The 59,364-nt window shown below is 44.1% G+C and overlaps 1 long non-coding RNA gene across 3 annotated transcripts; it reads left to right on the plus strand.

Moving 5' to 3' along the window:
* The first annotated feature begins 23,302 nt into the window (after nucleotides 1-23,302).
* On the plus strand, nucleotides 23,303-33,659 carry LOC119816752. 3 transcript variants are annotated; one of them, XR_005285821.1, is made up of 5 exons: nucleotides 23,303-23,384; nucleotides 23,487-23,571; nucleotides 25,602-25,742; nucleotides 29,211-29,403; nucleotides 32,015-33,659. It is a non-coding gene; the product is annotated as an uncharacterized LOC119816752 (long non-coding RNA). The 3 variants fall into 3 exon arrangements; XR_005285822.1 differs by lacking the exon at nucleotides 23,487-23,571 and having other exon boundaries at nucleotides 23,309-23,384; XR_005285820.1 differs by having other exon boundaries at nucleotides 23,312-23,571.
* The last annotated feature ends 25,705 nt before the right edge of the window (nucleotides 33,660-59,364 follow it).

Consider the following 59,364-nt stretch of genomic DNA (forward strand, 5'->3'; position numbering starts at 1 on the left):
GGAACAACAGCAGGCGCTTGGCGATGAAAGAAAAATTGAACACAGTCCATGCAGTCAGAGGTTGAGAGATTAGTTGAAAAGGAGGCAAAAGAATTATAGCAATAAAAAAAAAACCTTTGCACAATCGATGTATAGTGTGATATGGGAACATGGAGGGCACAACCAGCCCTGCTGGCTCAAGTCAGCAAGAACATAGACAATAGATAATGTTTGGGAAGAATCTCGAAGAGTGAAAAAGACAATGCCCAGGTGGAAAGGTGAGAGAAGAAAATGTCACTTACAAAACCTCCAGGAGAAAGATTTCAGCAGGTTCAGTCAACAGCGAGTCTATCAGCATGCCTGAGTGCACTATGTGTATCAGGAAGAGATGAGACCAGGAGCGAGGCCAGAGTCTTGTGTCTATGCATAGGATGCTCCATTTGTCCTCTGGGCAAGATGGAGCCAGTGACACACTTTGAGCCTGGATATATTAGTCACGGTCCTTGAAAGGAACATATGGCATTCTGAAATCAGTGTTTTAAGAAGAATACCTAGGGGGCTGTGTTCATCAGGGTGGCCAGTGTGGAGGGAAATTGCTGAGTGGCCCTATTGGTCACCATTTGACTTGAAAGAGAGTGGCCTGTGGGGGACATCTGATGGGAGAAGTCAGACTCTTGTCACAAGATACAGGCAGTCCACAGTGAGCTTCGGGGATGGGACCCAGGGCTAAATGACCCCTCCCTTTTGTTGCTTCCTTCTCCCCCCACCTTACCAGTGCCCCTCATTGGCCAAAGCCAGCCAGAATCCTGAGGGCAAAGAAGGTTCTGGAAAACTTTCCCAAACAGAGAAGGATAGCCTCAGAGGAGTGAGGATCACAACAGATTAGACTTTCGTGGTGCTCACAAGACGGCAATGTGACTGCCAGAAGTAACCCTTGACATCAGGAAGCAGGAATAGCAGCAAGAAAAAGGGTGGTCTCTGGAGACATTTTAGAAGACAAAAATCTAAAGAACTCAGTGGGTGCTCAGTTCTCTGTCTCTCTGCTCCCCTCCCCCGTGTGTTTGTATGTGTGTGTGTGTGTGTGTGTGTGTGTGTGTGTAAAACACAGGTCCTCAAAGAGTAAACAAAACAAAACTGACACAAAATGACTCCATAGACTGCAGCCAGGCATTTTTGGCGTCTTTAATCCATTCTTCTGGCAGCAACTAATCTCAATGATGATGCTGATACTTAGATTTGGAAACCAAGATGCTCTCAAAACCAGCTTTATTCATGTTGAATATATGAAAATCCATCACCTGAGAAGCAACCTGGTGATTGTAGTGGATTCCCCTCAAATGCTATGTCTGGATCTAAGAGCCTGTGGATGTGTTAGCAAAGCTGTAATTAAGAGCAAGACCTCTGGATGCCATCTTCCTCATTCAAGAAGGACATATTATTAGGGTCCTTTATCAGGGACACCCTATGTATCAAACAGCCAATGTCATTCTGAGGGCCATTAAAGAGCCAATGTGAAGACACGTGAAGAAGGTTGTGTGGAGACAAAGTAAAGACTCAAATAAAAAGTCCTAAGAGACAGGATGCCTGGAGCCACCACCAGCTGACAGTCAGGAAGGATCCTCCTCTAAATCTTCAGAGGGAGAAGAGCCATGCTGACACCTTGATTTTCAACTTCCAGCCTCGAGAACTGTGAAGCAATGCATTTCTGCTGAAGCCTAGCTGTGGCAATTTGTCATGGAGGCCCTGGGAAACCAGTGCAGAAATGGGCCATAGAAAACCAGATCCTAATAGCTAAATATCTGAGCTGTAAAAGACGTGGGGCCAAAACTCAAATTCATTCCCCCCATATCAATCCTTTGTGATATGCTGGCTTTTAAAAAAAAAAGCATGTTGTAAATTGATTAAATCCACATGGCTTTATACCTCAGATGTGCAAGATGTTGTATGGTATTCGTGGCACAGCCAGATGAGCCTACCTAATTCTGCCAGCTCCCACTGTCAGCACTTAATGCCCTTGCCAAACCACGAGATGAAAGTCTTCAGTGGCCTATACTTAGCACGGCCTTTGTCTGGCTGCCACCTTCACACAATAATATCTGGCTATCTGGCATAGGGGTGAGGCGCGGAGGGGACACACAAGAACTCAGCTTTGTGTCGTGTGTTTCAACGTGCTATGGTTGGCCCAAATGCAATAAAATTATATGAAAAGTTGCCACAGACAGCTTGAAATAGGCTTAAAAATAATTTGCAAATATGTTGATAACAATTTTCATTTTGATGGCTATGCCTCATCCCTTTGTGGGGAAAATCTCTGGGATAGAGGGCACAGTAATTTGAAAGTAGTTTGGCCCTAGTAACACTGAGACTTAGTCTCTGGTGTGTCAGAATTGCAAGAGATTGGGGATTAACTTCATTCTCAAAAGACTAGGTAAGTTCTCTTGGGAATGGATTGATTGGGGGACTGGTGAGATGGTTCGGTGGGTAAAGGCATTTTATGTTGATTCCAAACCTAAGAACCAGGATATTCAGTAGCCAGGATCTACACTAAACGAGGATAGGACCGACTGCCACAAGCTGTCCTCTGACTTCCACATACATGCCTGAGTATGAGCGTGCCCTGAGCACAGACACTGAAGAAATAAATAAGTAAATGTAAAAAGATTAAAAAGTTTGGCTTTCTTCCTCTTGCCTCCATTTTACTGTGCTATGCTCCTTTCCAGATCATAACCCAATAAAGACAAATTCCCCAGATAATTAAGAGATACCAGCACCATACTCTGAGACATCCCAGCTCCCAGAACTATGAAAACAATAAAACTTTCCTTCATGATAAACCATTCAGCCTATAATATTCAGCAGTAGAAAATGTCCCAAGCATAAATGTACAAGAGCATGCTGATATGGGGGAGGGGCATTTTTTTTTTCACTTGGATATTTATACATATTGAGATGTCACTGGGGAAAGGAGGTGATTGCTTTTTTGGAAGAAGTACTGGCAACCAATCTCTCTCTGTCTGTCTCCCTGTCTCTGCCTCTCTCTCTCTCTCTCTCTCTCTCTCTCTCTCTCTCTCTCTCTCTCTCTCTCTCTCTCTCTCTTTCTCACACACACACACACACACACACACACAGTGGCTTATATCCACAAAAAGCAATCCAGGATGAAGCCACACTGCACTTGCAGTCATAGGGATACCCCAAGTGATGAGGCAATGTCCCTCCTCATGGCTTAGACCATGCTCACATTTCCTCCCAGTTGCCAGTAGATACATACCCTACAACATATGAGTACCTTCTGAAACTATGTTACCCAAGACCTCCAGTGGTGAAGTTTCTGTCACTTAGTTGTCCTCTCTGAGTGAGCTTTGAGGCCCACGTGCATTAAAGGGCCTAACCCAATCCTTTGGTAATGTCACTCAGTCTCAGCAGCCCCTTGGATGATCCAAGGCTTAGAAGCTAAGTTCCTGGGAGATGCTGTAACATGGCTCTATAGCAGCAATGAACAAGCTTCCTTGACGGGCACATCACCAGACCATCAGCCAGCCACCAGGGTACACCCCAGTGTCTACTGTTCAAAGGACTCAAATTGGGAGTGGCAGCACAAATGCCAGCATTTCTAGGGTGAGTGCTGCACAGTTTGCCTTCTGATCAAGATGAAGTTGGTTCACGGTGCTTCACCCCAGAGTGGCCACTGCTGATGCCAGGCCTCGCGTTGCATATGCGCAGAAAGAGGGCCCCGAATGCTGGTGCTGGAGTGGGGGCGTCAGCACACTCGCACTGCCGCTGAGACTGCTGGGGATTCTGATCTCTCAGTTCCCTGGAATGGAGACTACCGGGTTTCCCCTCCATGTCCCCCTAAGTGGCCTAGTTCACAACTGTGGCCATCAAAAGACGAAGGAGAAAGAAGGGAAAGGGGAAATAGGAGAGGAGGGAGAGAAGATAGGGAGAGAAAGAGGGAGGAAAAGAGAGAGGGACAGAGGGAGGGCCTGTGGACAGAATGTGTCTCATACATTGCATCGTCACACTGCCACAGTAGGAGAAGACCCCCAAGAACACCCCCACACACACACACACACACAAATGATTATGAGGGTTCTGTTCCTTTCAATTTGGGATTAAAATTTATTCAAGTTTGATAGCCTCAAGAGATGCCCAAAGGAAATCCTGGGATGCTGGGATAGTCTTATGACAGACACTTGAAGCACACAAGCCTGGGGGTGCCAGCCTTGGTAGAAAGCACCCACCTGGTTAGAAAGTGCCAACCTCAACTGGCCTGTGACTCACCCCAGTAATCACTACATATCAAGCAGAACACCACAGGCCCACTACCGCTCACCTTCTGCCCATCTCGGGGGAAACCAGAGCTCCCTGGGTAGAGATAGCATGTTTAATTCTCTTCCTCACCTAAGCTGTGTCTACACAGCCTTACCATCTCCCAGGAGCATGGGGGAGCAACCAGATTTGGGGTGGAGAGGTGTGAGACTGGGGAGACATGGAAGAACCTTAGTCAAAGTCAAAAAGCCCCCATACAACAAAGACATTCTGGAAACTTCATAAACTAGAAAAGATTCTAACTTATTAACCGTCAGAATCTTTAATCCTTACAGACTCTAAGCAAGCCTTGATGGCTGGGGACATGGCTCAGCTGGTAAAGCATGAGAACCCAACTCTAGAGCCTTAGCACCCAAGTAAATACTGGACAACATCTGTAAGCCCAGAGACAGAGGCGGGAGGTGAGGCAGACACAGGAGACGCTGGAGTTACCAGCCAGACAGTCCAATCAGCTCCCGACTGTGCAGTCAACTCATGAACTCAGATTCAGTGAGAGACCCAGGAACACACATGGATGCACATGTGTGTGTGTGTGCGCGCGCGCACACACACACACACACACACACACAGGAGAGAAAAATAAGAGAGAAACTTGATAAACTTACCCCAAATTCTATTTCAAATGTATTAAGTTCCTTTTCACCCATCCAAAACTGTATATAAAATCTGTAAGTTTTAAATGTTTATCCCTTCATACAATCCCTTTGCCACACAATTGCTTGAGCTTGGGCTTTGTGCAAATATGTGAACTGTTCGAACATAAAAAGAAGCCAAGTCACTAGCAGAAGAAAACCTACAACAACCTTCCTCACCGAATGACAAAGGTCGCAGAAGTCTGGATGTTCGTTAACTGCGACGAAGACAAAGACGGCAGCATCGGGCACAAGAGGCCCTTCCCGAACATGCACAGGCCTCACAGAACCCGCAGACTCATTTGGAAAGTGAACTTGTGGGTGTTTCTCTTTAGCAAACCCGTTCAATGACCCCACATTCTCATCCAACAGCTCAAGCTTAGGGGGTACATTTTCCCCTGGAGCGCTGAATTCTAAGAGCTACTGGTTTTAATACATTTTGCCAGAAATAACTTGAGGGCGTTTTTGAACCCTACCCAGTCCCTTGTGATAATGTAGTCACTCTGCATTAATGTTCTAACTTAAAATAACTAAGCCTGCTTTTTGTTTGCGGTCCAGATTTACACTGGAACACCTCTGAGGAGGTGACAGCCAGGGCATTGACCCCTTCTTCTGCTCCCCTCCCCTGTCCCCTGACTCCAGGCCAGGCATTTGACTGGCAGGTAGGAATTGAAACCAAGTCTGCACCCAGATGCTGAAACAAGGGTGTTTGAGGAAAGTTCTGCACTGCCAGTCACTTTGGGTTCCACCCAAGACTTGATTAAGTAGAAATAATGGTTACAGCTCCCTCTCGCCAGTGATTTACTTTGCCTATAAATACTTGCTAGAGAGAAGCAATCAATAAGAAAATTGTCAAGGAAGAGCAAAGCTCATCTGTATGTCCCACACTCTAAACAAATGAAGTGTCTTAAGATTGGCCAAATACGGTGTTTCCAAACCATAGATTCTGCTATGACCTGCCATAGAAAGGAATCAACCTACTGATAGACCCAAAGACTTGGACAGGGTTTGTGGTATTATGCTGAGCGGAAAAAGTCTCAGTGGGTTATAGCCTATGTAATACCACATCTGTAGCAGTCTCAAAATGACCAAGTCACAGACCAGAGCACAAAATCATACTTGCTTTGGGGTGTTGAATGATGGCTGAGACCTGAGTATAAACAGTAATATAGTAACTGGTGTTCTAGAGCTGTGACAAAATGCCAGTATAAATCAGCTTACAAGGAGGAAGGGTCTGTTTTGACTTAGGGATTCAGAGACTTCAGTGATGTTCGGTTAACCCCATGGCCTCTGGGCCTGAGGAGAGGCAGGTATCAATAACAGGAAGTATTCATGTGTCATACCAGGAACACAGTAGAGCAAAGCTGTTCCCCTTGTGGTAGCCTGGAAGGAAAAGAGGGGGAACCAAGTTCTCAGTATCCCCCAGTGACCTCACTTTCTGCCACTCTTCTTCCTGGTAGCATCACAAGCTAACAGCCAAGTTTTCAACACAAACCTTCGAGAGGTGCTTATCTCGACTATTGCAGAGAGATCTCTGCAGCTTTGTATCTTTAACTGCCTACACATATAATAAAAATGGCATAGAACTGCATACATACTTTGCACCGATGTCAGTTCCCTGATGTTCATGCCGTGCTGGCATTATATAACATACGGCCTTTGGGGAAACTAGGTGATGGGTACCCCGGAACACTCCATATTCCCTTTGCTATGCTTGAAGCATTTGTCAAGTGTGTAATTACTGAAAATTAAAAAGGAGGGAGAGGGGATACCCAAGAAAGATAAAGAAGAAAAGGAAAAGAAACAATACAGGACGGATATTGACAATTCCAAAGATGAAAGGTGACAGGAAAGATTTAGACAAAGGGACAGCAGAGTAAATATTAGAGGTCACAGCCAGGCAAGCTGACAGCCAGAAACTGTTTGGATTGTAAATTGCAAATGAACTCAGTGGACAGAGAAGGGGAAAGATCATTGAACTGTCACCCCTGAGTGACAAGGGTAGATGTGGAACAGGGTGAACAGGAAGACACGGAGTAAATGTGGCAGCCACAGCAGTGGGAACATCCTGTGGGGGAAGGGGCAGCTGCTGCTCTTCAGGATGTGACATGCATGCATGCAATACCAGGTGAAGGGGTGACTGCAGAATGTGACCACCTAAGAGGAAGCCGGACAGTGAGGCATGCCATAAATGTCAGCAGATCGAGGAAAAAGAGAGTAATTTGGAGACATGAGTGGAATCACTGAGAACATTATGTGGACATGATGAAAGAGTACCACACACTCACCACAGGTAAATGAATCCGAAGGCGAAAAGAACGTATGGGTTTGGTAAATTCCAGAATTTTTTAAAAAGTTTGGGGAAGAAATAGTGAGATGCAAAACTCAGGACACAGAAATTCCCATAAAAGGATCCTCAAATAAGCAACAATGTGTCTGCACTCTTCCAGACTAATTGAGCATAATAATAATAACAATAATAATAATAATAATAATCTTGGCTCAAAAACTATAGTGCCTACCCAATATATGTTAAACCTGCTTTTTACTTCTAAAACACATGGCCTTCATGAGTGCCATTCTGTTGGTCGAGACTGCTTATTAGTTCCTGGCTGCTCATCCCTGAAATAATCACACAGAAACTGTATTATTTAAATCACTACTTGGCCCATTAGCTCTAACTTCTTATTGGCTAACTCTTACATATTAATTTAACCCATTTCTATTAATCTGTGCATCACCATGAGGTCATGGCCTACCAGCAAAGTTTCAGCATGTCTGTCTCTAGCAGCCAGCAGCTCCATGCCTTCTCTCTGACTCTACTTCCTTTCTTCCAGCATTTGGTTTAGTTTTTACTGCCTACCTAAGTTCTGCCCTATCAACAGGCTAAGGCAGTTTCTTTATTCACCAATGGTATTCACAACATACAGAGGGGAATCCCACATCACCATCCATGCAAAACTAACCATAAACTACAGGAACCTCAACTGCTGATGGGAAGAAAGAATTGATAAGTCAGTACTGGAGTATCTTCAGATCCCCTGAGGTTTCAATTGTGTGGGTGACTGCAAACCTTCTGAGCTCCCAAGAGCATATGAAAATCTGAAAATAGGTGTTGTTGTTTTAAGATATTAGAGGTTCAGTGCTCTCTTCAACAGCATAGATAACAAATTGGAAAAAAATATGAGGTTTGTGTGGGCATATAAAGAATTATCACACAATAAAAGACCAAGCTTGTGTTCTCTAGCAGAGACACTAGAAAATCCTAAGACAGGTAGCCCCAAAATAGAGGGAGAAGAGTAAAGATCTTTGGCTACTCTTCATAGATACATAAGTTACAAGAAAAATCTGCTTCTGGGAAAATATCAGTTCCTACTGCTTTGGAAGCATTCGCTTCAGTGTGGGGAAAGAAGTGATATTATCCCGAAACAGTGGTTGGATAGAATTCCATTTCTGTCCTTTGCCATTGAACCTAGTCTTCAGCCTTGCATAAGCAGAGAACAAATAAATAAAAAATTAGGAAACCCAGAGTACGCAGCGAACTTTGGCAGCTACTGGCCTTGAGATGAGATGATGATGTTTTTTCCTCAGTGGTTGTTACACCCATTATTCGCAAAAAAAAAAAAAAAAAAAAAAAAAAAAAGACACAGGTTTTCAAGAGACAGCTTGGGTAAGTCAGATCAAGCCTCAGCCTCAGACCTGTGGATGAACAGATGCTGAGAGAAGGGAAGAGAAGGTAGATTTTTCTACAAAACAGTCACGAATGCGGGCAATAGCCTTAAATGGAGAGCTTCCAATGCACTCCAGGTGGTGGGTTTGAGAGAAGCAAAGCTGAGGATAGAACCAGGAAGACACCAAAGGATGACTTAGAAAGACAGGCAACCTTATGTGTGTATTTTTTCTTCAGTGTCCCTTATAAAATCTTTAGGAAAACAGTTTCAGTTTTCTCTCTCCCTTGAGTAACAGATTTCACTGTGGGAAGAGTCAAAGTGTGCGTGGAATCTTCTCAATGTTGGCACAGGGAGGCCAGAAGATGGCTCTGTTGGTGAAGTGTTTGCCTTGCAAGCCTGAGGACCTGAGCCCCATTTTCCCCTTCCTCTCTTTGCTCCCTGACCATCATGATGTGAGCAGTTTGGCTTCATCATGAGATCCCAGTGTGGTGTGCCATTTCACTACAGGCTCCAAACCGGCGGTACCAAATGACCAAGGACTAAAACTTCTGAAACCGGGAGCCAAGATAAACCAACCATTCCTCTTTCTGAGTTAGTTGTATCAAGCATTTCATACAGTGCTGGGAAACTGACCAGTGTGTGTCACACCGTGGTTGCTGAATCTGCCACGGCTCTTTCTCCTTGCACCAACTTTAACCAACCAGAAAAAAAATGTCTAGCGATGCAACTGATCTCCCAGATCTGCTTGGCTGCTGAGTCACTCTTTCCAGTGCTGGCTTCTGCCTCACAGCTCTGTCTTCTAGGTATTGACAGTCCTTCCACACAGCGTTTCAGAGGCTTCCAAATTCTCAGAAGAAATGACACCACAATAATTTGCCCCTGGGTGAACAAGGTTCCTGAGGCCCATGACGCCAGGTCACTGAGGTTGCTATCAGAGGAGGGATGGCAATATTGGGTCCCATCCATTGTAGGATAGTGACATCAGCAGGGTGGACAGATATTTTTTCTCTATTATCCAAGGGCTTTCCTTCTCTGTGTTTGCTCCCACCATACTTCCATAATAGTCTTGGTGAAACCGCTCATCGTGTTCATCCTGCTCAAAAACCCATCAGTTACTCACTCCATTAAGTACCTATTGCTTGCTAGGCTTGAGGATCTCTCTCAACTGTCAATCAACACATGATGTGTTCTACCTCTGCAATAAACCTTGAAGGAAATTTCTGTGTTCATCACCTCCTCACAAGTCAGAAAGCCTTGGTTGGTCAGACTCTCTAGCCTTCCCTTGACCTGTGAAGCAGAAGTTCCTATTGTAAGATACCATTACAACAGGTTATAGGTTAAAATGATGATGATGATGATGATGATGATGATGGTGATGGTGATGATGATGATAATAATAATAATATTTTTCAAAATTAAAAATCCTCTTTTTGCTTTTCCATAGATCCTCAGCCACCTTTTGGCACTAGTACCATGCTCTTGTATAGCCTGTAGCCCTTTCTCTTTTATTCCATTCTCTTGGCAAGCCAATGCTGTTTTGCCTTTTCAGAGACAGTCATTTGGGTTTTGCAAACAATTTGTTTTAAATATAGACATGCAACCTTGGTGTAAATTCTCCTAGGATCTCAGGACCTTCATTGGTTTCACTCAAGAGCCTTTGGATTCCGTGTTGGGTAAGGTTGAGAGAGTCCCTGAATGAAAATGCAGAGTGCTTAGATAAACTCTTTGTTTGTTTGGTTGGTTGGTTAGTTGGTTATTTGGTTTGGTTTCCAAGACAAGGTTTCTCTGTATAGTCTTGGCCATCTGGAACTAGGTAAGTAGACCAGGTTGGTCTTGAACTCAGAGATCCATCTGTCTCTGCCTCCCGAGTGTTACCACAACTAAAGGCATGTGCCATCACTGCCCAGTCAGATAAACTCTTTTTTAAAAACTGTGTATGGGGTATGGGCGGCGGGCTGTGGGAGGGAATGTACAGATGCTTGTGGAGGCCAGAAGAACATGTCAGATCCCCCAGAGTTTGAGCTACAGAAGGTTGTGAACTGCCTGCCTTGGTGCTGGGAATCAAGCTTGAGTCCTCTGGGAGAGGAGTAAGCACTTTTAACCACTGGGTCATCTCTCCAGCCCTCCGGTAAACTCTTCATCACTTTAAATATCTATGTTAGTTATTTCCTGTTGCCATGGTAAAGTACCGTGACCAAAAGCACCTTGTGGAAGGAAAGTTGATTTTCACTTGCAGACACAAAGGGAGAATTTATGATGGTTGGTGGGCAGCAGAATGTCAGAGCAGGAAGCTGATTGAGCAAATCTTCAATGTCAAATGCAAAGCAGAGAGAGCAGACAAACTGGGAGTGGAGGGAGGGTGTGAGCTCTCAAGACTTCTCCCAGTGCTGGACTTCCTCCAGAGGGCCTCCGCCTCCTTAAGGTTAAACAGCCTCCCCCAAACAGAGCCAACTGGGTATCAAGGGTCATATATACAAGCCTATGGGAGACATGTCTCTTTGGAGCTCCTAGAATGTTCCATGCTATATTTGAAACATTGTTATGCAAAACTTCATTGTTTATTTGAAATTCAAATGTAATTGGACATCTTGTGTTTTATCAGGAAACCCTACTGGTACATCATCCAAAGCTGAGCAAAAGGTTAATCACCTGGATACCAGGATGCTTTCAGTGTGGCAGAGCTAGGACAACCCCTGGATACAGACAGGAGAAGGACAGAGAGATTATGGCAACCCTGGCAGCTTGCAGACCCAAGCTTCTATTTGTCATTGGGAGCTTTGCCTCGTCCACTGACTCAAGGTGGCTAATTGCATCTCAAGTGTTAGTGAGAAGCAAGGAGGCAAAGAGGGGGAAACGGTTGAAAACAATGTGTACAACAACCGCTCCCTTTCCAGAAAGTGAATTCCCCCACCAGAGTCTCCAGCAATCCTGCCTTCCATGTCCTAGACCATGCTGGAGTGAAGGCAGGAAGTGTGGATTACTATGCTCCCTAGAAAGCAGCCACTGTGCTAGGAAGCCATTCCACTTCCCAGAGTCACAGCCGTGGGTGTATTTGAACAGAAAAACAAACACCCATGCCCAGAAGTTGGGACTATCTCTGAAGACTGTGGACAACTCCCATCACAGTATCCAAGAGCACCAGAAGCAGAGTTTCTATGGAGAATGAGGGCTCTTTCCCCTTTGTAATATGATTTCTTGGCTGGAGAGGAACTATTAGGCACCCTGAGATGCTCTGTAGACATGCAAGATGATATTGTATTGTATTAATGTCACTTAATGGTAGCTGTCAATGATAGTGATGGAATAAATATGGAAAAGGAAATTACTGTAATTGATTGACAGTCCAGAATCTTCCATGTTCAACCTAATGAGAGAAACCTATGGGCAGCAGCTTCCAGTGCAAGTTATTAATGCAAATCGCATGCACCACACTGGCATGCTGAATTATGCAATGCCGAGTGAATGTCTAATCCATTTCACCAGGCTTGTCTTTATCCAGAAAAAAAATATATTTCACTGACACGCTGATTAGTATATTAGGAGAGTTTAAGAAGTTTGGTGTTAAAGTAGATGCCATCACGGGGTTATTAATTTAGTTCTGAACAAGACAAACAGCCTGCACAGCCATCAAAATCACTACATAAGTCTACAAGATAACTTTGTCAAGACCGATGGGAATGTACAGAAAAGTCCTGTGATATGTGGAAGGAATTAGCAAACAGATAGGGAGCACATCATTTTTCTAGAAAACCACTGTCAAGGACTCAGGACCTATGCAGAACCAGATACCTGCCAAGACATCAACAGTGCCTGCTGTCTTGTTGTCGCAAATGTTCAGAGACTTGAAGAAGCTCCTAATAGACCCAGATGTCAGAGGCCAAAGGAACATCAAATCCATGTAAGGTTCCAGGCCATCTCTGGGGCCCCCAGGGAGATTTAAGTACTATCCAGAAATGCAGCTTCTATAGGGAAAGTTTTGTGGACCTGAAAACCAAGTTGCCGATGGCCTGTTAGTACAATATCCCAAGAATTTGCAGCTCTGAGGATTCTAGGCCTTGAAACTCTCTACTCTCTACACATTTTAATCTTTAAAATTTGAATCAAGGCCAGGCATCATGGCACATCCTTTTAGTCCCAGAACTCAGGAGGCCAAGGCAAGAGGAAGTTGTTACATATGAAGTTCTGTGCCAGCCAGGGCTACACAGAGTGACCCTGTTTCAAAAGAACAAAATTTGCAAGAAGTGCCTGAAACTTCCAGTTCTAACGCCTACCACTTCCTGGGATTTGGCCCTAACTTGGCTGCTCACAGGAGCACACGTGTTCCCAAGCTGGAAAGCACAGGGCTGAGAGAGACAGAGATGGCAGCCAGAGGTTGTACACTGTAGTTTTTCATGAATGATCACCAGGGTTTTTGACTGGTAAATCGATGAGTTTTGTGGAATTCTACAAAAACATTGACCATCTTTTACATATCAGCTACTGGGCTCAGTTTTGGATACACACTGCCCCTGCCCTCTTGGAGCTCATGTGTGCTTATGTGTGCTCATGTGTGTCTAGGGGGCCAAGCCCTACGAAGTGGCCATAAGAGAGTGTCGGAGGCGGGGTCAGGCTGGTACAACCTGGAAGAGCTGGGAGGTAGACACTGAGGGAAGGACACATGCCGTACTCCATTAAGTGATAAATTTTAAAATGTCTATTTTTATGGTGTTCAACATGCTTTGAGCCTGATATACATTGAACTAGCTGAGTCAAGCTAATGGGCATATCTGTGGCATTGTGCTCGCCTTTTCCCCCTGAGACCAGTTAAGAGCTATTCTTTTAGCAACTTTCAAGACCAGGATAAATTATGAACTGTAGTAAACACATGCTCCCCTGTACTTTGCACTTCTTAGCTACTGAAATTTTGCCCCTTTGACCAACAACTCCACTGTCCTCCACTCCCCCGACCACCACCCAGCCTCTGGTCACCACCATTCTGTCTTCCGTGGGTTCTGCTCTTCAGATTCCACATAAGAGAGGGAGCATGGGGTACTTGTCTTTCCACATCTGCTTATTGCATTTAGCATCACGTCTTCAGGGTTCATTCATATTATTGTAAATGACAGGATTTCCTTCTTCTTCATGGCTGAATGGAATACCACTGTGTATGTATGCAACACATTTTCTTGGCATGTACATCAGTGAATGGGCACTAAAGTTGAATCCATATTTTGGCTATTATTAAAAGTACCACAATGAACAATGGGGCTGTAGATCTCTCTCCTACATATTAATTCTATTTCCCCTGGATGTATGCCCAGAAGTGGGACTTCTGGACCATATAGTAGTCTGACTTCAAATTTTTAAAATGACTCTCCACAGTATCTTCCATTATGGTCATATTCAATGTTGTCTTTTCTTAACTTTTAATACAGATGTGTATGTGAAAAACTATACTCATGATTTCATTGTCATATATCCTAGTGGAACTGCTCCCTTTTAAACAAACACGTTTCTTTTTTGAGATAGGGTTTCTCTGTGTAGCTCTGACTGTCCTGGAACTAGCTCTGTAGACCAGGTTGGCTTCAAACTCACAGAGATCTGCCTGCCTCTGCCTCCCAAGTGCTGGAATTAAAGGCATGCGCCACTATTGCCTGGGTTAAAAACCAGTTTCTTAAAAATGAGGCAACTTACAGAACACATGACATAATGAATAAAGGAATAAGTGCTCAAATATACAATATTGTGGGATTGATATGTAAACAACTACAGTTAGGAGCTGTGAGATGGTGGGAAAGCAAGAAGAAAGGTGAAGAAAGAGCTGCCCACAGGAAACTGGCCTAGGGAGACTTGAAATAACAACATAAAGAATAAGAAAGTTGCCTGGGAAAGTTTTTCGGTGTGCTTGCACCCCCCCCCCTTTCACCAGCACCAGTGCCCTGGGGAGACACATACTCTCAAGTTTTCTATGGAATAATTGAGACCCTTGCGAGGTTAAGTTAAACACCACAGGTCACCCAGCAAATTAGCAGCCGAGGTAGAGTTACAACACCAGCCATCCTTCTCCCAACTAGGGGCAGTGTCCCTCAGCTCCAAAGTTTTGAGTATGCAACAAGTTGGAAAAATGAAACTTTATATAAAGAAAACTGAGCAAAACTAAGGGCTTCTGCAAGAAAAACAAGGCTACTGCTGGTTTCAAAAATACAACCTGGCTTTGGGTACCATATGGCCCAGTTTGAAGGTGCTTAGAAGGCTTGCTGAATACACATTTGTTGACAGAGATTTCTATCCCACCCACTCCTGCAGTCATTCAGTCCCAAAGAGACACCCAGAGGCTTATATTAATTATAAACTGATTGGCCTATTAGCTCAGGCTTCTTATTACCTCTTACATGCTACATTAACAGCAGCAGAGAGATATTGGATAATAGAAAAAACTTCTGAATTAAATCAGCCAGTATATTTCTAGGATGTGTTGACCTCACAATGGGAACCAGGAGATGTGTTATGTTGAAGAAGTTTCACTCTTGTTTCCAGAGAAGAAAAGTTATAGATACCATCAAAATTAATAAAGATTCGGTTTGAAACAGAAAAACCTCTTAAGAAAGAGAAATAACAGCTCATCTACAGAGGTGACAATCATACAGGTGGCAAGAAAACCTCATAAGGGTTGGGGCAAGGTTCTGTTCTTGTCTTTGCAGGAAAATACTCTTCTTCAAAGACTTGAGAGATGGACATCTAGATGTCTAGAGATGAAAAGATAACTATCCAGAAAGGATCACAAAGCAAAGAGAAATCTGACTTATGATGCTGTATCATCTGCATGGTAAATTTGGGTTATCTGGACATGTATACATCTCTACTTAAAAATAAGAGCTGGCTTTAGAGTTGGACAATGGCTATCATTCTCTAAATCCAAGCATGTTGTTAAAAGAAAAATTCAGAATTTTTGTCTCATGTCAGGAGCCATCTGGTATGTGACAGAAAGAAGATAAACTGTAAGGAAATATTTTACTTTCCTCCATGCCCATTTTGTCTATATCATTGAATATATGTCTATATGAATAATATTTACATTTTCAACAATGAACAATAGATTTTCCTGCAGTAATCATTGAAGCTTCCAAGAAGAAGATGGGGCATCACAACAACGACTCCACCTGGATATGACATCACGATGCTGACAGTGTTACTATGAGACCAAGTTTTAGATACCAGCTGCGGAAATGGTGCACCTTCTTACAATGTTCTGGCCAGAACTCCAAATAAAAACTTTAGAAAAACCATATCGACTACTCAGAGACCATTTGCAATTATACAAAACAACAATCTTGAAACTTAACCATCATTTTACTTTTACAGGATCCCATAGAAAGAACATCACCCCTATGACAGCTGGAAGCAATTCTTGACATCCCCTCTCCCAACAAAGTTTGTCCTCATGGTTAGGGACACCATTTAGGGGTTGACTATTACTTGTATAGGGTTAGGGGTTGGGGTGGAAATTAGGTAGGCCCAGAGGTATCAAAAAAAGAGGAAAAACTGAATGGGATCATAGGTAGATTGTTGGAAGGAGGCCCTTTCCCAGCTACTCAGTCCCAAAATAATTACACAGAAACTATATTATTTAAATCACCGCTTGGCTCATTAGCTCTACCTTCTTATTGGCTAACCCCTACATATTAATTTAACCCATCTCCATTAATCTGTGCATCCCCACAGATTACCAGCAAATTTTCAGCATGTCTGTCTCTGGTAGAAGTTCCATGGCTTCTCTCTGACTTTGCCCTTCTTTCTCCCAGCATTCAGTTTAGCTTTTCCCACCTACCTAAGTTCTGCCCTATCAGTTTCTTTATTCACTAATGGTAATCACAGCATACAAAGGAGACTCCCACTAATATTAATAATAATAATAGTGAGTAATAGAGTGAATATTTGTGAGCTATTATTTATGGACACTTTACATTGGTATAGATTTTTGTATACTGATACAAGTTCAAATTATATTTGTTATATTGAACATGCTCCTATTTCTGTTTACAATATTTGTATACCTGTGTAAAGTTATTTTGTCAGATTGAATGCATGCCTGTTTTTACCTCTCCTTAAAACATTTTGTATATTGATACAATTTTAGGATATATTTATTATATTGCATTATATATTTCTACCTCTGATCAAGATATTTATACATTGTTTACATTTTGATGTCATTGTCCTCATTTACTGCAAGTTGTTTAAAGATTGTTTAATATTCTGATATGAAATCTTAATCTCTAAGTCATATAGGTATTAAGTATTATAGGTCAATAGTCATTCATGTTTGCTATACTTTTAGTCAGACTAATTAGGTTCTTCAAATACATAGAGATTATATTCTTCATAGATGACTAACCTTCAACCACTTCAAAGATATGTAGAACATGGCATTTAAATAACTTAGGATTCTGTTGACATGAGACACTATTGCTCCTGGTAGCACTAATCTATTCCTGAGAGAGTGTTAAGCACCAAAGACACTCTACTTGGAGTTTGTTTTCTTCTTGGCACAACTGGCCTTTGGGCAAGGAACTGCCCATTCCTCAGCCGCTGACAAAGTGCATGATGTCCAGACTGGACAAGCAGAATACAAGAAAAAGGACTGTCAAATCTTGCCAAGACAGGGTAAGATGGTTCTGAAAATTTTCCTGCCTCTGAAAATGGTCTGTCAGTTACTCTAGGCCTTAGCTAAAGTTGGTTGCTTCAACATTGCAAATGAGACTTTGGGTGATTACTCGAGAAGCCAGTTGTCTCAGTCATCTACTGCACATTCTGGAAGCTGCTTGATTTCACTTCCTACCTACTCAAGTAATATTACCTACCTTCTCATGCCTTCAATGGGATTGAAGATTAGATAGTCATAGATATCATCCTCTTATGATCTAGCCAAGCCATTTCCAATATAAGACTTAGACTCCTTAGGATAGAATCTGTATTAAAATATTAGGATAAAAATAACTAATATTGTTGGAGGGGGGCTGGGTTGGAGCTTAATATTGTTTATGCTGGTTGTAATTCTAACTTTATACTTGATATCTGTTCCTACTGTACATAGTTTTGTATTGGGTTTGGAACTCTCTTATTTAAAGAAAAGTAGGAGGTGCTGTGGGAGATCCTTCAGCCAATAGCCTTTAAGATACCAGCCCACTTGGGCGTGGTCTCTTATACTATAAATGCAGCTGTAAAGCACATGCTCACTCTCTTGCTTCCAACTCTCACCTTACAGCTGCTAGATTCAGTTCCTGCTCCCTTTTTGTGCAGAGGATTGTGGAATCTAGGACTGTGATCTGTGAGTCTACCCCTAAATAAATAACAATACTTTATTATGTGTAATTCTGAACTAGTGTAGGATTATTTTGCAACTTCCATCATCACACATTCTCTCTTCTCTGAAAAGAATGACAATGTCTCTTGCTATTGTTTGAATATGAAGTGTCTCCCATGGACTCATGCATTTGATGATGCATGATGGTGCTGTTTGGAGAGGTTACAGGGTGCTTTAGACATGGCACCAGTGGCTAATTTTGAGGATTACAGCTCTACTTCCTATCTGTCTCTCAACTTCCTGTCTGTCTCTCTACTTCCTGGCTGACACCAAGATGTAACCAACCACTTATTATGCTCTTGCTGCCACCACCATTAACTACTCTAGTTATAATGTCTTCCCTACTATCATGAACCGTGCCCATAAGCCAAAATGCATTCTTCCTCCCATATGTTGTTTTTGTCAGATATTCTGTCTGTCACAGCAATGAAAATAACTGCATATTCCTGAAGAGCAAAGATGAACACACTGTAGACGTTCTCAGCCAACTAACATCTAACTCTTACCAGAATAAGAAGAGGTATTCCTTGGAAGGTGAGAGATTCTTTCCTAACTTTAAAGTCAGCTATAATCAGGCCCTGCCTCCCAAGCTCAAACTTTCCTAACATCTCAATGAACGGGCAACTTGTCACCCATGAGTTACTCTAGACCATCAGGAAGCCAGTCTCTTTCCTATGTACACCATTCGAGATCTTGAGGTCCACAAGCCAGATGCAAGTCGCACACAACATGAAATGGAGGTGTTCCACCCAAATCTCTGTAGGACTGAGCTTCCTTGATGATGAGAGTCTCCCTCTGAGAATCTACTACCTTGCCAGTGACCTTTCACTTCTGCATACATATCACACCAACTCTTTCCTGTCTCTTAGGTGGGAAGTGGTGGAAATGTTGGAGGGGGGCAGGGTTGGAGCCTGGCTGGAAGAAGTAAGTCATTGCGGGTGTGCCTTTGAAGGCTCTATTTCACCAGGCCTTTCTAGTTCTCTGCTCTCCAGTAGTTACCCGTGAACAACTTGTCTCTACCAAACACTAAAACCATACTACTGGGTGAACAGATGTCATTTGCCGCTGGGCTCAGAAACCATCAACTAAAACCTCTGAACTATGAGCCCAAACAACCCTTTCTCCCCTTTAAGCTGATCTCCCTGTGGATTCGGTCACAGCAGCAGAAGGATACCTGCCACAATTCCTTCCTTGAAATGGGCCTTCACTTCATGTTGTTTCTTAGCTCCTCGAGGCCTGTGGACATTCTGGAGGGCATTCTCTGTGGGCTTTTACATTGTCTTCCCTAATAAACATCTGCCTCTCTGTCCAGTTTTCCCCTTCTTTGAGGATGACAGCCATATTGACTCAGGACCCATCCAACTAACCTCATCTGCAAAGATATTTCCAAATAAGGCCACACTGACAGGTATTTAGGACTTCTTGTTTTGTTTGTTTGCTTGCTTTTCCTATTTTCAGAAAGAGAAATAATTCAACTCAGAATACAGGGTAAAGAATGTGGATTTTACTTTAGCAGTGCTGGAGATGGGACCCAGGGACTTCCACCTGCTGCAAACATTCGTTCTACCACTGAGCCACTTCTACAGCCTTTGAACAAGACTGAGAATGTGATCCCTTGGCAGAGTGTAAAGAGGTGAATGATAACCAGGATGTCTGCTGTGGAAAGCTCTCTCTGGTCTGCATGTGAAGAATAGGTCCAGGTACCGAGGGAAGAAGCAAGAACAACAGTTCAGGGCTCAGAAGGGAGAAAAGTTCACTGCACAATCCTGAAGACCTGAGTTCAATCCCTGGAGCCCACGGCAGAGACTCCCCAAAGTTGTCCTCTTACCTCCGCATGTGAAGTGACATATGGGTGTCCATATTCAACACACACACACACACACACTAATAATAATGTAGATGAGTAGAAGGATTAGAATAAGTAAAAACATGTTTTTAAGAAGAATGCCAAGTCATATAAAAGTCTAGGCAGACGGTGCTGGTAGCCCGGAAGGTGATGAGCACCGGTGACTGTGGTCTGGTATGTCAGTATGGAGAAGGATGGAGCTTCTCAGAGAACTGATCCGGGAGATACACTGGCCCACAGTGCAGAGAACTTATCAGTGAAAGAGATCGGGCTGTGCCCAGAGGCACCCTGGGACTGGAAGACCATCAGCCTTCAAACAGAAATCAGGAAATGACTGAGTGGTTTTGTGGGTATAGGGCCAGATTCCCCAACATCTGTGTGGGTACATGCTCTAAGTTTCCACTCTATAAGTGAAGCTATCTACAGCAACTCGGGCCAAGAGGACGATGACACCTCCCCCTCCTCCTCCCTCTAGCCGCTGATGTCCACTCTAGTGTCCACACTTGGGTTTCTATACAAGAGCCCTGCCGAGGCACGGCCCTTCTGTTGAATTAATATTTCCATCTCAGTGAACAAAAACAAGTTAGCAGGCCAACAGAGTGGGCTACCTTCCAGGATTTGTCTGCCGACAGATTAAAAAGTATGTCAACATGGCGTTATATTAACAAATACCCAAGGCAGAAGCTTTTGCTTTGGTTTGCTTTGGTTTGCTTTGCCGTTTATTGATAATGTGGGTGAACCCGTGCCTGCATTTGTGCAAAGGTTGAGTGACCAGGAGATGTTAGCACTGCTGGAACCTTGGGAGATGAAAGGGTCAGGACCTACTGCAACAGCTGTCAGTCAGTTGCTTCCTCCTGCTGAAAAACAAAAAAATCAGCCAGAGGAGGAAGACAGTGAGGGTGTGGGAAGTTTCCTTCTTACAATATGAGTGTCATAAGATGGACTTTTAAAAGTCTGGCTTCTATTTATAATGCCCTGCAATAGGAGAAGCTTTTAGCAACTTTTCAGGAAAAGCTGGGTTTTTGTTTGTGTGTTTGTTTAAAAGTATCTTATATAATGAAATTTTTATTTGCATGTAAAGAAGAACTATATATTTCCATTGGCAGGAAATTGGATAGAACTGATGATTGTGGTGTTAAGTAAAATAAGCCAGACTCAGAGGGACAGGAATCATGTTTTCTCTCTCTCTCATGTGCAGACTTTAGAAGTAAATATACATGCATAAATCATAGGAAGGGATTATGTAGGGGCAAGGAAGAAATCTAAATGGAGAGGGGAGAGTAGAACAAAAGACGGTAGGAAGGAAGGAAGGAAGAAAATACTGCTTGTTTTCTCTTCTAACTAGTATTTTAGGGTATGTGTGTGAGAGAGAGAGACAGAGACAGACAGACACACATACACACACACACACACACAGAGAGAGAGAGAGAGACAGAGACAGAGACAGAGAGAGACAGAGTGTGGAAGAAAACATAAGGACAACTATTTGAGAGGAAGAAAGGGGACTAAGGATGGGGAAGAGGGACAGAGGAAGGAGGAGCAGATAAGAGCAATGTACAATTATGTATATGTGAAAATCTCTTAACAAAACCCTTTATTTTGTACGCTGACTAAGAAGTTACTAAAAGTGAAGAAACACATATTAATTTCTCTTCTTTCTGAGATTATAATCCCTTTCCTTTTCTTCCCTCCTAGCCCTCCCATATACCTGCCCCTCTTTGCTTTCTTTCAAATTCATGACCTGCTCTCATTCATTGTTGTTACACGCATATATATGAATATATATATATATATTCCTAAATATAACCTGCTCAGCCTGTGTAATATTACATGTATGTGTATTTTCAGGGCAGGCAGACCATTTGGTACTGGATATTTATTTGGTGGGACCCTTCCTGGGGAAATATATTTTTCCCATTTTCAGTGTTCCTCAGTTGCCTGTAGCTCTTTCTGTAGGGTTCAAGCCTGAAGGTCTTTCCCTGAGCTGCTATGGCATGTCTATTGCTGGTGTCCTTGTTCTGCTCATGCTTACACAGCCATGGTGGTGAGACTTTACATGTCTAGCTTCTGATATTACTAGGGGATACAGTCTCAGAGCAAACTCCCTGACCCTCTGGCTCTTCCCATCTTTCTGCCTTCTCTTCCAGTATTCCCTGAGCATTGGGAGATCCACAACTCTTGATTGGTTGCAGCTTTCTGTTATGGTCTTTGTTGCAAAGAAATATTTTCTTTATTAGGGGCAAGGACTTGCAATCCTCGTCTGGGGGTATAAGGACAAATATTGAGAGTATAGTTAGAGATTATGTTGGTTGAGTAAAGCAGTGGCTGTAGGTTCTCTTCCGAGGTTTAAGACTTCTGTAGCAGTACCAGGCATTGAGGCCCTCCTGTTGAGCAGGTCCGATTAGAGAACTGTTGGTTACCACCATGGTTTACATGTCCCTATTGTTAGGGTTGCAGTGCCATGCTGGTTGTCTGGTGGTTCATAAGCATCATGGCTGGGAAAGACTGTTGATTGCTTTCCCACTTTGGAAGCTTGCATGGTGCCTTCTGGTGCCAGGAAAGCCGGTCCACAGGGATGAGGCATTCAGGTCAGTGCTAGCTCAAGAGCCTCTGGGTCCTGGGTCTGAGTCACATAGGGTCTTTAACAATGGGGACTTGAGTTCCACTTCTGGGGGACAATCAAGGGCAACAGAAATAACCTGTAATATTTTGGGAGTCTCTTGGACAAACCCTGACCAACTCAAAAGAGAGTTTTTCTTTACATCTGGTGTAGGAGGTTTTGTTAGCTGGTCTTTGATTCTTTGAAGGCAGTATTGTCAGCCCAGATGAGAAATTTTCATTTAAACTGTGTATGAATATATATACACAGACTTACAAGTATTACAGGTGTAGTTTGGTTTTTTTTTTTTTTTTTTTTTTTTGATAGTGGGATAGCTTCTGACTTTTTCAGACATCCTTACTATTCTTTTACCTTCCTCCCTCCTTCCTTCTGTATTCATATCGCTCCCTACTCTCTGGTTAGAGTCCCCTTTCCCCCTTTCCCCATCAGATCACTTACAGCCTGTTACTCCTCTATTGATTTATTTCTAGCGCTGACTCTAGATGCTTCCTTACTCTCTGCCTGGGGTGTTTGTGGAGGGCTAGTGATTTAGAGCTGCTTTGGGCTCAAGGTCACAGCACAGGCCAGGGTCACACTGGAGCTGTGTTTTCAGGGACAGTTCACAGATTATTTCCAACCTACCACCTGTTTTTTTTTTTCCTCCAGTCCATGAGCTAAGAGCAGCTTTCACATTTTTAAGTGGTTGAAAAAAAAAATCCAAAGACTCATATTTCATAACATACGAATCACACTGTGTCACACATGGAAATTAAAATGACATGAAATGCAAGTTTTGGTGCCTATAAATAAAGTTGCCTTGGAACATGGCCAGGCACGCTCATTTGCATATTATCTGTGGCTGCTCTCAGGAAACAACAGCAAAGTCCTCTCGTCAGAGATGATGTGGCCACCAAAGTCTGAACCGTTGACTGGCCGGCCTGTCAGGAAATGTTTGACCACTCTTGCCGTGGAGCTTTAGGAAAAGGTGCATTTGGCCCTGCCCCACGACCTCCCTGAGGTTTTCCTGGCTCCTTGCAGATGACTCTCATTTGCTTGAAAATCTGTTTTGAGCTTTTTTTCATGCCAGGCAACATGTCAGGTCTGAGGGCTACAGCTGTGGAAAGTCATAGACAGATCCTGTCACCGGAGCTCAGGGGCCAGCAGAAGAGCAGGTGGGACTCAGAGAGACACGCGGGTGCGGTATGTGAGGGGCGTAACTGTGGTAAGAGCTCCAAAGACGAGCTTCGTGGAGCTGCAGAGGGCAAAAGAGGTAACAGACTTCCTCTTCTGCATTATCACAGAAGACAACCAAAGTATTTTTGTCTAGGATTCATGGGAGATGTTGAGGAAAAGGGAGGAGAAAGAATTCCAGTTTCTTCACCACAAACCCTCCTTGTTGTCTTCTGCCCATTAGTGTGCCAGGAGGGAGGGAGGAGTGGGGGACAGTAAGTACAGCCTGTGAGGATGAGTGAGAGCAGAGAGTGGAAGGGCCAGGTCTTTCAAAGACTTCGCTGAGCACAGAGGCAAGGAGTTGTCCAAGTGTCCAGCTCACGAAACTCTAAAAGACCACAGGAGAACGTCAGATAACTTGTAGCGTGCCCAGGCAATGAATAGCAGTAGGCACTAATGTGAATCTACTTACAGCTGTACGCAGTAATGGAATCTTTGTCATAGATAATTAAGTGAAAAAAAAAAGTCCAGAAGATAACACAGGGCATGACGAACTTAATTTTTTTTAAACACGTGTTTATTTTGGCTGAGATAGCGATGGGGAGTATATCCTGTCAGAGGACAGCTGTTAAGAGTCAGCCCTCTCCTCCCACCGCGTGGTTCTGAGACTCTAATGGAGGCCATCGGGCTTAACAAGAAGCACTGTTAGCTCACGAGTTGTCTTGAGGACCCATGATGGCCTCTTCTCGGAGATAAATGTAACCAAAAAGTGACAAGACACTTTAGGAACACATTCATGCACATGCATGTTTAGAAATAGATATAGTAATAGAAATAGAAATAGTAGCAAATGTTTTTATGAAAATACAGCTTCATAAAGCAAAGGAATAAAGCTCAGCAGAGTGAGTGGCTCACACCAGGACAGGCGCAGCACCCTCAGAATGCCATCCTTAATGCTCTGCTTTCTGTGAACAGTGAACTCATAGGTAGCTATCACATTTTAAAAAGTATCAAATGATTGCTGGGCAATGGTGGTGCATGCCTATAGTCTCAGCACTTGGGAGACAGAAGCAGGTAGATCTCTGAGTTTGGGGTTAACCTAGACTACAGAGCAAGTCCCAGGATAGCCAGGACTATACAGAGAAACCCTGTCTCAAAAAAAACAAACAAACAAAAACAAAAACAAAAAGAAATAAAAAGAAAGAAAATATAACCATGAGAAGTTATTAAAGCAATACAGAATGAAGAATGATATGATGAAATTTTTCTGTATTTAAACTTTATTACAAAATTATAAAGCACAGCTCTGTAAATACACACACACACACACACACACACACACACACACACACACACACATACACATTTGGGTTTGCTTTTTAATACCCAGGTGAGAGAATCTTAATATGAGCCAGTTGGATCAAGACATTCACATCCCAGATATTTCAACAAATTTGTACAGTATATATTGACTATTAATTCCCTTATAGCTTATTAGTTTAGAAATGGATATTCCAGCATACGAACCAGTCAGCTGTCCGCGTCTTTTAAAACAAGTATCAATGGAAAGACACGACATAGTTTGTAATCAAAATCCTCCCTCTGGGCCGGGCGGTGGTGGCGCACGCCTTTAATCCCAGCACTTGGGAGGCAGAGGCAGGCGGATCTCTGTGAGTTCGAGGCCAGCCTGGTCTACAAGAGCTAGTTCCAGGACAGGCTCTAAAAAAGCTGCAGAGAAACCCTGTCTTGAAAAACCAAAAAAAAAAAAAAATCCTCCCTCTGGCTGCCCTTGGAACAGGGCAAGTGTGGAAACCTATCAAGAGGGCTAGGAGTGCACTCAATAGCAAAGCATTTGCTAAACATGCTAACATGCAAAGGAGTCGTCCAGTCCTAGGTGCTTCAGGAGGTCGCTCTAAATGTGCAGGCAGAGTTGATGGTTGTGAATGTACAGTATGGATAGGCAGATAGTGACAGAGATGAAGACAATTGTCCTCTTGTTTAAACTGATTTACTGTGCACCTTTACTTTGAAGGAATCAATTAGCATTAAAGAAATGCTAGCATTGCTTGGCCTTGCATCACAGACCAGGATCCCTGCCACTGAGGCAGGAGAATTACAACTTCAATTGCAAGTTGTCTGGGCACCTCAGGGAGACTCCCTCTCAAAATAACAGGTAAGAAAACGACGGCACGGCTTAGTGGTAAAGCCTTTGTCTAGAACACAGGAGTCGCTGGGGTCAATCCCTATTATGAGAAAAAGGAAGACGGGGGAGGAGTCGGAAGCGGGTAGCAGCAACAACAATCAACAATTCCATGAATACATGGTAGGATTGAAAATGAATCAGGATAGGGCCTTTGACCAAGAGATTTCAGAAGCCTTGGAGGACTTATCAGGTGAATTAACGGACTGCATCTGGATAATGATTTGAATTGTGACTGGACACCCTTAGAAGCATTTTAGGCTAAGGCATGCTCAAAATATTTCTCCTGTAAAAATAGCCAGGGATGGTGGCAAAGGAGGGTGAAGCTGGCTCATGGGGCTTCCGGAAGCTTTCACACACAGGCGTTTTTATCCTCTCTGAGACTGAACTGACATCCATGTTTTACTTCTGTCCTTGTTCCTGGTCACTTATTATCACACGCGACAGCAGATAATTCAAAGCAAAAACAAAAGAAAGGCAGTGGAGTTGGCCAGCCACCTTTTCCTCCACCTTACCTGTCTCCTAAACCATCAGGCCTTTCCCCTGCAGGAGGAACGGGCATGGCATTAACTTACAAACCAGACCTTCCTGGTACAAGCCTTCCTAGTGAGTGTTCCGGCTCTGGGAATCAAAGATAAGACTCTGCCCCTCAGAAAATAGGAATGATAAGAATGGTGGTCTACTAAGATTGCCACAATGACAAAGGCTTCGAAAGCCCGAAAGAGGCACAGATTTTTAATTCTGAGAAATCCAGAGGGTGGCTTGTTCAGGCAGTTCGTTCACACATGCATGCTCCAGCCGAGCTGGGGGCGAGGCAGGGTGTGAGTCTCACTCCAAAGCTTCCAGAGTACACACTGTACGGTTGTGCGCCCAGCGGAAATGGAAATTATGCGCTCTGGTAACCCTGAACCACATCACAGCTAACTCATTTACATTGGAAGTTGGGCAGGTTTGCCCCAAGTAACAGATAAAGGTATCTGCATGGATTGTCAACTCTCATTGCCACGGAGTTAGGAAGGACCTGGGTATCATCTAACCAACATGGTTCATAGGACAGAAAGAGTAACTGAGGCTTGGAGACCCCAAGTGACTAGAGTCTGGCACACTTGGTGGAGCTAGGGTAAACAGACCCCTTTCCTAGCCCCCTCTGCCGCTGAGCTTCAGTGGAAATCATCCTGTTATCTTACTACAGGCAGACAGCAATGAAGGAGAGAAGATGGAGAAAAAAAGAAATTGAAACAGAGAAGGAAGGATGGAAGAGATAGGGAGTGACAGAAATTGCAGGCAAGATTGTCTGTCTCCGCCTGTCTTTATCTTTCTCTCTGTCTGCCTCATCTCATTCCTTTCTGAATTCCCTCTCTTACCGGTCTCCCCCAGGCCAGTTCCGAAAACACAGTGTTATTCCCTTTATTCCAAACGCCTTTGGAAGGGGGCCTGCAAATGAGCAGAAAGCTGGTGGGGCTGCTATCAAAAGTGGTGGGAAGAATTTACGGTACCTTTGGCCATCCTCCACCGCTGCTTAAGGAGGAAGGAAGGCGCAGGTCATTTAGATTCATGAACTTCCACAGAAGCAGAATGGTGGGCCTGGCCACCCCAAACCTAAAGGACTTACAATTTAGCAGACCGCTTAACCTGGGCTTGGGTGCAGACTGCGCAGCTGTAGCCGCTGTTTAAAACAGTCCTTCATGTGTATATGCCTCCTGAGCACACACAGTGTCTTTCTAGCCCTCAAGAGGGAAACAGGTCAGAGAGCTTAAAGATTAAGATTTACACAAGTCTTTTAAATGCTAAAAATCCGTCCATCGTGGTATATGCCTCGGAGTGGATACATTCATTTTAAATAGATCCTTCCCTGAGAGTTACATTTGGTCTGTCCTCTCTGGGCCAGATGTCAACTGTGACAAATTCATATGAATCCCTCTAGCAGGGCCGGCTCTACAAATCCTAAAGGGTTGTAGGCATCCTGTATTCCCTAGCTCCTCCTGAATCCGAGATATCAAGAGCAGGAAAAATTTAAATATTTTTAACTCGCCAGGTCCTGAGGCAAAGCAAATCCACCTATGCCTTGTTGAGATGGCATAGGAGTCAGCTGGTATGGAGCAGAAAGGCACCGGTGAATTGCTCGTGCTTTGCTGAGGTGATCCTGCCGCCAAGGCTCCTAATGAGCAGTCTGGTGGCAAAAATCACAATGCAAAACAAATTAGCCGGGGAATTTTTCAGGTGTCAGTTTCAATGAGGGAGGAACAGACAAAGAATAAAAAAAAATCATCACATGTAAAAGATTTCGAACTTTGAAGCTGCTCGGGGACTATTGACTTATAGCCTGGTTTTTCTCAAGTGCGGTGTCATCCCAAGTGTCACATTGACACGGTGAGGATTTCTTGTGAAATAATCCCTTTGCCAACATCAGGGAATCACCCTCCCCTTTGATCGAGTCAGATATGATCTTGAAAGTTGGCCTACTTACACAGCTCCAGTGAGGTTGCTCAAAATAAGACCTCGGGAAGGGAAGAGGGGAGAACAGCACACACACGGAGGATGGGTAGGCCTTTGAGAGGAACGTGTACGCACACAAAGAGAGGAAATTCTAGAATGGGTATCCCATGAATAGATACTACTGACATATGTATATATATGTAGAAAATTATATATATATATATATATATATATATATAATTTTCTAGACTCCACAAGTTTTACTTAACCTTCAGAGATGGCCAACCACCTTTCATATGTAGAACTGTGTGTAACTAACTCTTCATGGCACAAGGGCTAGAACAAAGACCCAAACTTCTTTCTTAAAGAATCTTCATTCTGTAGCTGTGTGTGTGTGTGTGTGTGTGTGTGTATCTTTCCGTATGTATATATGTGTGCATGTGTGTAGATGCGCATGTTTGTGGAGGCCAGAGGTTGACATCAGGGAGCTTCTTCAAGTCTTTTCTGTCTATTTTCCCAGACAGGGTATCTCACTTACTGATTTAGGAAGATTGACTGGCCATTGAACACCGGGGGTCCTTGTGTTTCCACCTCCCCATCTCCAGGATCACAGGGTCCTGCTGCCATTCCTGGCTTTTCCAGGCACCTTACCAACTGAGCCATCTCTTCATCTCCATCTTCTTTCTCCTCTACACACCACCACCTCCATCGCTATAAAAGTGCTAGGTGCCCACCGCAGCAACAGCGTCCTGTATCCTTACCCACTGCGCATCTCAGCAAAAGGATCCCAGCCACAAGACTAGAAGCATTTCATTCTCATCTCTGGTTGCCCCTCGTCCTGTAGAGAGAGGCTGTGAAGCTTAGCATCTGCATCAAACACACTCAGAGAGCCCAGGAAAACTCCCAAACTGTCAATACCACCATTGCAATAACTACCATACATGGCCATGCATGCATATGCTTCCTGGGCCTTCAGAAGACTTTTTTCTTCTCTATTTCTATTAGACTTTGAATACAGCATTGTGACTCACTGAGAACAGTCTAATCTGCTTTACGTTGAGCCCGCTCGGTGTCCAGCTCTACCTCGCTGTAAAAACAAGCAAATGTGAGCGCTTGTCTCTTCATCGAGTGCAGGCTGATGGGAACCAGGACCCAGTCATTAAAGACCTGGATGTTTTGCCTCATCAGAAGAAGTTTGGTGAGCACGGAGAATTAAAATAGTTTATGAACATGGAACGAGACCTTTGGGAAGGGAAAGGATGGTGAGAGGGAACATTTGGCTCACGGCAGTTCTTTCAAACGTGTTTTCCAAACTGAAAACTACAATGTAGTCTATGTGCTCCTCCATCGGCTTGCTTAAGCCAATCAGCTGCACGGGGCTTTCTTGGGACCCCCTCATTCTTGGGAGTTGGGGAGGGGTGGACTGCTCTCTATAGAATCCTCTTGATATAAGAAAGGATTTCTTTTTAAAAGGACATCTTTTATTTCCCCATCTGTTTCCTCTCACAGAACAGTTTGGGGTCAGCTCAGGTCTTCTGGCATTCAGAGGGATAACATGGCCCTTTCCTTCGGTGACTGTGGGCATCCTGACTGGAAAAGGCTTACTTTTGCCTCTTAGCTCACCGCAGAGAAACCCAGAGTGAGGAGAGCACTGCCTGTGTGAGAACCTGCCACAAATAAACGGGGCGAATGAGCTTCCAAGGGCCAAAAAAGAAAGAAAAGAAGGAAGGAAGAAACACTCCCCCGCAAAGGAGAGGGTGCTAATTGAATTTGGTTTCAAAAATTGCCAATTCCTGGATCTACTTAAGGCAAATGAAGCATTAACACCACAGAGCCCATTGTGCCTGCTGGACAGGACCTCCTGATGTGGGAGGGGATGCTATGCAGGCCTTTCTCCTGGCTGCTTTGTCTTTCAGCATGGTGAGAATTGGCCTCTCCCTCTTGGGATGTACTATGGAATGACAGCGAACGCCCAGACACAAGTAACCGCAAATTTCTTATATGAATCCGAGTAAAATGGAGGAGAACAGCATGCTTTGTATGCCGCTACTGAAAGGCTGGCGTGCCTCCCTCATCTCTGTCCCTTCCTCAGGGAATGAGCACCCCAGAGTGGAGGAGTAATCAAGCCAATGGTGTGGCGGTTGGCAGGAAATACAAGCCTTGGGGTCTACACCATCAGCCTGCTGGCCTCACTGTCTGTGCCTCAAGCGTAAGGGATCCCCTCCTCCTCCTCTACTCCTGAGAAACTCAAGCACAGAGAAGCAGCACATGTCACTGAGGCAGTTAGCTTTTCTTCCCAAAGACTGTGCTGAAGAAAAACAAAAAGATTGAAAGTGATTTCCAGTAAAAGGGTCCTGGTCAGGGTGTGTGTGTGTGTGTGTGTGTGTGTGTGTGTGTGTGTGTGTGTGCATCCACTAAGCATGTTTAGACTTATTATAATAAAACTTTGGAGGGGACAATAAAGGACTACTCCCCCACCCCAAAGCCCTAGCCAAAGACTAAGTCTATGTAATTCTCCGTATCATCAGAAAAAGAAGGGGAAAATACAGTTGTTGGGTTTTTCGGTTTTGTTTTTGTTTTAATGAGGGACACCGGACAGTGGTGTCACATGCCTTTAATCTCAGCTCTTAGGAGACAGAGGCAGGCGGATCTCTGTGAATTAGAGACCAGCCTGGTCTACAGAGTGAGTTCCAGGACAGCCAGGGCTACACAGAGAAACACTGTCTTGAAAAACAAAATAAAACAAAAAATGGTGTGGAGAACTAGGGTTTGCTCAAATGGACAGGTGCATCACCTTCTAGCTGGTGAAATAGGTTCAATTTCTTTCAATTAAAATGATAAGGGGTTGGAGAGATGGCTTGGGGCTGCAGAGTGCTTGCTGTTCTTGCAGAAGACCCGAGTCTGGTTCCCAGCACCCACATCAGGTGGTTCACAGTCACCTGTAACTCCAGTTCTAGGATATCTGACCCCCTCTTTCAGTATCTGTGGGCACAACACATACACAGCACACACTTGCACAGATAAACACATACTAGATTGTTGAATTTAGAACAACCTGACTCTGTGTTCTCCAGCTATGGCTACCTCTATTTGGCTTCAAAATAAACTGCCCCTGTCTTAACTTCTTTTGAGGTTAGGGACGTGTTTTTGTATCAACAATGTCATCTCTGATGTAGAGTTAGCTCTTACCAGATAGTGAGGCAGCTGCCACCTTGATTACAGATTTACTGGCTTCTAGAATTCTAAGCAATTAATTCCTGTTGTTTATAAATTATCTGATCCAGGATATTCTGGTTTTTTGTTGCTGCTGTTGTTTCGGTTTGGTTTTTGGTTTTCCAACACCGGGTTTCTTTATATAACAGCCCTGGCTGTCCTGGAACTTGCTTCATAGACCAGGCTGGCCTTGAACTCAGAGAGATCCAACTTTCTCTGCCTCCCAAATGCTGGGTGTGCACAATTACAGCAGCTGAATAGATTAAGACAGTACTATCGGATGAGAGATGGCAAAAGTTGGCTCCCTGTCTCCCGGCATGCACAGCCAGAAAAAGCCACATCTGCCAAACATAAAAGGGTCCTCCCCAAAACCCGAGCATGCTGGTACTGACTGCTTAGCCCCAGAACTCTAAAACATGCATGCCTGCTATTTAAGCCCCTCTGCCCAAGCTGACTAAGAAGGGTGAACCCTATCTAATTCTGTCCCCACCGCACAGCTGGCAAGCCCCTGTCACCTTCCTTCCTCGGGGCTAAAAATAACCCCTCCATACCCAGGCCTAACAGTTCCTCACTTCCTTCCTTCCTTTGTGCTGCAGATGATGGGATTCAGCTAATTTCCGGAGCTGGAGGGAAGACTCAGAAACAACACGTGCGTATGTGCAGGCTGTGCACACGCAACACGGAGAAGACCGACCGTAGTAACACCGCCTCAAGACAGGGTTTCAACATCATCTTTCCAAGAAGAAAATGTCATTCACATTTCCACCCGGACTCAGCGTCCTCCAACAAGGTCTTTCCGACATGTGTGTCACTACCTGGTTCTTATAAACATCCCCTTGAAGAGGGGGAAGGTCATCCTAACGTCCATCGGCAAAAGCAAGAGGGCTTTAGTGAAGCCTGTCTCATTGGTGATATATTTTAGAAACCTCCCAGTAACGGGCCTTTTTGTTACTCAAGTAAAATGTTTTTGGAACATGGAGACACAAAATAAAATACATACTCTCTGGATATGTTCACACACGAAATTTCTGGACTTGAGAGAGCAGTAATATTTTGCTAAAAGTCACTGTGGAGAGGGTCAACAGGGCAGATAACAGAGAGACAGGTCCCTGCTGAGGTGGAATTTCCACACAGCCTCACCCCTGTTTGTCCCTAAATATACCCTGTTGTTACTTGGCCTGGAAATTTTAGATGTAACCACACTGGGGGATCAGCTTTGCTTTCCCAAAGTCAAAAGCATCACGAAGAATGGTATCACCATTCAATATCATGAAAGAATCATGAAGAGTGTCATTGTAATTAAGCCAATAATTGTAATGTTCCTCAGACGCTGCAGTACAATATAAAAGCATGGAGGTGGAAGACAGAGGTGGAAAAAGAAGTACAGAGAATTATAGACAAGAGTTAAATGTTGATGAATAGAGATTGGTACTGTCCAGCTCAGATGTCCTCCAGGAAGAAAGAAAGTACTTCCTGAAGGCATAGGGAGACTAGGAAAGAACAAAAAACCCCCTAAGTAGAGGGGCCATCACAAGTTTCTGAGCACCTCTGAGCTACATCAGGAGAGGGTGAGGGAATAGACAAATCCACACTCTCGGGCAGTACCCCTGAATCACAAATCCCTTCTCCTGCTGTCCCCATAACCCTTGAATGTCCAGGAACCACATCGAAACAGTGGCATTTCTGGGATTGGGAAGGTAGCTAAATTTGTAGAGTGTTTGCCTAGTCTGGAGGAGTCCCAGGATTCACTTCCTGACACTGCATAAAACTAGGTTTGGTGGTACAAGCCTATAATCCCAGCCTTGTAAAATGAAGGTAGGAGACTCAGAAGTTCAAGCTCGTGCTCAGCTCTCTAGTGAACTCAAGGCCAACCTGGATTACATCAGACCCTGTCTCAGACAAATCAGCAACAAGACAAACAAAGGTGGAATTTGTTTCTCCAGTCTGAAGTACCAGATCTGGCTAACATGCCAGGTGACAAGAGATAGAGGCAGGACAGAGAACTCAAAGACATGAGCAGAATTGTACCTGCTCTTCCAAGCATTTTGTCTGTCATGGGGTAATCTGTGGTACTCTGTCATTGTTCCTTTTAAGTGTAGGTCTATCTTTGAGATATTTAATTTATGCAACTTGTATTACTATGGCTTTGTTGTATATTTTAATATCCAAAAGGGCCCTTAATTTTCCTTGTGTTTTCTTTTTAATATTGACTTGGCTATTGTGATAAAGGCTTTTGCTGAATCTTTGTTTTTTTTTTCCAAAATTGTATTGAGTACCTAAAAGGAAACATAATGGGAAGAATCATAATCTCTAGAACATTGAACTGTTCATGAATAAGCATATTTATTGCTATCACCTTCTATATTATTTCTTAGAGACTAAGCTCTATTCCATGGTGACCTGATATAGTCCTAGTTTACTCAATTTCCAGATCACACTGTTTTTGCTGCCTTTGTAACGACATCTTTTTTACTATTACTTTATTTCCTGGATGAAGTCAATGTGAAACAGAAGCATTATACTTGTTTCTTAATTAATTTTCTATTGCTGAGATAAGACACCACGACCAAGGCAACTTACAAAAGAAAGCATTTATTTGGGTCTTAACAGCTTCCGAGGATTAGGGTCCATGGCTATCATAACAACAAGCGTGGCAGTAGGCAGCCAGGCAGGACGCTGGAGCAGTAGCTGAGAGCTTACATCTTGGTTCACAAGCATGAGGCAGAGGGAGCTAAATGGAAATGGCAGGGACTTTTGGAACCTCAAAACCCAGCCTGCTCCCAATGACACATCTCCTCCAGCAAAGACAACCCTTCTAATCCTTCCCAAACAGTTTCACCAACAGGTGCCCAAGGAGTCAAAACAGATGAACTTAGGAGGGCCATTCTCATTCAACCTACCATATACCCTTTGACTTCTTTATTCCTCCCTGCCAACCAGGGAAAGAGGTTTTCCTGAGCTGAGATGTTTCAGGGAAAAAATGTCCAGGAGAGAAACTTTCTCCTGTATTTCCTACTCTGATTTCCCTGTCCCTTTTCCCCCTTAGATTCTTTTTCAAGTCAACGCAAAGCATCTACTCACCACCTTTGCTGATTCCACCCCGTCTTAGCCAACTAGAAGAGGAATTCAACTTCAGGTCCCTGCTTGCTTCTCAAGAATGCCCGAGTGTGGCTGCTCTGAAGTTGAGAAGTTCTAGGACATGAGTCAAGGGGTAAGATCCAGTCTTGTGGGTGAGAAGAAAACTAGGTGCCAGTTCTGTAATATTTTCACTTCTACCAGGAGCGCTCTGGCCATCTCCCAACTGGTTCCCTTAATGATTGCAGAAAGACTCTTTCCCAGCCAAGCGTTAATCTGCCTTGGAGCCATCACAATGGAATCTCCCAGGAAGAGAAGACATCTCTGCAGTCTACTTGACTTTGATCTTGCCTCTTTCAAGATAATGAGGTCTGGCATGATGGCAGGATGGAGCCTTTCACTCCCGCTTAGTTGAGATTCTATATGCCACAGCACAGATCACAGCAGCTCGAAATGGCTCTCTCTCTGCCAATCCCCATGGCCAGACAGCTCCAACTCTGCGGCTGTTTTGTTCTGATTTGTTTGGATGCCAGGGAGTCTTCTAAGAGGTAGGGTCATATGATGAAGCAGTGAGAACTGACCCTTCTAGAAACCTCCTTGAACCCAAAGAACACTACTGAAGCTATGGGATCCAAACCTTCCTTTCTCCTTGACATTCCAAGACCAACACAGAAAAGAGCCCCACCCCATAGACTAGCATATACAGGTTGAGAGAGGCCAGGGACAAGACAATAAAACACTGAAGACCCAAGTTATCAACATGCTACTTGGGTGCCAGCAGACTGAACTGTCTGTAGTCTTACCAAGTTTTTGGAGATTTGCCCATAGATCGGGGCCTCTAATACTGGAAAATGCATCACGTATAGAAGACACTTTATGTTTCAAGCCCCTCTACCTTCAATCACATTTTTCTCCCTGACTTTTCCTTTCCTTCCACCAATGCCTCCCACCATACAACCTTCAATAGCAACAAACACTCCCAGGTTAAAAAAAAAAAAAAAAAAAAAAAGACAAAACATCAAATTGTAAGGTTTGCCATGAAATTCAGCTGGATCTTAAAAACCAACTCCTTTGGGGCCCTTTACCTATCCCTGTTTTCATGGCAGAATGTATCACACCCTCCCTGCTAAGTCATTGTGTGCCACTCCAGGGCAAACACATTCATCACACTCAATTAGGCAAAAAACAGAAGAGTCTCCAAGAAATCTGTGTCTGTCCTCATCCCCTTCCCCCTCACATTGAGCTGCAGCTAAAGTAGCATTGATATGTAAGAGCTGTTTGAAACTTTCTTAGCACTGGCTTTGTCTTCTCATAAACCTATTCCCCTTTCCCTCCCTTTTCTCACCTCAATCAGACTGTGCAGTCCACACAGAGGACCAATGCCAGGTCACTTTGCCCTCAGCTCTCCCAACCCAACTATGGGGACAGTAGTTCTCAATATATACTGGAGAGTGTATTTGGTTTGGTTGGTTGTCATGGGACTGAGGGTGAAGTCTGGACCTCATTGCATGCTGCCCAAACATTCTACCATTAAGCTATATCTGTAGCATGTTAATGTGAACTGGTTGAGTTCATGTCCATGACTTCCATTCAGGTCTGGGAAGTCATGACCATCCTACAGAAACCATCCAATCTGATTTCTCAAGGGAGCCATCTCAAAAGCTCAGTAGCAGAGTGTTAAACTAGCATTCACAAGGCCCCAGGTTCAGTCCACGGCACCACAAAAAGAATTACAGTAAATACAATAAGAACCCATTGTGGAACTGATCAGTGGAGCTACTGCGTTCATGGCAGGGTAGCAGATGCAGAGGAGTTGCTGTGTGTTGCAAGTCATTGCTCCTAAGTGATTCTGTGTTGTAAGAGGAATGGCAGGCTGCGTCCCACTTCCCCGGCTCCCAGCCGCCCGGCTAGCTTAACCCCCTAAATAATCACACAGAAATTGTATTAATTAAATTACTGCCTGGCCCGTTATCTCTAGCCTCTTATTGGCTAACTCTCACATCTTGATTTAACCCATTTCTAATCATCTGTATTGCCACTTGACTGTGGATTACCAGAATGAGTCTAACCAGTGCCAGTCTCAGGCAGGAGAATCATGGTGTCTGCCTGTCTGTCCTTCTTCCCAGCATCCAGTTCTGTCTTCCCCGCCTACCTGAGTTCCACCCTATCAACGAGGTCAAGTCAGTTTCTTTAATAACCAATGAAAGCAACACAAATACAGAAGGACCTCCTACACCAATTCTGCATCCCTTAGGTTTTGTTTTTCCGCACTGAAGAAGGCATTTCTGTTTCTTATTTTCTCTCACTTAAGGACTGGCCCAGCCTCCACAACATGTGCCAAGGAGCAGATCCTGTAGCCCCAAGGATTTTTTTAGCCCCTTGATAAACGTATCATTATGCATTCATCACAGAGGGTGAGGCACATTGTTGTTTCCAACAACCAGCAAGAAAAAACCCCCGCAGAGAATGATGAAGAAAGTCCCTGCAACTAATTGGTGGAGTTGAATTGTTAACATTCTCCCTGGGTTCCCAAGCATAGGCATCTTGACCAGCCTGCTGGAGAAATTAACAAGGGTAGAGTGGGGGAGGATCTCTCATTAAAATTCCAATTAAGCCGTTTTAGTACTTATTTTCGCCTCATGTCAGTGGCTTTGAGGCCAGGATGTTACACTTGTTGGCTGTTATCATCGTAACAAACCTGAAATCACTGGCTGTCTCTGGGAAAATTTCATAGGAGGTGTGCACTGGAAAGTTCCTCTTCTGGGGTCCCAGGAGAGGTGTGTTTACACTAGGAGGTCTCTGCATGTGCCCATATGTGTACAGACTCCACTCTATAGACATACAAGTATTCCAAACAAGCCCAAACTATTATGACACATTCCAAACTGTGTATGCTCACTCATTATTCTCACCCTTCTCTCTCTCTCTCTCTCTCTCCCTCCCTCCCTCCCTCCCTTCTCCTCTATGTCTCCCTCTTTTTCATTCTTTCTGTGTCTGTCTGTCTCTGGCATCAAGATGAAAAAGAATTGGGTATTTCTCAAAAGTGATTGAGAAATTATCTCTTTAGCTTAAATAAGAGAGTTCTAAACCCAATACAAAACTATATACACTAGAAACAGATCTCAAGTATAAAGTTAGAATTACAACCAGCATAAAAAATATTAAGCAAGGGACATATGCTAAATGTTTTAATAAACATTCTATCCTAAGGAGTCTAAGTCTTGTATTGGAAATGGCTCAGCTAGATTATAAAAGGATAGTAACTACGACTATCTAATCATCAACTCCATCGAAAGCCTGAGAAGGGAGATAATATTTCTTGAGTAGGCAGGAAGTGCAATCAAACTTCCAGAATGTACAGTCCATGACAGAGACAACTGGCTGCCTGAGCAACCACCCAAAGTCTCATTTGCAATGTTGAAGCAACCAACTTTGGCTAAGGCCTAGAGTAACTGATACACCATTTTCAGCAGGAAATTTTTCAAAACCATCTTACCCTGTCTTGGCAAGATTTGACAGTCTTTTTTCTTGTATTCTACTTGTCCAGTTTGGACATCATCTACTTTGTCAATGGTCGGAGGCATGGGAAGTTCCTTGCCCAAAGGCCAGTTGTGCTGAGAAGAAAATAAACTCCAAGTGGAGTGTCTTTGGTGCTCAACATTCTCTCAAAAATAGATCAGTGCTACCAGGAGCAACAGTGTCTCATGTCAACAGAATCCTAAGTTATTTAAATGTCATGTTCTACAGATCTTTGATGTGGTTGAAGATTACCTACCTATCTATGCAGAATACAATATGTATCTAAAGAACCTAATTAGTCTGACTAAAAGTGTAACAAACATGCCTGGGAACCCATCCCATGGAAAAATTCCTGTCACTGCATAAGCCTGAGACATTGTATGTACAGTCTCTTCCTGCAGCTGTCCTACATGCCTGCTGTGCTTTCTGGGAGCTCCCAGCAGCCACGTCTGTTCAACATGGTCCTGTATCCCAGACCACATTTCCCGGGACAAGATGAGTAGCAGGCCTACCCCAGTGAGATTCCCAAAGGCTCGACCCTAGGATGGCAGAAAAGGAAGCTACAGTTGAAGCTGTTTGTTGGCTGATAGCCCAATGGGAAGCTGAAGCCACTGTGGTGAACAAAAGGGAGAAACAGGACAAGCTCATGGGGGGACCTGTACAGGTCTGTTAGTGGAGGTATTTGTAGCAATGAGAGGTAAAGTTTATCCAGGTACTCATCAGTGTGGCGACGGAGATATCAGAATAATATAAAACCATGTGCAGCACACAAGAGTTATGTTGTTCAGTGTGCTTAATGGAACAAAATAAGAGAAGGAAGTTTGTTTCATTTAGATTCATTATGTTTTGAGACAGAATTTTTCCAGGAACCTCCAGCTAGCCTCAAACTTATATCCTCCTGTCTCCACCTTCTGAGTGTGAGAATAACAGGCATCTGCCACTAGGGCCATCTAGAAATGAGATGTTTTAATATGCCATGTACACATTTAAAACACATGGTTGCAAAACACAAAATAATGCCTGTTTGTAAGACTACAGGTGGCTATAAGAGCTTACATAGACATGGTAAGCTGGCAGACTTTACAAGGGACAAAGCAGAGGTGGGAACAGAAATGAAAAGCCAAAATGCGAAGAATGGCCTTGAGGAGATCAGCACTGCAGAGTTAGGGAACAGAAGCTGAGGCAATGGAGGCCTGGTGTGGTACAGGCTGAGGCCACTGTACACAAGGGCTTAGAGGAAGGAGTGTGATGGGCTCCCTTCTTGATGCCTTGTGACACTATGTCTCAGGTTTGGACAATACCCACTCTCTGGCGCATGAATACTTAATTGATCCATACGTAAATAGATGAGTAGATGAAAGAGATGATTAGCCTGAGAGGGGGTTCAGGGGACATGGAGTCATGCTACGTAAGTTAATTGTTAGCAGGACTTTTGTATGTGATACAGTGTCAGGGACCATTGTCCTAAAGGATAGCAGAGGTCATTGCCCTAAGGATGTTTGCGGAGAACCCGCCGCACATCCCAACTATCTTGAGAACTATTTGTTTACGGAACCCGCCCCTTATTCCAACTATCTTGAAAAATGTTAATGGATCACATGTTTTGGCTTACACCAGGTGCTGACTGATGACCTTCCGCTACCCCGGCAAAGTTCCTGCCTACCCCTACCTCCACCTCTTTCAAGGGCTATATAAGCTGTAACCTTCACCCTAATAAACGAGACCTTGACAAATAGAATCTTGCTTGGTCTCCTTCCTCTCTTCAGCCCATGTTCTTCCAGGTAGCGCCCCTTCAGAGGACCCTGAATAGCTGACCCGCCAAGCGGGGTTACAATACAGCATGTTTACAGCTAGGTTATAAGAAAGAAACAGTGAGTCCACTAGAATGCAGCCCTTGACCCAGCTGTGGAAGGTTAAGGAGAGCAACCCAAGAGACTAATACTAGGTCTGAAAAGGTAAGTGAGCAGGAGCGAGAGAATAATTCTTAAGAGGCAGGAGACATCGGGTATGCAGTCTGAAACTGACTATAGTACTGACACCTGCTTCAACAGAGTCCATCTTCACATCCTAAGAGCACAGCGGCCACATCACTTTAACAGGGGAGCTGTACAACATGGTTCATGTTTTGGAAGCATCTTCATCACAGACTGACCTCCAGAAAGGAATTAAAAACAAAGAACCATCCCACCCTCCTTCCAGAGCAAGCAAGAAAATGCACCTTTCTGAGTGGATACTGCCAGAGCAGTCCACCAGGAGCCGAGCTTTCTGTTGCCCAGTGAAGAAGTCACTCCATTCTACCCAAGATTAGCACAAGTTGAAAGGAGAAGCTTTTTGCCTGCCAAGCTAGTTCTTCTGTTTCTGCTCCTCTTTTCATCATGGTTAGAATTCTTCATCTGCGTGTGAGCACAGAGGCTCAACACGGACACATTTGACAGGTCTCACTCTGGAAGATGCTACCATGTGTGCATGGCTTTGGGCTTGAACCAGCTTCTTGAACTGAAGCTAAGAGGCATTAGCCATATGATAGTAAAGGGAACATACAAGAGCTTCCGCCTTAGGGAGTCTGGACCTTGAGTTACTGTCAGCATCCATGAAGGGCTCGTTAAAGGAACACAGTATCTCTTGGCCAGTAAGGATTAACCTCTCTAACAAGGCCTGTGACCTTGCTGATGTAGCTGGGGGACCACACTTCAGAAAAACCACTGCACTGTGCCATTTACTGATGAAGATAATGAAACCCAGAAAATAGAAGGAGCCTATATAAAATCACGGCGATTTGTGGTGAGCTAACCCAGGTCTTAAGAGACTGTAAAGATAGGAAATAGAAAAAGTGGGGATTTTTGGACGAGACCCACGCTATCAGTGGCTCACTAATGGCAATAGATATCAGGTCTCACAAACACGTCCCTCTTCCCCCTCCATCCAAGTGTTGGGTGGGGTTGCAACAGCCGCAGAGGAGGATAGGCAGAAGCTGAGCACAACAAAGCCCTGGACAACACTGTAGAGCAGACTGGGATGCTGTGTGGTGTGGTTCCACGCCCCTGCACAGGCTCCAATAGGGCCCAGGTCAAAACTACAAGAGCCAATGAGAACTGGGTGACAATCGTCTTATGCTTCATGACAATCTGAAAAGGCAGAAATGTGCTGCCCTGCTCAAACCAGGTGCAAGTGCTCCACCTGCCAGTCCCAGCGCCTACCCAGTGGGACAACGGCTTCTTTGACCAAGCAAAATCTCCCTCAGACACCTTCTGAAGCACAAAGGACTCCAGCCAGTCTCCTTCTCCCATTGTCACTTGGCCATTGTGTGCGTTGTATTCTGGGAGAATGATGGCCAAGGCAGTTGTAGAACTTTCAAAGCTTTAAACAAATGGAGGGGGGGCACTAAACAAAAGTAACCACAGGCCTGTTTACTAGAGGGGCCTAATTGGCCTCAGAGAAAGTGCAGGAAGTGTATTCTTTTGCTCTCATTTGTCAGGCCCTAGTGAAGAGCTAGAATGGACAAAGATTCTGAGGTGCCCCCCTCCCCATCTCATTGTCAGTCCCCTCCCTCTCTTTTATGAGGAATTTGATGGGGGAAGACGAGTAAGTCATCAGATGCAGCCCCTGCCATCAGCAATGTCAGTTATTGAGTCTAAGGTGCATTGTTTGGGCATTAAGAGTTCAGAGGTCAAGCCTCTCTGTTTACCATACCCAGGACCCAGAATGCTGCAGATATTTCACGTAAGGAGCTGAATTTTTGTTTAGAGCCATAGGGCCATTATGAGATGGTTTTAAAAAGGATTTTATTTTTTAATTATGTGCGTGCTTGTGTGTCTGTAGGGAGGTGCCGGGGGGCGGGGTATACGAACATAATTGCCCTCAGAGGCCAGAGAGAGTGTGGGAACCCCTGGAGCCGGAATGTCAGTCAGGTGGTTGTAAACTGACAGGTGTGGGTGCTTGGAACTGAAGATGGTGCCCTCTGCAAGAGCAGGACCCATGTTAACTACTGAGCATCTCTGCAGCCCCATCAGGCTATGATGGGAAACCATACCATCGTCATCTGCTAGTCCCAAGAAGGGACAGTTCCTGTATCGAAAGATGTAAGGTTCCAAATGCCACAAAGACGTATCCATCGAATTGTTCCCTGTCAGTGAAACATCAGTCACAGGGCTGGTAAACACCTGTGTCTCGACACCTAAGCTTGCTTCAGGTTGCCTTTCAGGGCTGCGGAAAAGCATGCGAGTTATATTTTCCCAAGAGATTCATGACCACGTCATAACTTATGAGGAGGGCTTCTGTATTTCACTCCAAGGACTCCCGATCTCAGTTGACCAGGGCAGTTGAACAAATCATGTCACTGTTATGCCATCAGGAAATTCCATGGCTTTGTTAACGACAAGCAATATATTAGTGAACACTTAGAGAATGCAGGGTCAATAGCTGGACATGGCCTCTTTATGCCAGCAGGAGATGTGGTGAGCAGAACTGGGGGCATGCTTAGTTGGTAGAGAGTACTTACCAAGCATGTGCAAGACCCTAGCTTTGATCTCTATCACTGTATAAATTTAGTGTGGAGGGACATGCCTGCAACCCAGTGCTAGAGAGTGGAGTCAGATGGATCAGGCCATCCTTGGCTACAGAGGTCAGCCTGGGATGCATGAAATCCTGGATAGAGGAATATAGATGACAGACAGACAGACAGACAATGTCTCAGTTTGGGTCTCTGATGCTATGAAGACACAATGACTACGGCAACTCTTAGAACAGAAAACGTTGGAGATGACAGCTTACAATTCAGAGATTCAGTCCGTTGTCATCATGGTAGGGAGCGTGGCAGCATACATGACATGGCAGTAGACAGACATGGTGCGAGCTACATCTTGATCAGAAGGCAGCAGGAAGGAGACTGTGATACTGCCTGGAGCCTAAAGACAGAAGAACTCAAAGCCACCCTCACAGTGACACGTTTCCTCCAACAAGACCACACCTTCTGATAGTGTCACTCCCTTTGGGGGACCATTTTCTTTCAAGCCACCACAGATAGATAGATGATAGATAGATAGGTAGATAGGTAGATAGATAGATAGATAGATAGATAGATAGATAGATAGATAGATAGATAGATAGACAGACAGACAAATAGGTGGATGGATGGATTGGTGGGTAGGTGAGTGGTTAATTTAGACTAACCAAACAGAGTACTATGAGTTTGCTATCAATATAACAAGATATACTATTTCTCAGTGAACTGCTATGAGTATACACTAAAATAAAAATAGAAGGTAACATGGTCATTTACTATCATTATCAGCATTATATACTGTACATAACTATATTGTTACAGTTTTATAGGATTATAGGACTATTCACACAACAGGTTTGCCAACAGCAGCATCAGAAATACATAATGAATTGCACTGTGGTATCATAACAACCTCGACATCACTCAATAATGGGAAGTTTTCATCTCTGTTATTCTCTTCTTATAAGATCACCGTCATCCATGTGATTGCCTTTCTGTAATACGCAACTATTGCACACATTATTTCTCAACTACTACATAAAACCAAGTAGCAGATCAGCTTTGGGGACTTATCACTAATGGTTCATCATAGATATCTGACCTGCAGCCCAAGCAATAACTCACCAAATCCTCAATGACCACTACCAAAAAGGCTGATAGAATTAGCCAGGACCACATCTGCTGAGCCCACAAAAATCTTGGAAGCTATAGATGTAGAAAAGCAAATTCTCTTTATTTTTCTTTTACTTTTTATCTTGTTAGCTTAGGCTCAGGCTTCTGAAAGCACGCCCCCAGAATAGCAGGGCACATTTGTGTCGAATGATGGCCTTCCAATGTGCTGAAAGAAAGCAGAGACCCATCTCCAAAATTAAGTCTGTTCTTGTGGATTGACTCCTTGGCTCTGTCCTTCTTGCCCCTCAATACCAAGAGCACAAGCTAAACTTTGTGTCCTGATCTGAGATTCCCCACTGGAAGTGCCATTCACCACTTAAACACTTTACAACCATGCATAACTACCCAGAAGCCTTGCACACATAACTACCACATAAGCCTTGCTGGGGGAAAAAATGTCTCCTATAAAATAGTTTATTTTTAATTTTAAGAATGTCTAATTTGCTTCCAAAGAATGTCAGAGATCCTTAGGGCTGTACAAAGATTCATCGTTACCAACAATTGCTACCAAGGCTAACCCCTATGTAAAATATCATGCATACAAATGGGTTAATTTTGAACCAGGTCAGACTATTAAGCTTGAGTCTGCTGTTGAGCCTTATCCCAAGGCAGTGCTCGGGAACAATCATGGTAGCAAACACCTTGGCTATATGTCTTCCTATTTGGTTGGCTCGTTTTATATCTTTGAATGTTTAAATAGGCAATAGGAGTGCTAATTAAAATGCAACCATGCAGATAAATTATGCTGTGTTCCTAAAAGGTAAAATGAAAATCTTTTTGATTTCAAAATCTTTGCTGTATCTAAGGCAAGAGCATAGCGTGAACTAAACCTAAGGGAACATTTCGTAATTTTTTTTTCATGCTTAAAATATTCATGTAATATTCATCCCTGGGTTTCCCTGTTTGTTATATATGAAATAAAGTATATTAATTATGAGTCATTTCTTGTGAGAATCAGGACTCAGCATTTCTAGTACAAATAAATGTTCATGGTTCAGGACATTGAAAAAATTGTATTATCTGTGTCCTGCCTGTAAAATGAGGAAATGTGATATATCTCACTTAGCCTACTTTAGTCTAGGCACAAGGGAAGCTGCAAAACCAATGGTGGAGGACCCAGTGGAGTCTTCTTCAGAACTCTTGCTTTCCAGCTCACAGACCATCTTCACACCAGAATAACCCAAGGGGGGGGGGGACAATTAGACCAACATCTAGCGGCTATTTTGACCCTCTGACATTTAGTTTCTTATCTCCCAGAGGTTAACTTTTTCCCCATTTTCATGACAAAATACTCAACAAAAGAACTTAGTGAAGGTTTGCTTGGGCTCACAGTTTGAAGGCTACAGTCCATCACGGAAGGCATGTTGGCAGGAGCATGAGTTAGCTAATCACATTATGTCCACGTTAAGAAAGGAGAGAGTTGAGTACCAGTATTTGACCCCCTTTCTCACTTTTTCCTTTTACCCAGCTCATAGGATGATCTGCACAAATTCAAAGTGGTTCTTGCATCATCTGTTGTCCTTGGTTGCTATCTGTGACCGTGACCATGATAAAACCCAAGCAGAAGACAACTTGTGGAGAAAAGAGCTTATGTGGCCTACAGGTGACAGTCCATCATTGATGGAACCCAGGGCAGGAACTCAAGGCAAGAACTTAAAAAGAAACCAATGGACAAATGGTGCTTAATGGCCTGCTTCTTCTGGTTTGCTCAGCTACCTTTCCTACATAGCTTAGGCCCGCTTGCCCCAGAACTGGACTGCCCTCACTGTTCTAGACCTTCCCATTATCAACCCTCATCATTCAAGAGCTGTCAAGACCAATCTGAGGGAGGCAGTTCTTTAGCTGAGTTCCCCCGTCCCAAGTGTGTCAAGTGCACAACCAAGATTAGCTATCACACTCAGTTAAACCTGAAACACACCCCCAGATGTTCCCAGAGGTGATATGAAATAAAGTTAATGTTTGGTCAAAAGTGAGACCTCAGCCCTATAATACCCTTATACCCAAAGAGTCTGGAATGTTCCCAGAGGTGATATGAAATAAAGTTAATGTTTGGTTAAAAGTGTCACCCCAGCCCCTGGCCTGGGAACTTCCCTGGTCTGGACTCCAATACCCAACCTGCCAAGTGCTTGGACTTCAACTCCCAGCCTGCCAAGCACTGACCCCTCCCCGGAAAGGGCCAGGACCACTCCCACAAGGTATTTAAGCTCGCACCAGAAAGAGGAAAGTGTGGTTTCGTGGTTTCTGGGTTTTGCCTCTGTCTTCACTGGGCTCCCTGCTACCCGAGAGCACTGCATTCATTAAATGTGGGTATTTTTGATGCAGTCTAATCTGGTTTGATTGGAATTCTTTGTGCCAGTGGAGAGACTCCATTAGGAAATATTCCTAACAGTTAATAGTGACAATTAATCATTACTCTGCATTGAGCCTTACTAAGGTTTGGGGAGAGGTTGGGGCTGTTTGTCTGATGCCCGGGTTTCACTGTAGTGATGTTTTGTTTGTGTTTTAACAAATAAAGTTTGTCTGAAGATCAGAGTGCAGAGCTAAACCACTAGAGGCCAGGCAGTGGTGGCTCACACCTATAATCCCAGTACTTGGGAGGTGGAAACAGGAAGGAATATGGCTGCTCGGAGAGAGGAATATAAGGCGGGAGGAGACAGGAGCTCAATGCAATCTGAGGACACAGTCGGATGCAGTCTGAAAACAGGACCGCCCTTTTGATCTGAGGATTCGGTAGAGGTAAAAGGTCTCTAGTGGCTGCACTGCTCCTCTGATCTCTCAGCTTTCACCCCCTAACATCTGACTCTGGGTTTTTATTAAGAATAATTAGAGTGTGTACTACATTTTATTTCACAACCAAAGTAGCTTTTAACCTTAATTATTTTGCACTAGTCTTGAGAGTGTCTGAATTATAGGAATGTGCCTCTATGTCTGGCTAAGGAATTGTTGTCTATTCAGGTAACAGATCCATTGACATACTGGATTTAAGCTATCACTTTTAGAGAAATAGCAAATGGCTGCATCCCACAAAGGAGTGTATATGCATCCATTCCACCTCTGAGGTGTGTCCATGCAGCTCAAAAGGATTTCAAGGCCCTACCAATATGAACAGCCTATATGTCTTCATCAAGACCTTGTTTGAGACTGCACATGGAAAGAAATCGTTTTTGTAAAGTGTGTGTGTGTGTGTGTGTGTGTGTGTGCATGTGTGTATGTGTTTTTATCTTATTTCAGTCCAAGAATATTTTGCTTTGTGTATCATTTACATCTCAGGAAGTAACTAAAAATGATTTAAATAACCTGTATTAGTTACTTTTTGCTGCTGCGGTAACATACCAAAACCAAACAACTTACAGAAAAAGCATTTATTTTGGTATATGGTTCCGGACTGATCAGAGGCCATCATGGTAGATGAGGCATGGCAGCCAAGCAGCCAGAGCAGGAAACTGAGAGATAGCATCTCCAACCACACACAGGAAGCAGAGAGAGCAAACTGGAAGTGAGTGAGGCTATGAACTTTCAAAGTCTATTGCCCTTGACTTACTTCCATCAGCAAGGCTGCCTCCCCAAACAATGCCACCAGCTAGGGATCAAGTGTTTAAAAACCCGAGCCTATGGGGGACATATCTGATTCAAATGACCACCTTAGCCCAAATTGCTTGCTGCCAATGGAAGCGTGAAACAGTCCAAGAGTGCTTGTTCACTCTGAAAATGCATGCAGTCAGAAGACTTGCCGTAAGGCATCGATTCAACCTCGTTTTCCCTGGTGTTATAAAAATTTATATTACCATCCAATCATTTTTTCCTATCACATCATTGGCAGACACTTCGAGAAACTCAACAATCTGGTTTCCATCATGACCTCAGCCAGAGGACTCAATAAACTTGACTCAGGTTCTCTGTTTACCTCATTGGTTTGTCATCCCCGTCATTGAAATTCCGCTTGGTTCAATGACCCCTGAGTTCTTCCCCTAAGTTGCCTGCTGGTATTGTCCATCCATCAGTGTCCATGACCCTCCACTAGGGGCAGTTCATTGCCACAGTCCCTTTTGGGATTCACAGTTCACATTTGCATCTAAAAGGGCCGTCACCAGCCTGTCCACCGAATAGCCTCCATTGTCTCCCCTTCAAATGAGTCTAAAGAGAATCTTAGCCATTCGGGGCTGAAAGCGCCCTGAGAGATCACGCGGCCATTCTTCTAACTTTATAAATAAGAGAACAGACCTAAGGGATTAAGTGACTTGACAGGAATAAGAACGCAACCAGATTTTCTGATTCCCGTCCGCAGGCTGTAGGAGGTGGTTGGAGCATCCTCCAGGCGAAGGCATGTGAGATGGAACCTCGCTAGGCCCTAAATGCGGTGACTTCGTGAGGAATGAGGTCAGGACTCCCACAGATGCTGTCTTGGTAGGGATGGTCTCTGAGATGAGAAACTAGATTTTAAAGAAGTGACATCAGGAGAGACCTCTCCACCCTGGGCAAGGGGCTTAGAAGGCCAGCCTAATTCCCATTCTCCCATTAAACAGCTTCAAGGTCCTACTACTGTCCCTGCACCCCATTGGTAAATGACGGACAGGACAAATGGCGTTAGATCCCCTTAAAACACACTTTAAGATTCTGGGATTTGAGTCTCTTCTTTTAAATCATTCTATTTTCATCGTTAGCATCTCTTCTCTTTGGAGTTTCTTGTTTAAGACAATCCATGTAGCTTCAAATTCAAGATCCTCCTGCTTCAGCTTTCTGAGTATTCTGGAATGTAAGGTATACACCATCTGCCCTGCCTCCCTCCCATTTTATTTCAAACATACAAAGCACCAGCCCTTGTTCTGGAGCCTTTTATTCTATGAGCATCCAGGCCTTGTGTGTGAGTATGTGTGTGTGTGCGCATGTGCACGTGTATGTGTCCATGCGTGTATGCGTATACATTGTGTGCGCATGTGTGTGCATGCAAGCGTGTGTGTATGCATGAGTGTGTGTCTGTGTGTGTGTGTGTGTGTGTGTGTGTGTGCATGTCTTTTTTGTCTTGAGTGCTGCCTCCTCGAGATACTTGAAAGGTTGACGCAAGAGAAATGAAAGTTCGAGGTCTGCTTGGGTTATAGAGCACGTTCAATGAGAGGTCGGGGAAATTAGTGAAACCTTCAAAATAAAAAAAGTAAAAACAAACAAACAAAAAACCCTAAGTTTAAAAGGGAAGGGTTAGGGATGTAGGTTAGTGACAGAGTACTTGCCTAGCATAAATGAGACCCTGGGTTCAATCTTCAACACCCCATCACACACACACACACAGACACACACACACACACACACACACACACAAAGATAAAAGAAATCAAGCCTCTGCTCTGGTCTCAAACAATATCAAAACCTGTCCCCTCCTGGAATCCTGTTCTCTGGGTGGAGTTCGCTAAGGTCTGTTATTTGTTCTATTTCTGGAGCAAGACCTGGAATTCTCAGTTCTACATAACCAGAACTCTCCCGTGGCATCGACATAGCTCCATTTGGTTGTCTCTGACACTTCCTGCTGTATCGATTCACAGTGGCATCCCCTTTAATTGTTATTGTGGGATCTCCGGCTTCAAACCTGCGAGATTACTTTAAATACAACTGTCCAACTGTTGTATTCATTTCAAGAATGTCCATTGCCCCAGAGTCTCTGGGCATGGGTACGAAACACTGTCCAGAGGGAAGCGCACATTGGCTCTCAGTGTTCCGCTCGCTTGCTGCTGCTCATTATCACACTTTCCCCAGTGAGACTAAGAGCGTCAACAAGGACCAACCAGAAGAAACATATGATTCTTGTTCACACTTACATAAAATTGCGACAGTGCTGTTAGTAATTAGTCACCAGATCCTCCGTGCTTTGTTCTTTGGCATTAGTAATATGCCACATGAAGTTTTACACCAAATTAACACGACTCTCATTTGGCTGTTTCAGAAGCCTTTGAAAACATGCTTACTTCCTTTCTACAGAAAGAGATGCATCTGGCTTGAAGACGTGCTCTTGAATTGCCGGTTCACAGCCGCAAGGACAGAAAGATCTCTTTCTGCCTGGCCCATATAGATCCAGAATCAGAATGGCCTAGCCTGACAGCGAAGAGGCTTTTCTACACTGACAGCACATACTTTTCACTCAAAGCTCTGTCACCTATCTGGGGAAACGTTTACTAATGGGCAATTGAGATGACTCAGCAGGCAAGGCTTTCCCACAAGCCTGAATCCGGAGTTTGTTCTCAAGAATCACATGGTAAAAGAACTGACTCCTGCAAGTTGCCCTCTGACTTCCATGTGTGTTCTGTGGCGTGGGTGTGTTCTGTGGCATGGGTGTGTTCCTGCAGGCGCACACATGTGCACACACACACAAATATATAAACAGTATTTTTAAAGTTTATAGACATATCACTCTGTCAAATCATCAACCCAAAATTAAAATGATGAAGGTGAAATTGGAATATTGCAAGGATAGTTGCACAATTGAGACTCAGCCCTGTTCTATGGCCAGCTTGAGAACAAAAACACACACCAGAACGTGTGTGGTTAATGTAAGCTAGTTTTTTGTTGTTCAACGTTTTGTTTTGTTTTGTTTTGTTTTTTAATACAGGAGTTCACGTAGTTCAGGCTTGTCTTGAACTTGCTATAAAGCTTGTCTTGAACTTTTTGGCAGGGGAGGGCGGCAGAGGTGGGTTTGAGACAGTGTTTCTCTGTGTAGTCTTGGCTGTTCTGGAACTCACCCCACAGATCAGGCTGGCCTCGGTCGGATTCAGACCATCCTCCTGCTTCTGCCTCTTAAGGGCTGGGGTTAAAGGTGTGGGCCACCACCACCCGGCCTCCTTGGTTCAAGTTTGTAGCTTCCCGTCTGAGCAAAGCCATGTGGTAGCACATGCCTATCAGACCAGCACTCAAACAGCTGGAGTGGGGGGGATTACAGTTCAAAACCAACCTGAACTCGATGGTGAATTAGAAGCCATCTTGAACTGTACAGCAAGATTATAACTGGAAAAGAAAAGAGAAAGACTGCCCACCAATTCCCAAACTCTTATGATGAAGAATAGGGTGGTACACGTATAAATCACTTCCATTTTAAAGGGGAAAGGTGCCTTGGGGGTTAGTGAGGACTCAATAGAATCTCCAAACTTAGATGCAAATTCTGTTTCCAAAAAGTTAGTTTATATATTAAGGGAAGGAAAAACCTGATCGTGGTGATGCATGCCTCTAATCTCAGCACTCAGGAGGCTGAGGCAGCAAGATAGTGAGTTCAAAGCCAGCCATAGCAAGATCCTGTAAAACAAAACAACAACAACAAAAAAAAAATCACCTACATTGAATTCAGATTACCTTATAAATGACTCAGCAGAGAATATATAAAATATTTAGGAACTTTTCTTGTCTCCTGCTGACACTATAACTGAAAATTAGGATCTAAACGCGGCTCACAGTCTAGTAAATCTGTAGACCTTTGCCTTTGTGTTCAAATGCATCTGAAAGTTCCAAATCTTTGAGCATCGGTTTTCTCATGGGAATGCGAGTGGCTCAGCTCTCTGGCTGAGACAGGACACACAGCACTCCAAAGCTCATAGTTTGCCGTGAGATCAAATATTTTTTTATGCTGTAAGTGCAGATCCTAGAATTATACTTGACTTTTTTCTTTCCTGCATTTCAGTTCAATCAAGCGCTATAGAAATTCTGATCCACTGACATAAAATCAAGGTTTTGAGGATGTCTATTACCATTTTACCAAAATTTCCTCTGAGCATATGAAGGCAATGCTACCTTAAAGGAGTCCCTGTTGTTAACTTGGAAAAGTGTTGGGGTAGAGTTTCATTAAGGAACATGAAAAAATTTAAATTCATGATCCTTATTCTTAATGCTTTAGTCAAATAAATGGAACTAACCATCTCAGATATTATAAGAATGCAATAATGCTTTTATTTGAGAGACATTACCTTAATCTTTATTGAAATAACGTATTCTAGATTCTAACAAGCATTTGCTGTATTGGCAAACCAAAAAAAAAAAAAAAAGAATTATAGGCTTGGTCACAAATGCTTTAGTCCTGCAAGTAATTATTTCACTTAAAACACTCGATGTCCCATCCCCCTTCTACAATGTGAGCTCTTCAGTCCTTCAGATAAAAAGCTTAGACGACCTGTTGGCTATAGCCAGAATGACTGCATATGTTCAATAATATATCGGTTTCATCAACTACCTTACAATAGGCACAAATGACAGTAAATCATCTTGGGAACTTCCTGCACCCCAGCCAAGTTGTAGACAATAAAAGATCCTGCTTGTAAAAGTCAGCTATAAAAGTTAATTTCAAACAGGTTCCCCAGAACACATGCTATGGTTCAGCTCCAAACAGATGTGATCTTGGAAAAGCAATGGAAAATGGCATGAAGCGTTTTTGCCGATTTTCCATATCAAGAGATGCAAGTAACCTTCGGTCATGAACACATTGCGGCAGGTATGAAATGCGAATTCTTCAGGCTTCTCTAGTGCCCCAGCTACGGTCGCTTCCCATCAATACTATTTCCCCCACACTAGAAAGACGATCCATTTTCCACTGAGCCAGAAATGCAAAGACTCAGAAAAATCTTCACAGGGAAAAATAACAGCATATTCCAGGGGCTGCTTTGTCAAATAAGTTATGTTTTTAAAGACAGGATCTGATGCAGCCCAGGCTGTACTGGAATTCCCTACATAGCTAAGGATGACCTTGACCTTCTGAGTCTCCTTCTCCCTCCACAGCAGTGAGAGGATTGCAGGAGCAGTGAGGCCTTATGCAGTCTGAAGGACTCAACCCAAGACATTGTTCTTGTCAAGCGAGCACTCTGCCCTAAGCATATCCCCAACCCAAGACATTCTTGAAAGAAAGCTTTTCTGCATTTGGTTTTGGCTATAGCTGTGTGGTTAGCAGGTAGCCACAGAGACACCAGGCCTCTTCACTCACCCATGGATCAGAAGAGGAGAAATTTTAAGATGAAAGGAAATGCTGAGCCCCTAGCCAGGTGGGCTAAGCAAGACATGTTGACCGAACATTTACCTGTTTAGCAAATACGTATTGTCCTTGGTCACAAAGGCCACAATGAGTTTGCCGATACTCCTTCCTAAGATCATCCATGATTCTGACTCAGAGCATGTTTCTCCTCATTTTACACAATGCCTGGGAAGGTTCCTGGGAGGTCACACACTTCTGGAGCTTTGTGATTAGAGCCGTCCTCTGGGCCCTGGCAGAGCTTCCCATTGAGGGAATCCCTGGAACTGATTTGCAGCAATTACCATCCGTCTCTCTGGCTTCTCTCTTGTTGCAGAGGGGCTGTTGGTAATGTGATAGACAGGCCATCTTCACAAGAGCCCCGCTGAGCTCCAGTTCAAAGCACAGTCAGCGGTCAAGACATGGTAGGACAGCGAGATGCCCAGGGCTGATTGAGAGCGTCATTAGCATATTAATCATACACCTGAAATTAATTAAGGCCAACCTAGGGATGCAGGAGTGCCAGGCCAAACAAAAAGTGGTGTGATGCTATTATGTGGTCGCCAGTTACAACAGTGTACTTTCCCCCAGCTAAACATTTCACAATGACAACGGGTGTCCCTTCTGTTATTTTAAATGAATATCGGGGCAACCCCGCACATGTGTATCTAATTCTCATTCTGAGGAAACACGTGCTATAGTCTGTATCTTAAATGTCTCTCAAAAGCTCAGAGGGTAACAACTTGGTCCTCAAGCAGTAATGCTATTGGGGTTTGTCAGAAACTGTTTAGAGTTCGGCTCCAGCGGAAGGAGGTCGGGTGACTGGGAAGGTCCCCTTACAGGGGATATTGAGACATCACCTCACTTTGTTCAATCATTGATTTCTGGGCTCCCACGACCACTCTTATCATATGCTATGATGACACAGGTCTAAAGCAAGCTAGGCAAGTGACGAGCGACTGAAACCTTTCTTCCTTTCGGTTGTGTAGCTTGGGTATCTTGTCACAGCAGCGGAAAGCTGACTAACACAAACCTTAGTCCATTCCTGCTGCAACAACGAAACACATCCGATGAAGTAATCAAGAAACAATATAAATTTATACCCCACAGTTCTGTAGTCTACGGGAAGTCGAAAGTGAAGGTGCCAAATGACTCAGTATGGAGGAAGGGCTTCTCTCTGCTTACTGTGTCCTCATACCCAGTGCAAGGACAAGAAGGGATACATGGTTTTCCTCCTTGCTTTTTATAAGGTTCTGAGAACACTGCGAGAATGGGGTGTTACAGCCTAATCGTCTCCCCCCACCCCACCCCCATGACCTCATCTAGTCACACTGTCACCTTAAGGTTTAAATTCCAAGAGGTATAAGCATTAAAACCACAGCAGCAATAGCCTCTAAAAGGGCGGAGGAAACAACAGCCAAGATCCCAAAGACATGACCTTGGGGTGGCAGGGCCAGGAAGTAGCACTAGTTCGAGCTCTGGGGTCCTTACCCACATCACATCCTGGGACTACACGGGGGAGGTATTCACGCAGGAAACAGGGCAGAGTTCTGCCCTCTTAGACAATGGCCAGCTATGATTTTGGCAAGTCACTCTGCAGTGACACCTCCCCTAACCCCAACACTTCCCATTTTTAAGAGAGAAAAAAGCAGCACCTGCCTAGAGTCCCAGTATGCGGGAGGCTGAGGTAAGAAGTTTGCAAGTACAAGGTTAGTCTGGGCTACTTATCAGAACTCTGTCAATACAAAATAAAATAAAATAACAAAAAGGGGAATTCCCTTAGGTCCATTCTCAATTCTACCTGCTACAGGAGACCTCTCGGTGCAAGTGATAGGGGAAAATTGTATTTGTCAGCAAAAGATGTCAGAGGTGAATTTTGCCAGCCTTTGCCAAACTTTATCATAAATACATTGATTGCATTTTCCAGAAATATGTATATATAGATTGGAGGTGTAGGTCAGTTGTCAGAGTGCTTGTCCAGCATTCAGGAAGCTCTGGGTACCGAAGCATGGTTAATAAAAACTTCAGTGACCTGAAGACCAGAGAAGCTAAACAGCCAGCCTCTGACTCTTACCTCAACCTCAGTCCAAACATGGTGGTCCTGCCTCCCGGAAACCTCAGAATGAGACTGAGTCTGAGAGCTCCCCTTTTCTATTCCTCTCTAGTTCTGGAATTAAGGGCACGCACTACTACCTCCTCCTGGTTTCTCTGGCAAACTAGTGTGGCTCCTGGGATTAAAGGTTGTGTCGTTGCTACCTGGTCTGTAAGGCTGGCCAGTGTGACTGTTTTACTTTTCTGATCTTCAGGCAAATGAAATGCCACTCCAGGGTATAACTCCCAGTATGGCATGAAGCCAGGTACAGGTACTTGCCTGTAATCCTGTCACTTGGGAGGTGAAGGCAGAAGGATTAGAAATTCAAACTCATCCTTCCCTGTCTAAGGATCTAGAGACCAGCGTGTGGCTTCTGGAGATTTTGCGGAAGGGCCAGAGAGGTCAGGGAAGAAAGGAAAGAAGGAAGGAGAGGTGGGAGGGAGGAAAAGAGAGAGAGATGGAAGGAGAGAGGGAAGGAGCAAATTGAATACTTGTTTATCAGGATTTGGATGGGGTAAGCTTAGAGCCAGAGGGCATTTCAGAGGGCGTTTGTCTTTGTAACAGGGTAAAAGACAGGCAGAGCCCAGCGCCAGCAAGTCAGAGGGCAGGGAGCAGAGCGGTAGGATGCTTGCTCAGACTTTCCAGCTGCTAGAAAACTGCCAGTTAGTCTTTCTCCTGGAATTACCTCTTACATTATTAGTTGGTTTTCTCAGAACCAAGTGCATGTGGTTTGGCTTTACCGACAGAGTTATAAACCAAACACCTGCGCTGTGGCTAGACTTAAGCTTGCCAGAGGCCCTAAGCCTATTGGGTTATCTACTCTGCACCAGCAGGCATAGTGCCAAGGGCAAGAACAGCCCTTCCTTCTGGACACTCTTAGTGCCCGCCCGCCCTCCCTTCTCGCCTCATTTTGATAGCCTGGGCTCAGCAGGTCGGCATCAGCGCTCTGTCAGAGCCTTAAAGAACCCAACTGTTTAAACTATGGCTTTTGGCATTGAAATTGTAGTAGGGCTGCTATCCAGACTCTACAACAGAATGATTCCTTTGCCTCCCAACTCCCCCAGAAAAACCCCAGGCCCAGGCTGGAAGATCTACAGCTCCTAGCAATCCCTCTGCTATCACCTTTCATCATCAGAACAGGCTAATTTACAAGTGTTTAGAGCTCATTCGTTTTGTTTACTTCGGTGGGTCAAGTCTTTGGAAATAAACCAGGTATTACTTAAGATGTGAAAAGGGGCCTTTTGTGGCAGGGAGAGTGTCCCTCTGGTTCCTCAGGCACAGCTTTCTACCTGGCAAAGTATAAATTATTGGTCTCTAACCCATAATACTTCCTAGAAGGGGTAGACCGCAAAGAGTTCAGCTCCCAGCACTCACGTTGGGAGGATCCCATCAATCTGTAACTCCAGCTGCAGGCGATCCTCCTTAGGCACCTGTACCCGCATGCACATACTCACACACAGACACATACACCTACACATAACTAATAACAATACAAAGAAGTCGTCTACTGCATGGGCCAGGTGGTTTAGAGGACAAAGATGTTTGCTGCCATAGTGAACAACCTGAGTTTGTTTCTTAGAACCTACGTGGTAGGAAAGAATTGACAACTGACTCCCAGGAACTGTTATCTGACCTCCACACACACGCCGTGACATGGACACACCACACACAAACACACACACACACACACACACACAAAAGTAAATGTAAAACATTTTTTAAATGTGGACTTTTTCCACCCCAAATTACTGCATAAATCTCATGACTTGGAAAAGAAAAGAAACCCTGAAAACATGGCTGAAGAAAATGTCACACTTTAGAAAATTATTACATGAAAAACAGCACGGGAAACGTTACTTCTCCTGGGGAGATACGAACAGTGTCTGTCCAGACAGGCCAAAAGAAGGATCCCATCCATGTCCACCCTTGAGCTGATGCATTGATGGGGCTTCTTTGCAGGAGCATGGGTGAGGAGTAACTGGCAGAGCTGGGTGACCCCAAAACAGCTGCATTGCCACAGAGTCCCCTCCACTGTGCGCAAGGGACCTCGTGGAAGCTGCATTATAAAGTCCTTTTCAGTGAAGTTTCCACTTTCTATGCTCCTCAGCATTTCCCACAATCCCTGAGAGCTGATAGGAGCAGGAGGGAGCACTGGCTGGAATCCCAGGCTTCGGGGCCTGCCCTTCTAGTTACTGTGGAGTATTACCAGCTCCATAATCGTTAAGACAGATTTAGCTGTCACTCAATTGGTCTCCTTCCTTTATGGCCATGCCTACTGGCTAAAGGTATCTCTACTCCATAATGGTCAGGGGTATGCCAGGAAATAAAAAATAAAAATTACAAATAGACACTAACTTTTACAGTTTTATGTGGTCTTCAAAGCACCCAAGTTTATGCCAGGCCATTGAAAGTCACTTAAAAGCAAACCGACACTTGAGTAATAACAAGCCACGATACAATCCGGCATCTGTGCAGGACTTGAGAGTCAGCCAAGCATTTTCACGCCTATCACATTTGTACCTCCCCCAGCAAGTTCACGCTTATCACGTTTGCACTGCCGTGACCTCACAGTCACCAAAACCAAAATGGTCGTAGGAGATTTGTATCCTATTCCTCTGAATAAAAATCTAAATCTCCGCCATTCTACCCCAAACAGATCTCAACAGTGCTTAGTCTTTTTATAATATATATTAAGAATTGTAAATTTAGGGCCAGCTAGTTAGCTCAGTGGGTCAAAGTGCTTACCATGGATCCTGACCACCTGAATTCTATCCCTGGACTACATGTAAAGGTGGAAAGGTACAAAAAAGTTATACTCTGACCTCACATATACCAAGGCATATGTCCCTCCCCAAATAATAATATTTTTGGCTATTGTTGTTTTGTTTGTTCATTTGGTTTTTGTTTGTTTGTTTGTTTTTTCCAAGACAGAGTTTCTCTGTGTAACAGCCCTGACTGTCCTGGAACTCTCTTTGGTAGGCCTCGAACTCACAGAGATTTGCCTGCCTCTGCTGCCCAAATGCTGGGATTAAAGACATGCGCCACCATCACCTGGCCCAAATAATAAATTTTTAACAATTTAAAGAGTCACACACTTTTAAAAATAGCATATTTCTAGAACTGTTCATGAAGTAATTTTTAATGGGTAAAGCGTCGTTGTGAAGCTCAAAAGATTGACAGGTCTTCTTGGGCTTTGGAACCACACGATACTGTGCCCGACCCACAGTGTGCTCAAGAGAGACTGGAGAGATGGCTCCACGGTTATGAGCACATGCTCTTCTTACAGTGGACCACAGGTTCCCAGCACCCAAGTCAGGCAGCTCACAGCCGTCTGTACCTTCAGGTGATCCTATGCCACTGGCTTCCGTGGGCACCTATATCATGTGCACATATCCACACACAGACAAACACACTCATCTTTAATTAACAATAGTAAAAACAAACCTTTTAAAAAAGGACTAAGTGCTCAACAACCAATCATATTCCTTCCAGGTCTCTGGGGTGAAAATTCTTTTGCTCTCCTACAGTTCACCTCCGTACTGCAGGAGATGTCATCATCTGACTGCATCTGTCTCCAGTATGCCTCCAAAGGAAGCGACGTCAAGTTCTGGGTAGATAGCTGTGGTGGCTATAAGGTCACAAGTGGTTTTCTAATAAGAGTGTGCAAGAGTCACACTGCCCCTGTTCCGCTGGCACATTTTAGAGCCTATCACCTTGCAGACCACCAAGGGATGCCACTTAGGGCTTCCCTGGTGCAGACCCAGCAAGGGGAAACTAGGCATGGCCTTGACCTTGAGAGAACAAAGACAGATTTTAGCCAGCAACTGGCAGTTAATTGTCTCCCCAGTTAGGATTGTAATCTTTGGTCACCCTGTTCTTTCCAACTCCTTGGTTCCTACCTGGCAAGTAATCAATCAGTTAAATGAATGTCTGTTAGAAGGAGAGGAGGGGAAGGAGGGGGAGGAGGGAGAGGAAGGGGAGGAGAGAGGAGGGAGAAGAGGGAGGCTGAAGAGAAGGAACTGAAGAAAGGAGCAGACAGGACTTGTGCTTCTAAGGCTGCCTGCAGGGAAGAACAGGCTCCCAGTGACTAGTGTTCAAAGCCAGCCCCTCCAGCCTTCTCCTCTGCCAGTCAACACATCAGTTTAGAAGCAAACATCTCCTTCTGCATCACGAACAAGGGGATTCACTACTAACAGGGACAGCCAACACCTTGGAGCAAATCTACCATCTCCCTCTGTCTAAACCCCTCCAGGTTCCCTCACATGACCTAGGAGCCTGTTCAGCCTAGAGACTGCCTCCCTGGAGGGGGCAGGTGCTGTCCAGCTTCCCTGGAGTCTGTTCCTTCTGTCCTTCCTCCCTGATGGGCTACTCTGGAACCCGAGCCAGGCTGAACTCCCCATGTGCTGCAGAAGCCAAGGGATAGATGAGAAAACCAATCTTGCTGCCCCCAGGCACCATGTCCTCCAGCCTTCACCAGGTGGGTTCTGTTTCCAGTTTCCAGTAGACACATACACACACACACACACACACACACACACACACACACACACAGCTCCCTGATAAAGTCTCAGTCTCCTCACACAGATTGCCTTGGCCTAGCTCCCCAGCTACCTCTGGA

The sequence above is a fragment of the Arvicola amphibius genome, chromosome 6, assembly GCF_903992535.2.
Source record: "Arvicola amphibius chromosome 6, mArvAmp1.2, whole genome shotgun sequence".
NCBI lineage: Eukaryota > Metazoa > Chordata > Mammalia > Rodentia > Cricetidae > Arvicola > Arvicola amphibius.